Consider the following 61,869-nt stretch of genomic DNA (forward strand, 5'->3'; position numbering starts at 1 on the left):
ATCTAAATCATGACTGATGACTGTGAAAGTATATGAATCATGACTGACAACATCTGACTTATGACTGTCACTCTATGAGACAGCCTATTCTCCTTGATTAGCCTCCTATCTGCCAGTATTCATCACTTTTAGCGTCTTAATTCTCATATTACCTAATTCAACACACACATATATTTCGATCCTATTTGCACAAATGAAAGCTGCACTGATTTAAAATCAATGTCTCTCTGTTTTAATAAAAAGAAAATATTTACATGTGATAATATACAGAGTATGTTGTTTTTCAAATCAATGTATAGTTACAAACATAAATATTTCGACAAAATACAGTAACAAAAATTTCAACTATTGTTAGATGATTGGTAATTAAGTGCACATTGTGTGGGCCATTAACATAAATAATACATAAAGACAAGTTGTTGAATGATCGGGTTTAACTTTTTCTTAACACGCACACCAACATCCACATACTAATGACCAAGGGGGTCATCCATAAATGACGTCACGCTTTTTTGGTACGATTTTTACCTCCTTCCTCCCTCCCCTCCGTCACACATCGTCACAAAAAGCCAACCCCCCACCCCCTCCCTTAAAATGACGTCACACCTCAGCCTACAACCCCCTCAAAATTGCGGTTGAATTTTTTTCCCAAATATTGTCTGTACGCTGTCAACATAAAGTATTTTAATCCATTCCTATTACAATTTATTAAAACAGTTTTCTAAATCGCGAAATAACGTTTAAAATTCGTTTTCTAGCATTACTTTCTATGATGCAAAAGTGTGACGTCGTACCATCTGAACCCCCTCCCCCTCATCACACACCGTCACAAAATTACGGATCCCCCTCCCCCTACGAGTGTGACGTCATTTATGGACGACCCCTAAGTACCTCCACTAGTTACAGTGCTGCCGTATAAGCCACAGTTTATGAAACTTTTACTTTTAATAATGCTTCAATATTAATTGAAACAAATATTTTTGGAAACATTATCTCCTTTGTTCCAAGAGGCCTACATAAGTGATGAAGCACTGCTGAAGTTGGACTTGTGACGATGTTGTACGTTAGTTTAGAAAGTGTGACGTCATTCCTAATTTTTACCAAATTTAAATGAATATATTAGGAAGTTGAGTTTTAAAAAGTGACAATTGTACTTTGTAAAGGAGGCGAGGGGGCTGATGCAATGTTATTCCAGGGGTCATTTTTATAAGGAGGGGGGGGGGGGTCTAACTAATCATGACGATGTGGATTATGGAGTGGGAGGGGCATTGGCAAAATGTTTAATTCTTAATTATACCGTATTCACAAAAAAAAATACCTCTATTTTCGTTTTGAAGTTCTTATTTATCTCTGCTGTTGAAATTTTTATTTAAACTGTATGTTTGTAGTTCCTTCTAATTAAATGATTAATTTTGACCTAAAGAAATGACTCTATATTGGAAGTTGGCTGACATCTTCAGTGGAATTTGTTACAGATGGAAGAGAAACTTGTAAGATAAAATGCAGAGTTTCTTTCAGGCATCTTTTCTGGGGAAAGGGGGCTCCGCTTCCCCGAAGTACGTCTACCCTTTCACCTCGAACTAAATATAATTAATGTAAAAAATATATACGTTTACCAGCGTCCGCCCCCACCCCCCAGAGAAATTTGTACCCCCCCCCCCACCCGCCGAGAGAAAAGTCTGAAAGAAACACGCGATCTATTATGAAAGATTACAAACCCGTCTTTAACTTGTTCAGTGTTTCTTCCAGACTTTTTTCTCCGGGGGGGCACTTGAAATTTTCGGGGGGGCGGTAGACTTTCTTCGGGGGGGCGGACACTGTTAAAAGTATATATTTTCTATATAAATTTCATTTCGTTCGGGGGGGCGGTAAAAATTTTTCGGGGGGGCTTCGCCCCCCCGAAGAGATGCCTGGAAGAAACTCTGAACTTGTTAAAGCATAGACCTATTATTCCTCAATGTCCAAACCCCGTTTTATTTTAGCACAGCACCTCCCCCTCCCCCTTTAAAAATTGTTTTATGTGCAACACTAGTAGCCTTTACGCCTAGTTTCGCCGAATAAGAAATTTCGACCAAAATTACTGTCTGAGAATATTTAGTCTGTATTGGTCATTTAGAAAGAAATTGTCTTTGTGCTCATCTTCGACAAACTATTCGGCAGTACGGTGGAACATTTATCGACCAGGCATTTTAAATCGGCAGCGGTCATCCGGAAAAAAAAAGTATTTTGCTGAGGTTAAAAAAAAAAGCATTGACCTAACGAAACAATTATTTGACATTTTAAAAGCCAGTGGAATAGAAAGAAAACATTAATCTTCCAGAAGATTCTAGTATATTTTTTTATTGTTCTACCGAAACAAATATTGTACTTTTCGCTTCTATTAAATTGGGCTTAAGAAATCGCACGATTTATCGTGAGATCATTGTGTAGTAGAGCACGTGGAATAGTGGATCACACAATTAAAAGAAATCAACTCGTACGCTTGTACGGGTGAAGTTTTTCCCCAATCATCTTCTGATCGTTAATTCACGTCACGACACGACACGATGCTGGCACAGGTTATGAATCATCGTTTAAAGACGGTGTTTTTGTTTATCAGAGCTGGGTTCGTTAGCTTAAGTGTGGTTAGTTGGTTTTTTTTTTTTAAAAAAGAAGGGTTGGGATATGATTCTTGGTGTTGTAAAAGATATGGGCTCAGAGGCGTAGCGAGGGGGGGGGGGGGGGCGGGGGGGACATATGTCCCCGGGCGCCGACCTTAGGGGGGGGGGGCGCCAAATTGAAAGTTTGAGGGGGGGTGCAAATGAAAAGTTCGAGGGGGGGGGGGTGCAAATCGAAAGTTTGAGGGGGGGGGTGCAAATGAAAAGTTGGAGGGGGGGGGTGCAAATCGGAAATTTGCTCCCGAGGGGGGCGCCAAATTGAAAGTATGTCCCCGGGCGCCGGGAAGGGTCGCTACGCCTCTGTATGGGCTACCTACTAGCTGTGTTGTGTGTCTGCGCGATCGTGTAGTAGAGAGCACGACTGCTAAGAACGGAAGTCCGTGAGTCTACCCAGCTCTAATGGGTACCTGGCTCGCGTTAGGGAAAGTAAGGCTGCCGGGCATAGCAATGACCACACCTTTTCATATGTTGTGGTCATGAACTCTACTTCATCTGCCCTATGGATCATCAGGAACGAAATGGGAACTTTTACTAGCGGCATCTGTCATGTTGCTAATGATTTATTATACGAACATTAACAACGTGACGTAAATTTAGCACTTTTCAAGTCCATTCCCATTGGTTATAATTATAACATGACAAGGTTCCAGCGCATCAGTTCCCCCCCCCCCCCCCCCCCCCCCATCTTTTTACACAATTTTACTTCTGAGAAGAAAATATATTCAACTAAACACATTCCTCAATGTGTCATCTCTGTCTTCTCCCATGGCTTAAAACTGCCCCACACACTGCCCTAGATCCCAACCCCTAGGTCTCCGCACACGGCTTACACCACCCCTGTAGTTGCTTCCCTTAACTTAATATTCCCCCCTCCACACCAAAAAAGTTTGTTACGTTACATACTCTAAAAGCTTGGTGCACATCATTAAGAATGTTATTTAAATCGGTGTGAGTGAAGTCGACAGATGTGAAATCGTACAACCACCCTTTACCGTAGTCTATCCTCGACTATAGCGGGTAACCTTTAGCCTTTGCTCAATACTAACCCAGTAGGTTATGTGTGTAGCGTAAGACCTGATGAAAAAGTAACTCGAAACACCAACATACAAGTAATTATAAACAAGTTTATTCTATTTACAAAAGGAACCAAATGTACAGTGTTATATAGAGGACAATTTGACTATACAGCCGTGTAGTCTACCATCTTTGACAGTGTGAGTTTTAATGGCTAGATGGAACAGCACAGGGGGAAATATACAGCTGGAGGTCAAGAATATCCTAACACATGGTGTAAGATGGCTGAGGTCAAGGACATCCTAACACAGTGTAAGATGGCTGAGGTCAAGGACATCCAACACATGGTGTAAGATGGCTGAGGTCAAGGACATCCAACACAGTGTAAGATGGCTGAGGTCAAGGACATCCTAACACAGTGTAAGATGGCTGAGGTCAAGGACATCCTAACACAGTGTAAGATGGCTGAGGTCAAGGACATCCTAACACAGTGTAAGATGGCTGAGGTCAAGGACATCCAACACATGGTGTAAGATGGCTGAGGTCAAGAATATCCTAACACATGATGTAAGATGGCTGAGGTCAAGAATATCCTAACACACGGTGTAAGATGGCTGAGGTCAAGGACATCCTAACACATAGTGTAAGATGGCTGAGGTCAAGGACATCCTAACACATGATGTAAGATGGCTGAGGTCAAGGACATCCTAACACATGATGTAAGATGGCTGAGGTCAAGGACATCCTAACACATGATGTAAGATGGCTGAGGTCAAGGACATCCAACACATGGTGTAAGATGGCTGGGGTCAAGGAGGGGGACAGAGGTCAATAATAAAATTTAAAATGCAATTTTGTCAGCATGTTATTGTTCAACATTTAAAACCCAAGCCAGAGTCATAATTTGAATGAAGTGAGAAAACATGAGATAAAATATGGACATCATTTGTGGAGAGACTGAAAGACAAATTGAAATGCCTGTAATCACAGATGTTTTGTTAGAAGAAATGTGACTTCAATGTACCACAGCAGTTACAGTAGTAACACAAGTTGTGGCAGAAAAATTTAAAAAAATGGACTCAGTTCAAGGAACAAAATTAAAAAAAAAAACACTTTAAAAATTAAAATGTCCAGTCACATCTATTTGCAAAACAGCAATGGTTGAAATCACTGCCATAGTTGTTTGGTTAGTCACTTTTAGTTTTAATTTTAAAGTTCATTTGTATAGCCTATTCTTACAGGATGGAACTAAAAATGTCTGTAAATTATATATACAATCCTTGAAAGTCATCAATTAATGGTAAGATTTGAAAAAGGAATTTATCTTTAAAACAAAATGTCAGTATATTTTAACACACATACCAAAGAGATTGTAGTAGTGTTGGATTACATTTTGTAAACAAAACAAAACCACAAAATGTACAGTAGGTTGGCAGCTTATGTTTTACATTAGATTGATGAGAACATACAGCAGTTGTCAAATTCTCACACACAAGCAGACACATTTCACACAAAATTTAGTCAAACTTCCACACACACACAACCAGACAAATCTCACACAAAATTTAGTCAAACTTCCACACACACACAACCAGACAAATCTCACACAAAATTTAGTCAGACCTCCACACACACAACCAGACAAATCTCACACAAAATTTAGTCAGACCTCCACACACACACACAACCAGACAAATCTCACACAAAATTTAGTCAGACCTCCACTCACACAACCAGACAAATCTCACACAAAATTTAGTCAGACCTCCACACACACAACCAGACAAATCTCACACAAAATTTAGTCAGACCTCCACACACACAACCAGACAAATCTCACACAAAATTTAGTCAGACCTCCACTCACACAACCAGACAAATCTCACACAAAATTTAGTCAGACCTCCACTCACACAACCAGACAAATCTCACATAAAATTTTGACATGCAGCCTTGCACTTAAGGTCAAAGCCTGACTTTACTTTGATGTGACATAAAAATGTATTGTTAGAATATGAACCTTTCAATAGAGAAATAATGCTGTTATGAAGAACTTAGCTAGCAACTTTTCCCCTTTAAATATCAGTCAAACTACCAAAACTACAAGCACTGCTACAAACTCCAGATTTTGAGTCTCTGATAAGCCAACAGGCAGACACTTCTTTTATCACTGGAATCACTGAGGTGGCAACAATTGTCATGGCTGGCTGAACTCTGTTTCTGACCAGGTACTCTCCATATCACTGTAGTCAGGCTAACAAATGGGGAGATATTCATTCATTAAGTTATGGTCAAACTAGAAACATAGAGGAGAAATTTTTATGATCTAACTAGAATTCTATTGGATAGCGTGGCCTAGCAGTAGAGAGCTTAACTGCTAACCCAGAAGTCTCAAGTTCAAATCCGGGTTCAAATCAGTAGAAAGTCCCTGGGTTCACCCAACTCTAATGGGTATCTAACTCATGTTTTAGGGAAAAAAGGCGACTGGGCATAGTGGTGACCACACTATCCCTTCTTATGCTGAGGTCTAAGAAGCAGATGAACTCTACTTCAACAGCCCCATGAGTCTTGGGCTCGAAAGGGAAAAAGATGATGAACTTAAATTCTAGAAGAAATTGTTTAATGATCAATCAAAAATTCTATGAGAACATTTTTTAAGTTCAAACAAAAAATTTTATTTGAAGATCAGAGACCAACACAGAGGAGTGAAATCCTTATTATGAGAGAGGGCATTGCTTATGTTAAATATTGATGGGAAAAATTTTTGAACAAAATATATTCACAAAGATTTAAATCTTTAAGATTTATTTTGGTGACACCTTTTAGATCACTATAAGGTACACTATGATCCATGACGTTTACATTAAACATATGCACCAAATCAAAATATTTTTGTAGCTGTGTTTAAGTTTTAAAAAAAAAAGGAAAAGAGAGTTACCTCCCCATCACTAGGGTTCATCATCTCCTCAGGTTCAACATCAAATGTACCATCCAGACCCATCTCATTGTGTTTCTCTACTCTCTCACTTGCTTCCCTTGCTCGAAAGTTATTGGGGTCAAGGCTGCAAACAGGTTTAAAAATTTGCTGATCATATTGTTAGGGCTTTTAATTTTTTACAGATTACAAAAATATACTTTTTAAAAATAAAATACTGTTGACAAAGATTGAAGTGAGCAAAGCTATTTAAAATAATTAGTTATATAACATACATAGACAAAAATAAATGTACTACTGATCTAAGCCAGTAGAAGATAACAATCTATCCTACCTGAGAGATATGCTATACTGATCTAAGCCAGTAGAAGATAACAATTTATGCTACCTGAGAGATATGCTATACTGATCTAAGCCAGTAGAAGACAACAATCTATCCTACCTGAGAGATATGCTATACTGATCTAAGCCAGTAGAAGATAACAATCTATCCTACCTGAGAGATATGCTATACTGATCTAAGTCAGTAGAAGACAACAATCTATCCTACCTGAGAGATATGCTATACTGATCTAAGTCAGTAGAAGACAACAATCTATCCTACCTGAGAGATATGCTATACTGATCTAAGCCAGTAGAAGGCAACAATCTATCCTACCTGAGAGATATGCTATACTGATCTAAGCCAGTAGAAGACAACAATCTATCCTACCTGAGAGATATGCTATACTGATCTAAGCCAGGAGAAGACAACAATCTATCCTACCTGAGAGATATGCTATACTGATCTAAGCCAGGAGAAGACAACAATCTATCCTACCTGAGAGATATGCTATACTGATCTAAAGCTTCTTGTCTCTGATCCATGCTGGCCAAGCAATCAGCCAACTGTTGATGTAACCTTGTGGTGCTGTGATTCTCTAACATTTTTCTCAGTCTATGGAGCAGATAAAGACATTCAGTTCAGTCAAGGCTCCAGAGATTTAAATGTACAGAGATGTAAATGTACAGAGATTTAAATGTACAGAGATTTAAATGTACAGAGATTTAAATGTACAGAGATTTAAACGTACAGAGATTTAAATGTACAGAGATTTAAATGTACAGAGATTTAAATGTACAGAGATTTAAATGTACAGAGATTTAAATGTACAGAGATTTAAATGTACAGAGATTTAAATGTACAGAGATTTAAACGTACAGAGATTTAAATGTACAGAGATTTAAATGTACAGAGATTTAAATGTACAGAGATTTAAATGAGGCACACTGACAGGTGTCTTTCCCTACAGCTTCAAACTTTCTTTTTACTACATGGAGAATCATTGCAATACAACAAAACTCACCTAGTCTGTAAAGTGAATTTTATAGTTTGAATAGAACTGGTTTTGTATTTGAAATACTCACAGTTCAACCCCCTTAGCAAAGTCTTGTTCTATTTGAAATACTCACAGTTCAACCCCCTTAGCAAAGTCTTGTTCTATTTGAAATACTCACAGTTCAACCCCCTTAGCAAAGTCTTGTTCCTGTATCAGCAGATCCACCATCAGGTAAACTGGGTCAAGCAGGTTGCCATCAAATGTCATGGCCCGATTCAAATACTGTTTGGCCTGAGGATTGTTTAACTTTTGGTAACAGAGAATATGATACTATAGTACAGAACTGTTTGAAAACCTATTGAAATTATGAAACCTGTACTACTTAAAGTAGGCATACAAGCATAAAGCATTTAAAATTCTTTCATTAAAAAGAGCAGTTTAAAAAATAAAGTAAGTTACCTTAGCAACTGTGGCAGGGTCCTTGGCTAAAACATGAGCCACAAGCTGGAACAAAAAGTGAGAAAGTATTTGAGAAGGTCCAGAAACTAGTAATGACGAGCAACAAAATAAACAACATGAACTAATCCACTCACTGTAAATGTTCTGGCATTGTTGCCAATTGTTTTACATGCCCTCATCGCCCATGCTAAGGCCTCTTTGATTTTTCTATTGCTCACATAACAATCTATTAAACCTGAAATAATTTAAACAATAAATAAACATCATCATTTTGATTAAAAATTGTAATTTTAAATATCATCTTTAAGTAACTATCAAGGCAATATCAGAATGGATATAGATAAGAAAATACCTTGGTAAGCTTCAAATCTGTTAGGAGCCATTCTGACAGCTTCTTGGAAGTGTTGCATAGCCTGTGGTCCTTTCTTCATATCCAACAAAGCTGTGCCTTTTAAGACGAGTGCTTGGACTGAGAGGTTGTCTATAGAGTAAGCCTGTGGAGGTTTACATGGGACACAGGGTTAGTACAGCTACTTTAGTAGCAAGTTTATTATCCAAAACACAATAGTAGAGATATCGCATTTCAAATAAAGCCCATAAAATTAAAGAACAAATAAACAGTGAAGATATGTAAAACTAATAAAGCATAGTTTAACTAAACCAAAAGACCACAGTGTTTATAGATAACAGACACCATACCTTCTGTGCACAATATATGGCTCTGATGGTTTTGTTTTTGTTGGCATTGGATGAGTGAAGTGCTAGAGAGCTGTAACCCATGGCAACCCAGGGCTCTACAGCATGCTCTGATACAGACATCAGACCTTGGGCTAATCTATATTTCATAGGAGAGATTTTTTTTAATGTCTTGTTTAAGGGCAAGTATACAAATAGTGAAAGTAAAATTTAAATATCATGTTAGAGGGTTTTGTAAACCAGTGATCTTGATGTTAGATGCTATATCATAATACTTACAAATGCAGATCCTCTGTTTTTTTCTCTTTGAACAAAAGATATGCATACATGTCCATGTTCTTTAAGTATAAGGGGTCAATGATGTGGACCTAAACAGGGAAGATATTTAACCATTTATTTTAATTACTGGGTTGTGATTATCATTGGTTTGTATTTCTTAATGAGGCAGTGAAAAGGATAAAATAACTTTGGTGAATCTTACAGTGTTTACACTTACTATACATGTCAAGGAAAAAACCTGCATTGAGTAAATGTTATATGAAAACATTTTTTCTTAGTAACATGTATACTTACTTGCTGCATGTTTATGTTTTCTAGACATGTATAGTATATATGTTGCAAGTGTAAACACTGTGTTAGAGTTCTACAGAACACAAACTCTAGTATGTTAAAAAGAATGATTGCCTTAATATTATATTGAGTGTAATAAGAAACCATACAATTATTTATGAATGAGACCTTGAATCTAGTAAAATATTTGAAAGCTCCCTAGACTTACCCTCCTAAACTGAGCCATAGCTTGTGTGTAATGGCCACCATGAAAACACGCCTCCCCGAGATAGCTCAAGATGAGTACATTGTCTTTTAAACCATGCTGGTACAGGAAATAAATGGTACACTTTCACATATAACAATCTTTTGATTATTAGGTACAACAATCCTAATATATAAAAGCCCATGTGCGCACCTCTCTCTCTCGCTCTCTCACTCTGTCCGCAAAATATTTTTGCAGGATATCACATCAGAATCTTCAGCGATATATGGAGAACTTGATACGGACTTTTGTTAAAAATAATATGGTAGATGTTTTAAATGTATAAACAAAATTTTATTTAAAGAAGAAAAATAAAAAATAAATGCATATTCGAATGTAGTTTTAATTATGCAGCAGGAAAAGTGTTTATAGTTGAGACAAGAACGCCGAAATTGATGATGTCACATGTCATATGCTTGAAGTACGAAAAGTACACAAAGCCAATGGTGTCATCTTCCAATTTTAGAATATGAAGAAATGAACTATTTCATTAAAATTTGATTTAGATCTATAGATTTACTTATCGAGACGTAATTTGTGAAATTTATACAATTTGCTCGGCCAAACTAATACAAATTACTTAAAAAAGAACATAAATACCATTGAAAAGCTGGGTTTTTAACGGAATCATTTAAGTCTTTTAATCAATGTGTGCATTTAATATGGTGTTGTGTTCACTAATTATGTATATAGTTTGGTTTTATTTTTTCTAATAGGGATTAGTAGCCTATGTTTTTTTAAATGTGTCGGACTTTTAGCTATTTAGTTATTTCTTTGCTTTGTCACTAATATCATTAAACCTGTAGCAAGCAAGCACATTGCGTTTTGACCAATAACTATTTTTAAAATATTCTTCTGAAAAATGTAGGCCTATAACATTAAAAATATATAGACCTATAATCCACCTGAAAAGGGTACCGATGGCTAGTAAAAATTAGGGGCACCATGTATCTGATCAAGGCTAATTGCTCTATTCAATAATGTAAAGTTTGATGTCAATAGAAACCAAGGTTTGTATGCTATGTTTAACAGTATGACAACAAGAGATATCTGACCTTAGGCTCCATAGATCTGAAGGTGGTTATGGCACTACTGTACTCTTTAGATGCCATACGGGCTTGACCTTTGATCCAACTATTTAACCTGCGGGAATATTTTTTAATAATTAATGCATTTACTTTTTTTAACATACATTTCAATCTCTATCATTGATGCAATCGTTGATAGTTTTATTATTTAAGCTTTTCAATTAACATTTTATTCTGCTAGTTACACAATGTATGTAGATGAAAGAAAGCACTGTACCAATCACACGACGACTGAGGGATACTGTTGATGACATAAGAGCTTAGGTCCACACCCCTCATGCCTAGAGTCAGGAGACTTGTCAGAGCATCAAGGGCTAGAGGGTGCTCTCTGGAACATCACACACAACAAACAAGATCAAAAACTTGACCACAAACAATACTTTATTGTAAACAAACAATATGGGACCTAAAACTAAAAGTCTGGAGCGCCTGTAGGATGTACATAAGTCCACCCAACTCTGATGGGTATCTGACTGAAATTAGGGAAAGTGAAAATGGTTGTGCATTGAGCTGACCACACCCTTTGTTCATATGCTATGGACACAGAAACAGATGAACTCTACATCATCTACTATACTGTCAGTCAAGTCCAAAAGAGACACAATGACCAAAAATGTACACTAAAATTGTATTATCTTTCAATCAGTATAAATTTCCTTACCTAATAAGTTCTTTATAACATGTGATAGCTGATCTGTCTCTTCCTTCATGTAAGTAAAGTTTGGCTAGGGCAAGGTTCACACGGGCAGTCCTTTTCTTTGTGCTTATACTTTCTAACTATTGATAAAAATAATCAGATCAGGAAGTAGGAAAATACTAACTGAGATTGAATGATTACTATACAGGATGTTTTGAAGTTGTGACAGCTTTTTAAAATAATTTTCACAAATTAAAAATGTTTATTATTGTTAAATTACTGAAGCAATTATGCATTAATTTTTGTGACTTTTTAAAAAAATATTCTATGTACCTAAAGGCATAAAAAATGAAAGATTCCTGACACTAAAATATTTTGGAGGAAAAAAATGGACTTACTATATTAAGAGCTTCGACATTCTGCTTCATCTTGTGAAGACATTGGTAAATTTTATACTTCAGATCTACCTCAGATGTCAGCTCCTAAATAAAAATAGAGTTTTAAAAAAGAAGATGAACTTAATACAAAGCTGATAAAACTATATCTTTCCAGATTAATTACATTTCTGTATGATGCATTGTGCATATCCAAAACATAAAATCATAGGTAAAAGAGAGCTTGTTTAACTATATCATAAACTTGCTAAAATTACCCTTTGTGTGTAAAAAAAACAAAACAAACAGAAGGCTAAATATACATTTCCAAAGACTTACTGTTGAGGAAACTGTTTTGATCTTGCTTTTGTTAAGTGTCTTTCTTAACTGTAAGCACCTCATAAAAACACTCTGTGATGAGAAAAAAAATTCATTGTATTTTATATCCAACAATAGTAATGATATGACACAAGATAACATGTATTTACAGATTAGGGGCACTTCAGAGCAAGATTAATGCAAATGAGCAAATATTTTCAAAGAAATAACCAACATTCAAATAATGAGCATTCTAGTTATTCACATGTAATTATTTAGCTAATAATATGGTGCATACAAATTTTACTGTTAGGTTTAGGTTTTATAGACTAAAAGACAAGTTAAATAACAAATTATTTTCCTCAGTAAGTCTATAATAATAGTCATAGACTTACTTCTGACTTTTTATATTCCCCTAGTTGGTACAGTGCTTCGCCATAATAGACCAGACTTTGGTATTTCTGAGGTAAGGACAGGATCTCACCCAGGTCTCCTCCAGCATTGCCATCAAGCATGGAAATTACAATACAAAACTGAAAATCATTGATAAACAGAATGGAAATCACAATACAAAACTGAAAATCATTGATAAACAGAATGGAAATCACAATACAAAACTGAAAATCATTGATAAACAGAATGGAAATCACAATACAAAACTGAAAATCATTGATAAACAGAATGGAAATCACAATACAAAACTGAAAATCATTGATAAACAGAATGGAAATCACAATACAAAACTGAAAATCATTGATAAACAGAATGGAAATCACAATACAAAACTGAAAATCATTGATTAAAATCACACATTAAAGTGAACTTTTAATTATGTTTAATTTTTTTTTTTAAATTATTATTTGATAGTGATAAATTGTTCTGCATAGGTAAGGGTTCACAGGGTTCGTACTACTTTTTCAAAATGAAATTCCAGACTTTTTCCAGACATTTTCCAGACTTTTTTGGAAAAATTCCAGACTTTATATAATGTGTTCGTGAATAATTTATAAAATGTACCATTTGTACTCTCATTATAATTACTTATACTAAATTGACATTTATTTTAGGCAATTGAGATATATTTATATTGAACTTTCTCTAGCCAACAGAAAATCACTTTTTTTAGTTTGCCTACCCACTACACCTAAAATTTTAATAATTAAAATAATTGATTAAAATGATGCAGCTATTTTGTTTTAAACATTAGACTTATGTAATCTGTTCATGATCAAATTGCTTATGTTTTCAATTAAACTTTTATTAAAATGGTATTGCATAATAGTGAGAGTTAATTACTTTAAAGAATAATAATGTAATGTATTAATTTAGGTCTGCTATTGTTCCGTAGCCTAATATAATATGCTACTTGTAAAGAAAAAAATTGGAGCAAAAAAAAAAAAAAACCATTCTGCAGGCTGTAACCACATCATTCACTGTTTATGCTCATAGCTGAGAAACGGGTCTGCAATAAAAAAAATTGCCGGAATCCTCCTGACCCCCCCTCCCCTCACAACCACAAGACACCGTGAAGGGGTCATTGTGAGGTCATAGTAGTCTAGGCCTCCGTATGCCTGTTTAATACGTCATAACATGAACTGTGATGTGACTTATACCCCCCACCCTCCTTACCAAGCAGTATCAACTACATACTTAGGGTCACGGTGAGTTCACACAAGTGACCGTAGTTACATGGAGGGGCGGGGTAGTCTAGCTTCAATCGGCAGCATTGAAATCTGTGCTTGTGTTTTAAAAACCAACCCAGCGTGTAAACAATACACTGTATTTATATCTACCCAAACATTATTGCAAGAGCGTGTCGTCAAACTTTCTGAAACCCTCCTCCCGACTTTTCCGAGTGTGACGTCATTTATGGACGACTCCTAAATTTAAAAAAAGTACCTCTTTGGGGTCATCCATAAATGACGTCATGCTTTTTTGACGATTTTTACCTCGCCCCTCCCCTCAGTCACATGTCGTCACAAAAAGCCAGACCCCCCCTAAAATGACGTCACACCTCAACCTACAACCCCCCTCAAAATTACAGTTGAATTTTTTTTTAAACATCGATATTTTTCTAAAACTTTGTCTAAACTATTACAATTTATTAAAACAGTTATCTAAAACGCGAAATAACGTCTAAAATTCGTTTTCTAACATTGCTTTTTTATAATGCAAAAGTGTGACGTCGCAGCATCTGAACCCCCTCTCCCTCATACCACATCGTCACAAAATTACGGACCCCCCTCCCCCCTACGAGTGTGACGTCATTTATGGATGACCCCTTTGGTAAGCGACCGCTGAAGCAAACAGAAATACAGGTATGAGCTTAAGGAGGCCTCACGACTTATTAATCTTATAAATGTTAATATTAATCCAAAGTAAGTGAACGCATGTGGACAGGGGGTGTGGGTTTAAAATACGAATTATTTTTTTTTGGACGTCATAAATGGATGACCCTTACAAACAAATAGATTATATCTAAACTACCACTCACACACCTCCCCCATAACTTTTTTGTTATGACTGCCTGCATACAAACTTAAACAATGAAAAATAGCGGGTAAAATCGAGAGCATAACAATTCTGAGGGCGATCATTCTTTCATTAAATTTAAATGATAATTTTAAATACTTGTAACACTATCAGTCGCGACACAAAATATCTCTCCCCTCCCTTCCCCTCCTCTTCCAATGACGTAGTAATTATTTTTTTTTGCGAACCAGCAAAAAACGTCACAACAGTGTAAACCCGCGCGCAAGCGCGGGGGGAAAAAATTGGAGTAATTTCACTTTAAAATAGAATTTTTAAAGTAGGAAAATATGGACTTCGTGGAGAAGTTTTGTTTCTAAAACTGGATTCCAGACTTTTTCCAGACTTTTAAAAGATCCAGCCCAAAAACTAGCGATTTTCCAGACTTTTTTAAGTCTTAAATTCACTTTTCTAAATTCAAGACTTTTTCCAGACTGCGTACAAACCCTGGGTTCATCTATAAATGATGTCACGCTTTTTTGACAATTACTACCTCCCCCCCGTCACAAAAAGCCAGACCCCCCCCCCCCTAAAATGACGTCACACCTCAGCCTACAACCCCCCTCAAAATTGCTGTTGAATTTTTCTTAAAACATCGATATTTTTCCAAAATCTTGTCAGAACTCAGTCTACATACAGTATTTTGATCAATTCCTATTACAATTTATCAAAACCGTTTTCTAAAACACGAAATAACGGCTAAAACTCTTTTTCTAACATTGCTTTTTTATAATGCAAAAAAGTGATGTCACACCATCTGATGCCACCTCCCCCTCATCACACACCGTCACAAAATTACGGACCCCTCCCCCCTACGAGTGTGACGTCATTTATGGACGACCCTTAGGCCCTAACTAACATTTCTATTTTATTTATTGCAATCTATTTATAACAGTTTATTTTATAAAGCTATAGGCCTAACAGTTAAAACCCAAACCAATACTTGAAAACAAGAATTAGGCTTGTGCCAAACACTTTAAATTTTAAAGTAATTTAGTTTAGTTTAGGCCTAAAGTTTAAAATGAACTAAAAACTACAAAATTAGTGCCTAATGGATTAAATTTGAATGTCTATTATTCAGTGGTCATGTTTAAATTGAAAATTGCGTAAATTTTAGATTTAGTGAGAAAATCTACTAGATCTAGATTCTAGATCTACTGATCTAGATTTTGTTTTAATTTATCCATGGTCCATGTCATCTGATGTGGTTGATAAAATTAGGTCTAGGTAATATTTTCAGAACTTATGTGCTAACCAGCTGTTTTAGATCCTCATAGAGTTCCGCTTGATATAATTCGCGAATATGATCAAACATTTGCCCAGGCATCTTGCTGCGTAATTTATTCTAGATATCTAGATCCAGATCTAATTTATAAAATCAAACGACCCTCTCAGCAAACAAAAACAACCCTGAGTTATCTATCTTGAAAATTGCACTTCCTGTTAGCGGTGAAGCTTAAAAAGCGGCCCCGTATTAATTTTCATTAGTAAAAACAGGAAATTAAGGTTATTTTTTGTTTCTACTCACATTAATGTGGAATAAAGTATTTGGTGAGACAGTAATAAAATAACTTTTTCTAAAGTAAGAATTTTGTATAAAATCACATATTCGATATCTGCATGTAGACCTACATTTTTCACTATAGCAAATACGTAGGAGGAAAAATGATGTAGCAGGCGGTGTCCATTTAAGATTGCAAAGGACCAATTGCATATTTGGGATTTTGCAGCAGATTGAAAATTGAAATAAGCCTAAGAAATATACACTATGGTGTGTTAACGAAGCTAACTAATTTGCAGTTTTTTTTATATGTTTATATTAGAAATGTGTAATTATTGTACGCACACATTAACGCAAGGGACGAGTTATTTCCAAGATGCAAAGTTTTAATTAATCAATTAAAGTAATTTTATTTGTTGGCATCACTAGCTCGGTTGTAACGCTGTGTGATAACTCAGGTGTCATTCGACTAAATAAAGGTTCAGAGTTTGTTGTTTGTTTTTTTCAATTTATTTTACGATTTTTTGCCTTGGCGGCCCGCATTCCATGTCTTGGGATGCTACTGTGTATTGGCCAGATAAACATTCAAACAAGTTGTCATACCCAAGTAAAAACTTAAGGATAAATAATTAAATTGTATTCCCGAAATAAATAAAACAACACACAATATTAGCATTTAAATAAATTTAAGAATAACATTCGTTGTTTTTTTTTTTAATCCGAACCTGAAGTTGCTAGAAAAAAAAAAACAATGCTCGTATTAAACGTGAAAGAAAAGTAAGGCTAATTTAAGTCCGTGTCTGGAACAACGATAGACACTCCCATTAAAACATCCATATATTTTCGGCACACATTCTGTCAGAAAATTATTGGGTTCTCAATACAAGACTTATTGCTTTTTAAACGATATGTGCCTTTCGTTTGCCATCGTTACACATCGTCACAAAATGCCAGATCCCCCCCCCACCCCATCTTAATTCTCAAAATTATTCTTTCTCTATGTGTGTCTTCTAAACAACGAACTTTAAAATTTTGACTTAGCTTGATCACCATTCAGCGTAGTTATCAATTTTCAGTACAAAGATAATACGTTTAAAAACAGCTTAAACCAGCATTTTTTTAGAGCACAAAAAGTTGTCGTAACACTTTCTGACCCCCCCCCCCACCACACATTGTCACAAAAGTCTGTAGCATCCATCCACCTAGGCGTGTGACGCCGTTTCTGGATGACCCGTGTCGTAAATAAATGACGTCACACTCGTCATTTATGAGACGGTGTGTGATGAGTTGAGGGGGGGGGGGGGGTCAGATGGTGTGACGTCACACTTTTGCATTATAAAAAAGCAGTGTTATTTCGCGTTTTAGAAAACTGTTTTAATAAACTGTAATAGAAATTGATAAAAGTACTCTATGTTGACAAAGTTCAGACAAGATTTTGGAAAAAAATATAGTATTCTTAAGAAAAATTCAACAGCAATTATGAGGGGGGGGGGGTTTGTAGGCTGAGGTGTGACCTCATTTTAGGGGGGTAGGTCTGGCTGTGTGACGATGTGTGACGGAGGGGTGAAAATTGTCAAAAAAAAAGTGACGTCAATTATGGTTAACCCTTTAGCGTGTTGCGGGTCACAGAAAAAGTGTTGTCTTATAAACCTGTCGTATCCTATAAAAACATTTTACATACATTATCATTAGAATTGTGTGAATATGCAAAAATTCGAAACGAAACTTCTGATGCATCAAGCACATCTTTTTGATTTAAAGATTAATGTTGTTGCTCTACATAAAAAAAAAACGAAAAGTGGGAGCAGTATCCAGATAAAAATTTCGTCATCTTCCTAACTCGAACCAGCCAACGAGTAGAGCCGTCATCTGATTGGCTCTAGTCTTGCCCATGCGTGACACTGGGCGGGCAGTGATCAATGAGGCGATGACACCGTCTGCAGTAGGATGGACGACAACCTCTGATGATGGATCGAACCTTACATGATTGTCTACCCCTGATGACAGATCAAGTCAAGCCTGTAACTAAAACAATGAGAAAAAAATATAGTTGTGGTCAATTTAGAATGACATGACTTTCAACATTGGTGTTTTTATTTTAAACTGCGATGCGTGGGCCCAGTGTTTCTTCCAGACTTTTCTTTTTTCTCCGGGGGGGGGGGGGGGGGGGGCAATATTTTCCGGGGTGCAGACACTGGTAAAATTATGTTTTCTATAAAATTCTATGTCGTTCGGGGGCGATCAGACGCCTGGAAGAAACTCTGCTGTGGGCGAATACACAATTCAAAATAATATTTTTCCCAAATAAAACAAGATGCGAGAAGATGCAGTTTGCTTGTTGTCCCAAGCGTATTTACAGTTGTATGTTGTATAACATATCTTTAAACCAAAAGGCGGCTAATGCTGAGCCTTTTCTTACATTTGTGTTATGTCCAAAAGTCAAGAGAAGATAACTAAGTTTATTTTTAAAACGCTGACAAAATCACTCATAAATATTCACACACACATGATTATATATATATATATATATATATATATATATATATATATATATATATATATATATATATATATATATATGTATGTATGTATGCGTGCAAAGGTACACATCCACCACATGAGTAAACCTTGTCATACAGTGAAAAACGCATCCAGTGATCAGCCGTCAAAACTGACGCCCCTGTTCCCCCCCCCCCCCCCCGTCCCCCCGGTCCCCCTGTCACCACCTCCACGGGATCAGGAGGGGCTCTAGCCCTGACAGCACGCTAGGATCGGCAACAATGACTATATGACCGCCCCACAAATCTTTTTTCGGTCCTTTTTCCTGTTCACCCGTCCGCGAATGGCAGATGTAATTTGTCCTCTCAGATAGCCCGTGTCGTTTTATGAGGCTGACCTACGAGGAGATCGGCGCTGAACACTTGGGTTTCCCTGGAGATGTGCAATTAGTATCTTGTAAGTAGCGGTTTGTGTGTTGGGAGTTGAATGAATGACGGGCTGGTGATCTTGTCAAGGCATGTTTATGTGATATGAGATTGGAGTTTGTTTATTATATCTGTCCACACGTGGAAATAAATTAATTATCAGGTAGAAATTAAAAGATAAAATCTTACTGGTAAAATTAGAAATAGGATTTTAAGGATGTTTTTTTATTAAAGTAAACCACTTTCGGGTAAATACATTAAAAAACAAACTGAAAATATAAAGTAAATTATAATTTGAAACGTTCAATTTTTTTAAAAAGAAATTTATTTTAATATACACCTTTATAAGCATTTTACCACAATAGAAAATTGAGTTTCTCCTTTTTTTTAATTAGAAGGCCTACTTTAAACATTTTAAATGTTGAATTCTAGAGAGACTCAAACTTAGACTTAGTTCCGAAAACAGTAAGAGGAAAACAAGTTATAATTTTAAAACGCTAATTAGTGTATATTACCTTCGTCGGCATTTGGAAAAACAAAAACGACTCAATACATTTTTGTAATGAATAGTGAGGACACTGATTAGAACGCGTCATATAGAAAAGAAGTGCGAGGTATTTGAAGGATGTGAAGTTTTAGCATTTTTGTGGTGTTTAAGTTTAATTTTAAATATTGTAATATCTTTGGACAAATAAAAGGATAAATAGAACCATAAATTACAAATTTTAAAACGGTTTCTTGTAGGAAAAACGGTTTGCTGAAACTTTAAGAGAGATAAAATATTGAATATTGACTTTCAATATACCACATTTAAAAAAAAAACAAACAAAAAAACTACAAACGTCTTTTAAATTTAAGTTACTGAATGAAGTTAACATTTCTGACTAATTCATTTTATAATTTTGTTTTTCAGCTTTGAAGTTGGATTTCTCGGTACTAAATCTCTTTTGTTGGCAACAGTTTGAAAAAAAAATTAGGTCATGAAGACATCAGGTTCCATCCTTAGCCGTATACTGCTGGCTCTTTGCTGTCTGGGTGTTGGCGCCCAGTTCAACAGACGACAATGTGAGTACTGACTTGAGTAACTCTGGAACCTTTGTTTTGTGTGGGGTGTGAGCACAATTTATCGCACAGTCGTATATATTGAATAAACGAATACATTTGGAAAGGCAAAGACGTTTAATATCTAATGTATTCAAGTAGTCGCTGAAATATTTAAAAATTCTCATCTCATGCATTGGTGCAGCGAACACTAGAAGTTGAATAGATCGGGATGGGGGGGGGGGGGATCTTTTTTTTACAGACTTCCTAACTTGTCTGAACTAGCCAACTTTCTATTTATTCTATTGAACAATGAAGCTCTGGGATTAGAATTGTTTCTGCATCTCTTTCCTGACAAGAGTCTATCAACATCTTTTCCTGTTCGTGCCAAAGTCACAAGGGGCAGATGAAGTAGAGTTCATCTGTTTCAGTAACCTCGACATATGAAGGGATAGTTTGGTCAACATTATGCCCAGCCGCCTTTACTTGATAAACGTCTATGACGGTCAGAAACTTTGTCCTATTTTTCCAAAACAGACTCCCCTTAAAAAAAATACAACAACAATAAATGTAGACGATTCTTGGCGTTAAGGTCCACTTCCTCTATCTATTTGATGATCAAATTTCTCAAATGTTATCAACTGTAGTGTAAGCAGAATTTGTTAATACCAACACTTTTTTTCACCAACATTTTTTCTAGACGCGGTCGGCGCACCTGTATCAGGCTCCCAGCTCAATGCTGCCAGATACCAACAGGTAATGTCTATCTTTAGTTGACATGTCTAAGACAAACAGGTGTGCTATATGAATGAGCCCTGCCCCAGGGCGTGGGGGCGGGGCTGGTGACTGGACTAACACCCAGTGAGCGAGAGAGCGACTAAACAAACATTAGAACGTAGATGAGCACGTTCTGGTGACATCATTGACTCACACTGAGTTATGTTTCACAGAGGTTTTCGCGGCCATTTCTGGACGATATAAGTCGTCTGCGCCTGGCCAGTCTACCGGCTTCACAGGTAAATATTTTCTCACAGCTAACAGCTAGGGCCATCCGAGATGTGCTCACAACAAAAGTTAGGCCTTAGCAACGTGTGCTCATATAAAAGTTAGGCCTTAGCAACGTGTGCTCATATAAAAGTTAGGCCTTAGCAACGTGTGCTCATATAAAAGTTAGGCCTTAGCAACGTGTGCTCATATAAAAGTTAGGCCTTAGCAACGTGTGCTCATATAAAAGTTAGGCCTTAGCAACGTGTGCTCATATAAAAGTTAGGCCTTAGCAACGTGTGCTCATTACTAAAGTTAGGCCTTAGCAACGTGTGCTCATTACTAAAAATAGGCCCAAGCAAGGAGCGTTCAGAGTGTTAAGGTCCTCTACCTAAAATCAGGACAAGAAAGGCTTATGTGTCGTCTGTAAATGACGTCACGTCTTTTGCCATTCTTTGTTGTCACAAAACCTTACAGAAGTCTGAACCTTCCCATAAAATGGCGCCACTCTTTGACCTACCCCCCCTCCACCCCATCCCGCCCAAACCACAATTTTCCTGTTTAAAACACACATTTCTATTCTAAACTTAATTACGAGATTAGGCAAACTGCTCACTTTCAATTGACAAAAAATAATTTTTAAATAATATGCGAAATAACTGCTGTTTTGGTTTTTTCTTTTTATAACGAAATTTATGATACCACACGTTTTCTACCTCACGCCCACCCTTGTCTCAAAAATTTGACGCCCCTACCCCATGAATGTGATGCCATTTTTGCAAGGAGCGAATAGACCGAATTAAAGCCTGATTAAAGGGACAATATACAATGTAACCAACCAGACAAGATAGAGTAATATGTTTTTCTGTTGGAAGTTAGGTATCTTTCAATAAACGATTGAAACAAAAATCTGACTTCACTACCTGTTGTAAGTTTGGGGAGTGTTGAATAGCATGGTAGTTTCGGGGACGGCGTGGCCTAGTGGTAGAGCGCTAGACTGTTATACTACTAGACTGCTATCCCGAAAGTCTCGAGTTCCTTTCCTGGTTCAAGTCAGTAGAACGTCCCTGAGTCCACCCAGCTCTGATTACGTTAGGGAAAGTAAAGGCGGCTGGGCGTACTGCTGACAACACTAACCTCTCATATATCGAGGATACAGAAACAGGTGAACTCTACTTCACTTGCCCCATTGACAGTCAGGTTTGAAAAGGGAACCATTATTTCAGGTCATTGAAATAAAGATTCCTGACTATAAGAAAACACCAATTACTGGAAATCATATTTTCAAATACCCTATCTAGAATGTGAAAACAATTTAAAAGCTTGTAAAATTAAAATATTAATGTTCCACACGCTTGCTTGAATATTTTAGACACAATACTGACATTTTTTTCTTTTAATCTTTCAGCTTGTTCCTAGTTTACAGCAATCTATCAAATCTGACAGTAAGTTCAGTCCCTTGTCTTCTCATCATTTGTCTGCCCTTGTGATTTAGCCTTTAAGCAAATGAGCCCCGGCTTAGACTGTAATAGCCGAGGTATTGAGGAAATTGTGTTATAGCCATACGAACAGCGCTCTTGGACGTTGAAAACTTTGATTTTTTAAAAACAGTGTATAAAATAAATTGTTTTAAAAAGTAAGATTTATGCAGGCTATTATTCAGAGCGGTTACTTGTATATTTGGGATGGGGGGGGGGGCATATATATATATATATATATATATATATATATATATATATATATATATATATATATATATATATATATATATATATATATATATATATACTTTCTTCCCGGGGAGGGGCATCCGCAGGGCAGTACTTGAAAGCAAGATACGCCACTGATTTAAAGTAGATATGACAAAATAATTAAACCTCACATTAACAAAAACACAAAACAAAAAAAACCCAGGTTGGAAGCAATAATTTGATGTAGATAATCTAAAGCCATTCTAATTATTTTTTCATGAAAGATTCGAACAAATTTATAGGAGGCAACTTAGTAATTCTGTAATTTAAAAAAAAAAAATAAAAAAAAAATGTTGATTAAACATTTTTTTCATTTTGTTTGTTTCGCAGTTAAAAAAAAATCTCAATCCCATTTGCTGTAAAATATTTTTTTACAAAAATATCAGAATCATGCCACAAAATGACAGAAAATATATCATTAATGTAAATCTATTTAAATATTTACATGTACGAGAATAGCACCGACGTTGAAACGTGCGGTAAATAGACACACCGTTTTAAAAATAGTCGGTTTTTATACGCGCCTACAAATTGGCGGGAAAGGTATCGAGGGAGAGGTAGGAGACGGTCCCTTGAACGAGATAGTGTCATAAATTGTCGCCCCATTAACCTAAGTGTGTTAGCAGACGTCAGGGCTGAGTCTGATGGATGCGAACCTCCAGCCCTGTCAATTTATCCTCGACTTTCAAAAATTCTAAGCCATGCCGTTTTTTTTATTTTTATTTTTTTATTTCAGTTTTTTTAAAGCTGTGCTGTACAATACACACATAATGTAATCAAAGACTTATTTTAAAAGAATTATGAGAATTTTAGATGGGGACATAACAAGCCTTAAAGAAGTAATATACGAAATTTCGGTGAACGGAAAATAAAGAATGTGAATGTAGGAGTTAGTTTATGCATGACTTGACCTTTGAACTTTCAGTCATGACAGTTGAGTTTTTATCTGTTTCCAGCAGGCGACAACGTGCAAGATTTGAGCGCCGCTCGTCTGCAACGGCAGAGACAGAAGTCACTTCTGGAGCAGCAACAGCAGATACAGCTCCAGCTGCGGCAGCTGCAAGACCCGGCTCCTTCAAACCTCGAGCAGCCGACGGTCAATGCACAACGCAGACAGTCACAGCTGCGCCAGCTGCAAGACACGCTAGAGGAACCGCTGACTCAACGCAGACCGTCTGATCTACGTCAGCTTCGAGATCCGAACCTTTCAATGCTAGAGGATCCACTAAAACAGCCACAGCGTAGACCATCTCAGATGCGACAGTTTCGAGATCCGAACCTCTCAATGATAGACGATCAAATGCCACAGTCACAACGTAGGCCGTCTCAGTCTAGACAGCTTCAAGATCCGAACCTTGACGACCCTCTGGTACAAAGTCCACGCAGACAGACCCAACCAAGACAACGCATGTCTCAACAACAGCAGATAAAAGATCAGCGGTACCCCCAGGACGGGCGGTACCCCCAGGACGGGCAGTACCCCCAGGACGGGCAGTACCCCTCACAGTTCGACCAACAGCCCTACGACCAGCCATCTCGGCGTGACCCGTACGACATCCAACAGTCCAGACCACGCCCACAGACGAGGGACTACCCACAACAAGGCCAATACTTTGACCCGCCACGCTCCGAAAGACGCCCATCCCCCTCACAGACCGCCTATGACATGAACGCCAACTCGGTTCAATCCAACTCGGGGGGTTTTGGCCTGCAAGATCAGTCCTACGGCCGAGGGCAGTACATGAACGAACCATCTTTTTCACAAGCTGCTGGCTATGCTCGCGAGAACTTCCTCGCTGGCGGCCCACCCGAGAGCTATCTCACAGGAGGGCCATCTGATGCACTTCTCAGCCGACACCCTCAAGACGCGATGTTCAGCAGAGGTGCGTCTGATGCAGCTTACGGCCGTAGTTCTGCTGATGCAGCAAGTAGCAGAGTATCTGTCGATGCAGGTTCGCCACGAAGCTTCTCCGATTCCAGTCTTACCAGAGCTGATCTTGTTCTAACCAGAACCCCGCCAGCTACGTCACAAGGCGCGTCATCCATGTCTTTGTCAGCTTTTGAATCTCCTGCACAGGGGAGTGTGTTGACCTCTGAACCTCTTCTTGCGCAGCACCCAGCGATGGGTCCCAGCCAGACGGTACAAGATTATCAAGCAACATCCGGGAACCAGGCACAAGTAGGTCAGCAGCTGTCCGCTAGCCAGCAGCCTGCTCCTATGTCTACAGCTCCCGTGGCCTCGACAGCAGGTGTGTCTGTAGGACAGCCGAGCCAAGGGCAGATTACAATGGCGGCAAGTGGCACAGCTCAAGTTGGCTTACAAAACGGCGTTTTATCTGGCCACCAAGACGTGATGGCAGGCCAGATGGGACAGGCAGGAGGAATGGCTGGATATATGGACCAGCATTATAGCATGGGAGGGATGGGAGGCACTGGCATGATGGGAGGCACTGGCATGATGGGAGGCACTCAAGGCATGGGAGGCACTCAAGGCATGGGAGGAGCAGGCATGATGGGTGGAATGCAAGGCATGGGAAATGCTGGGATGATGGGAGGCATGCAGAACATGGGCTATGGCAATCCAAGTGAGTTAGACCACCCATTTAATTAATTCTCTTTACAGCAGTTTAGAATTAAAAAAAAAGGAATTGTAAGAAATGTTAGATTATTTATATATTGCCAAATACATCTTGGTAGAATATAAACAATATATTGACTGATGGAAAAAGATAATTGTACATGCGTCGCCCATAAATGGCGTCAACTTATTTTTTTTAACCCTACCCCCGTCAGCTTTTTTATCTTCGCAAAAAAAAAAAAAAAAAAAAAAAAAAAAAAAAAAACGTAGACCTTCCCCCTGCCCTCTTAAGATTTTTAAAGACGTTTACGAACGATCATTGAAATAATTTTTAACAAATTATGCTAGTAACCACATTTTTATTTTTTAAACATATTGTTTCGTTTTTATCTAACTTTTATTGTGATGTTTTTAAAAATAATATTATTTTGTACTAATATATATGGGTGTAAGGTAAACAATTAGAAATAATATTACCTATAGGAGATTTTCTTTTGGCTTTGTGCTCGTAGTTTTTTCTGGCATCTAGCAAGTCATGTTAAGGCCTAAGCCAGCTTTAGACCTATTTCCTATGCATCTAGCAATAATTTAAAGCTTGGCCAGGTGTTTTTCTTTTTCTAAAAATTCGCTTTTTAATTTTTTTTGTTCATTCATCACTAACGAAATTTACAGGCTAAACATTTATTATTTTAACAGCTGCAACAAGCCAACCTGCCACAGTTTAATCCTAAATAAGCAGCGTCATTTCCCCCACCATCAAGCTTTAATCTGACAGATGACGTAATCATCGTTTGGTCTGCCTCGACTGAAATCGCCTTAACGCGAAGAAATACCAACAAACCAACGCTTGCTATCTGCCATCACTAGCTACTAGATCTAGTTTTCATCGTATCCAAACTCTGTTTACAACAATATATTACTGGCCAGATTTTTAACAGTTCAATTCTATAGTTTAAAAACAAACACTTATTTACGTGCAAAACGTTAAATTATATTTTTCCCCACATTTTTTTTATCTTAACACTATCTAAAAATTAAATATTATTAAAGTTAAAGGAATGTAATATTTATTATAACACTAATTAATTACAGTAGTGCTGGGTAATATTTGTAAAAAAAAATGCCATTCTGTCATAACTCAATTTAGTCCCTCTATTTAAATGAATGTTCGCTGTATTATTCTGGTTGAAATTGTGTTGCCTTTGTATTGACTTTGTCTTTCCATCAACGGATCAACACTGTAAAACTAGTTCAAGAAACGTACCTATGTGTATTTAACTGCTTGACATTGTCTATATATTTCACATTTAAATAATAAAAGTATTTACAACACTTGTTCGTTTAGGTTTTTTTTAAAAAGTTATTTTCTTAGTGTAGTTAGTGGTGGCAGATAGGTGGCTCCGTACTGCAAAAGGTACCCGGTGACTGCTGTTACTATTAGCACTGACCAGAAGTTTGGCTGCCATTTGTTTTTGTTAATTTATGTTTTCTAACACAAATAGTATTTCATCTGGTACCTTTTGAAGTTGGGCAACCGAAGCACCACAACATGCAAACATACAAACACACAAGTACATACACACTTAGATATGTAGGTATGTATATATATAAATATATATATATATATATATATATATATATATATATATATATATATATATATATATATATATATATATATATATATATATATATATATATATATATATATATATATATACGGGGCGGTTTTGTTAAGAAAGCCATTTTGGAATTCAGATCAGTAGTTTGAATGGTTGAAACGGCACACGCTTAGATTAGTTTCTTTTCCGACTGTGAAGGCTTTATAAGTAGCCTAGGATATAGGAAATATGCTATAGGTCAAGATCGTGTTTTAGCCTGCAGTCAAAGTTGGTTTCATGCCCACAACAATGGAAGGATAATTGTATATCATATGAAACTTATATTTGTCATTTTTTTTTTTTTGGGTACCAGGCGTTGCCAGGGAAAGCCACAAACCATTGTCTAGTGTTATATGGCTTTGTTTCGACGAGCTGGTCTAAAGTCGGTAGAATTAACTGCAGTGTCAGGTGATTTTTGCATTAGCAGTTGAATGTGGGCGGCACCCATCCAAACACCTACCTACCATCCACCAAAGTCTAGCTACCATCCACCAAAGTCTAGCTACCATCCACCAACCTACCATCTACCACATCTAAGTACCATCCACTACAGCCTAGCTACCATCCACTACAGCCAAGCTACCATCCATAACCGCCTATATTTGTATGATATATGTGTATGTACGTGCTTTATAAGACGACACGGAGTTACATATTTCACATGATCAAGAGGAGGCTGTTGCGCAACAAAAATTACATTTTCTCTTTAACCAATAGCTAAACTTCATCTCTTCTCGAATGTTCTGGTTTTAATCATTTTTAGTATAGAGCCTTATTTCATGGGTTCTTATTCAAAATGACGCAATCCATATATAGGCCATTCGTTTAATCTAAAAACAAAAATGCCAGCAATATAATACAATCCCCCTTCCCCTCCCGGAAAATGTTCGTCTATAGTCCACACCTTATCAGCCCTCGGTACGCAACATAAAACAAATACATAAACTTCTATACTGGTATTTTGAGCAAGTTCAAAGGTCAGCTATAAAAGGGCAGGAGCGAAACAAAAGTGCAACAGATCTATTTTCAACTCTTCAAAGAAAACGGCACACAGTGGTATTTTAAATTTACATGACCCTTACAGGCACCTGTCTTACCTTTATATAGTCGTGTCAATATTTCGTAACATCCCGCATAAAATGTGGTTTATTTTTAACGTAAATAAAATGAACTCATTTGAACCAGTCTAATTACCGTAAGATCAACTTTCGGGATTAAAAAAAAAACAACCACCAAATGTATGAAATTAAAAGATAAATATGTTGCAAAGTTTACATATTTTAATGGAATTTTTTCTCAGTGATGATGGGAGGAGGTATGCCTGGAATTATGGGAGGTATGCACGGCATGATGGGCGGCATGCACGGAATGATGGGAGGGATGATGGGAGGAATGATGGGCTTTCCTTTTATGGAAATGGAAAGCCCGGACAGTCCAGGTGAGTGAAACAGTTTTTTTTTAAATTTGATTCGTGTACACATCAGACATTATCTAACACTTGACGGACAGAAATTGAGTACAGCATCAGTTGTTGTTCTCGTAAGGAGACACAAGATACACTGCCTCCAGCCCATGATGTGATTGGGTGGTAGAGCGCACGACTGCTAACCAGCAAGCAGTGTTTCTTCCAGACTTTTTTCTCCGGGGGGGGGGGGGGGGCACTTGAAATTTTGGGGGGGGGGGGGCGGTAGACTTTCTTCGGATCCCTGAGTCCACCCAACTCTGATTTAGTTTGGGAGTGTAGATCCAGCTTGCAGAAACTTGAAACCTTTAGATGCCGAGGTCACTGAAAACGATAAACTCTACTTTAATTTCCCTCCACGCCGAAAAAACGAAGAAGGAAACATTTTATGGCCAGGGTTTATGTCTGACATTTTCCTTCAGGGGATATTTTAAATTCCCAGTGGGGCGGAGACTGGTTAAAATATAATTTATCTACCTAAATTATGTATTTTTTCTATTTCTTTCTGGAGGGGGTGGGGAGGAGGAGGAGGGCTTTCTCCAGGTGTGAGGACAGTACACTCAGAAGAGATACCTGAACTCTGTTTACATCCACACGTCGGCTACGATATGTTCCCGACAAGAAGCCTCAGACCAAAGTGCCCCTCATGCTAGAACATGAACTTCTATTTATAGTATCTTGTCACGTGTGTTTCCAGCAATAGGTGGCCAGAAAAAATGTTTTGACTTCCTGTTAGTTGGGACCTGACGAGTCACAGACCACGCATTGTTTTGATTGTAATTTTTCTTCCCAAGATCCCCCACCAGCACCTGCTGCAGCACCAGCACCTGCACCTCAGGCTCCAGCTGTCGCACCTGTAGCTGCCACGCCCCCACCAGTTATGCCAACCCTCGCTACCGTGGTGGTAGTTGCTACAGCTCCACCACCTGTAGCACCAGCTACACCTGCACCAGCTATCGTCCAGCCAACAGCAGCACCGGCAGCCCCTATAGTAGCTGGTAAGTTCAAGGTTATTAAGTTCGCAGGGTCTGCATATTAACTACATCATTACATTGATTAGATACTCAAATTCACTATTCTCACATTGACCAGATTCTCATATTGACTAGATTTTCACATTGACTAGATTCTCATATTGTCTAGATTCTCACATTGATTAGATTCTCACATGGACTAGATTCTCACCTTGACTAGAATATCAACTTGACTAAATTCTCACATTGACTAGATTCTCACATAAACTAAATATTCACATTGACTAGAATCATATTTCGAGTACATCCTCACTCAAACAAGACCTCATGACAAATACTTTCACCTAAAGTCTAATTTAGGTAGATCTATAACTCAGATAACTCAGATAACTCATGTTGTAGCCCAAAGCTTAAGAGCAACAAAACAACATACCCCTGTGTTTACTTTAAAGCCCGACAGATCTTCCTTGTCGTGTGAATGAGTTACAAAAAAAGTCGTGTGTCGTGATAACATTTTCAAACAAACCTTTCTATGAGCGTCCGCCTTACCCCAAACCATGACACGGTGCCATTCAAATGACAGATGCCGTCGTCAGGGTACCGGAAGTCGTTGCCAGTGGTTCTGTCACTGCAGTGAGTGTGCCTGCAGGCCTGTCGCAGGCTGAGATAGACGCGGCAGTGGCCGCTATAACAGAACGTGCCATGCACGCCATGAACCAGGCCATAGCAGCACAACAAGGCGGTGAGTGATTTCTTGTGTGGGGGTGTGTAGGGGGTACAAGAGTGGGGTTTACGTGTGTACGTGGGGGGGGGGTAGGATCAGGGTTGTGCTTGAAGCACGTGCATTTGGTTTGTTTGATTGAATGTCCGTGTTAAATGTATGCGATAGTATGCGTGTGCTAGTGACGTAATTTTTGTACATGTAGCTACATGTGAAGAACAACACAGATGGCCACTTAGACTTTAAACATTAGCTAGAGGGTTCTAGGCATGTGCCTTTATTGGGGGTACTAGAAGAGAATGTACAATTAAAAGGTACAGGGTTTTATTGAGAAGGTACTAGGCCTATGTCTATAAGCCTATTTCAGAGTGTTATAGTTATCTGTCGTGTGCATTGAACAAACGCACATTACGGATCATGACGTCATATCACGCAGTTAGTTAACATTTGAATTCTACTCCTCAGGTGCACCACTATCAGCGGCCCCACCCCCTGCTGGGGTGGCGCCCTTGGCTACCCCAGCCCCATTGGCGCCAGTCATGGTGTAATGGAACCATCTAACCAGCAGTCAAGGTATGATGGAACCATCAAACCAGCAGCAAAGGTTCCTTGTCAGAGAATTATCGTAAACAAGCTGATGTGATGAAGGCAAATTTGTTGAAGGTTTACCTAATACATTATAACTGGCGTTCAGCCATTTTATTTTGTTCTCTAAATTATTAGATAATTTATTATGGTGATTGTTTAGTTAGTGTTATATTATTGTTTAAGACGTTAGTACGGATTTAAGGATTAAAAATCATACACGACCAATTTTTTGTTTTTTTATTTTTTAAATCTTTGTATTAGATTAAATAACTTATTTTTATTTTTGTTGATGAATGACTATGTATGAATAAAAAAAAATGTAATTGTTCGAATTTATAATTTGATATGACACATGCTAGACTTATAACATAATTGATGGAAGCAAACAATAGAACTATCTTTAGATGGTTTCTGAATTTACCCTGGTGTAATGTAAACATATTTAGTGAGTGCTAATGACGATGATGAGGCGACCCACTCCCTCGACTGTCCAGTTATGGAGTCCACAAGCAATGACTGTAATAAATGAATCAATAACTTCATTGTGTATGTCGTCCACTTGACTCTAAAGATAGCAGTGTGTGACGCCATTAGTGAAAACGTTAAGAAACGATACAACATTATAAAGTTAAGCTATTGAGAAGTCCAGAGTAGCTTGAATCTCTGGAAGAATGAAACAAACTTAATTTAAACACGCACTTAAAAATGCACACCTCAATTTAGATGGGGGTTAGCGATATCTGTTGAGACGTAAGTTTGTGTGTGTGTGGGGGGGGGGGGGAGGGGGGGGAGGGGGGTAGAGGGCAAAACGGGCGAAGATTTAATAGGATGTGGACTATTGGGTGCACATACAATTGTTTGTTATCCAATAGACATATTATATTTGTATGATTTGGTAGGAATGTGTGTGTTGATGAAAGTCTCCATGGGTTCGAATCATGTGACATGGAACGCTGAAAAATGTACAGGCCATAAAAAATCAAAACACACTCAGGACCTTCAGTGAAAACCTCAAGAAACAAATACATACACAAAGTAAATGGTGCACTGGTCTTCGGAATATAATCAAGGGCGTATTAACAGTGTAGTAAAAAAGAAAAAATATCATAGGAAAATTTTTTTGAATATTTCTCCCCTTTAAAAGCAGTTTCGTAACGATTTGTTTGTTCTACTTCCTTTACGTTCTAGAACCTACGACCACCGAGGAATATGAATACGAAGGCGAGCTTGTAACCACGACAACAACAGTAGCAACCCCTGTTGCCGTTGTCACAGGTAAGTTCACTAGCTACATACCTACGCCGTGTACACTTTTGGTTTATTGTATGAGGTTTAGAACAACCTAGTTAGGAGGCTTATGTAAACTATTGTACTTTGTAATCATAATATGTAAGTTATTGTAGTTGGTAATCATAATGTGTAAGCTATTCAATAGCTGAAATAGGATTCGATGATGCTAATTATTATTAATTATAAACTTTATTTCAGACTCGGAATGGGGCAATTTTAAATTAGGTGAGCCTAATTGAACATACAAAATGAGTAATGAATTATATTTGCTTATATATATATATATATATATATATATATATATATATATATATATATAAATATATATATATATATATATATAGGTGTGTGTGTCTATTTTTAAAGTGTTTTTTTAAAAATCTGTTCTAGAGGGAATCAACGGAACAATCGATGGTTTGGTGGATCGTATGTCACGTAAGTTAATCGAATCCCATTTTTTATTGTTTTTTCAATTGGAGCTGGGCAAGCGTCTTAAGGTCTCATGATCGTGAACCTAATTCTGTGTGGTCTAACTAACTGACCAGTAGACTTCATATTGGTGTTCTACGGCAACTTAGTTTCCGTAGGTTTCTATTGGTGTCAGTGGTATAGAAGCTTTAGCTGGAGTTGTCACGTGACTTGTGATTAATGAGTTCGTCACCTCTCATGTTAAAATCTTGTCGGACTAAATTTAGGAGAAACGACGACGCGGACTTCCACGACAACCATCCAAACAACAACAGACGAGGAGATGGCTGAAGCCGCCGCGGATTTACAACAGTCAAAGGCACCTGCTGCCACCCCTAAACCTACATTAACAGGTAATGTATACATACATACATACATACATACATACATACATACATACATACATATATATATATGTATGTATATATATATATATATATATATATATATATATATATATATATATATATATATATATATATATATATATATATATATATGTCTGTGTGTGTGTGTGGTGTCTGTGTATATATCTATGTGTGTGTGCGAGCCAGTGTTATGTATATATGGAAGTGGCTGGGTTATAAGGCCTCACAAAGACCTATTAGATCCTCCTGAGCAGGAGAAAAAGTCATTGCTATTTTGTTAGTGACATTAAGGATCTCACCTTTATGGCTAGGCTTAAGCCGTGCACAGCTTGCTCTAATCATTGACTGAATGTGATCTCCTGATTACGTTTTCTTTCAGAAGTGTTAAACAGTTTACCTGCTGAAGACAGAACGTTTTTCTTGGAATATTTCGACACATATAACAGGCTGAGAAATTTTGGTAACTCGTGTTCTGGGATACATTAAAGTACAAAGCACTTATAATTGTAAACATCATCAATATCTTTCTATTTTGTGCCCAAGACACATGGGGCCGCCACAGAAAAAATGTTTTCACTTTAGCCGGTCTTAAGTAATTTTCTCCCAAAATAGTCCCGCCTTTGTCAATTGCTTTTATTGCTGTGCGCCTCCCTTGGCCTTCAATGTTTACTTTTTAAAAAAGAATCCAGTTAAGCGTCATTCTTTTATAAACATAATGCTTGTGAAAAGAATTTAAAAAAATGAATATAATTATCTATCACTTTGAAGATTATCTCCCTTTACAATCAAACAATTTAATGATGGGACTGAATCAAACTAAATTCATGGACCCTTAAAATTATGCGAGATATTATCTTTTTTGTTTCTTTTTTTAACATTGATAAAAAGCATGTCAATCAAATGGTTTGATGAATATTTCATATTTTTTTCAGATTATCAGCTATAAACAAGTATAGCTTTCACCTGAAACAGTGTATTTAACAGCTAGTTCAACATTGTAGCTAAGGCAGGTCAATTGAGTTCTGATCACACCACAGAGACAACATTCGATGTACACAACCCACAAATATATCTGGGGCAAGGAGATATCTTTTTATGACTGAATTTATTGTTGTGTGTAATAACCCAAACTGAACAAAGTTGACAGTCTGGGTTAATTCCCTTTATGCTTTAGAAAGTGGTAAAACACTGGCGTCTAACAAGTTAATTGTTTATATTGTTTATTATTATTATTATATTGTTGTTCTAATATTGCTGGTGTTTAGTAGTGTCCAGCTATGTTGGGTTTGTTCAACTACAGTTCTTTGTAACTTGTTCACTGATGTTGATAGGGAGATTGCTAGAGTAGGGGCGTATACGTTAACTTTGGGAAATTGGATGTTTTATTTAAGGTGGAAGTTATTTTTAGGTGTTGTATTTTAAAGGGAAGTTATTTTAGGTGTTAATATATATGATTTGTGATGATTTTTTTATGTCTATTGATATTGACGTTTATTCCTCTTGCTATGAAACCTGCTGTAGCTGATGTCCAAGCTCAAGTTTTAAATATATCCTTTGTGTAATCAAAGAAAAGATAGTCTTAATTAACAATATCTTGGAATGTGAAAAATGGTCCATGTTTTTTTTTTTTTTTATTCTGATCTCAACAACACTTTTGTTGTTCATTAGGCAAGTATTTTTTGTTGATGAATGGTATATGAGTAATGTTAATAAGTTAATAAGTCAGGGGATATTTAAATCTTTATACTGAAATTAAACTCTATTTAAAAATTGATGAAATTGGTTTAACAACTGCTGTTTTTTTTTAAAATTAATTTTTTGTTTAATTATTTTTTAATACTTTAGTATTATGTATTTTAGCCGTATTAATTTTTGTACTTTAAAATTCTGGAATATAGGGGATCTTTTAATCTTTTATTGTTTTTTTTTTACATTTGCATAATTTACTAAATAAAATCTTTTTAAATATATTAAAAAAATGTTTTTTGGTTCATTTTGAAATTTTTTAAAAATGCAATATTTTAAATTCTAATGCAGATATGATGAAATCGTGTGGGTTGTATAGTATTCATAAGCTTTAAGAATCTATTAAAAAAATAAAAGAGTGCGGGATTGTCCTTTGTTAGGCTATTTATTAGTCATTTAAGAATTAATAAGTTATAATAAATATAAAATATACAAAAATTATTTATTATTAAAAATCCAGCTGAACGTGACAGATCATCTCATTGGGTACAACATGTGTAACATATCATTTCTTACAACACATGAAACACTCTATTTTATTGGCTGCAGTTTGTGTAACACCTCATCTCATTAGTTACAATACATTTTGTGAATCTCCAAATCCCGAAGAAGTGTAAACATCTTATCACACTGTGGACATGAATAAGGCAGTGTTTGATTCCTGTTGGTGTGGGTGGATAGATTGTTTCTGCTTTCTCCTGAAGAAACTCTACCTGATAATTCAAAGATATTTAGAATATCAACACTAGGCGTCATGTTTTATACAGATAGAAATATATTTCAGTACTTTTATTTTTTATCAGTACATCTTTAAAGAGTGGCAGGAGACTGTTAAGGAGTGGAAAGCTTTGATGGGGATAGGGGGGGGGGTTAATGGCAAGGGGTAAATACCAAAGCAGGGTGTGTTAATGTCCTGCTCCCCAGCAATGCAGATACCTGTAATGACCCTTGACATTAACATATCCTACTTCTGACCCTTGACATTAACATATCCTATTAATGACCCTTAACATTAACATATCCTATTAATGACCCTTAACATTAACATATCCTACTAATGACCCTTAACATTAACATATCCTATTAATGACCCTTAACATTAACATATCCTACTAATGACCCTTAACATTAACATATCCTATTAATGACCCTTAACATTAACATATCCTATTAATGACCCTTAACATTACCATATCCTACTAATGACCCTTAACATTAACATATCCTACTACTGACCCTTAACATTAACATATCCTACTAATGACCCTTAACATTAACATATCCTACTAATGACCCTTAACATTAACATATCCTATTAATGACCCTTAACATTACCATATCCTACTAATGACCCTTAACATTAACATATCCTACTACTGACCCTTAACATTAACATATCCTACTAATGACCCTTAACATTAACATATCCTACTAATGACCCTTAACATTAACATATCCTACTACTGACCCTTAACATTAACATATCCTACTAATGACCCTTAACATTAACATATCCTATTAATGACCCTTAACATTAACATATCCTATTAATGACCCTTAACATTAACATATCCTATTAATGACCCTTAACATTAACATATCCTATTAATGACCCTTAACATTAACATATCCTATTAATGACCCTTAACATTAACATATCCTACTACTGACCCTTAACATTAACATATCCTACTAATGACCCTTAACATTAACATATCCTATTAATGACCCTTAACATTAACATATCCTATTAATGACCCTTAACATTAACATATCCTACTACTGACCCTTAACATTAACATATCCTACTAATGACCCTTAACATTAACATATCCTATTAATGACCCTTAACATTAACATATCCTACTACTGACCCTTAACATTAACATATCCTACTAATGACCCTTAACATTAACATATCCTATTAATGACCCTTAACATTAACATATCCTACTACTGACCCTTAACATTAACATATCCTACTACTGACCCTTAACATTAACATATCCTACTAATGACCCTTAACATTAACATATCCTATTAATGACCCTTAACATTAACATATCCTACTAATGACCCTTTACATTAACATATCCTATGAATGACCCTTAACATTAACATATCCTACTTCTGACCATTAACATTAACATATCCTACTTCTGACCCTTAACATTAACATATCCTACTTCTGACCCTTGACATTAACATATCCTAAAAATGACCCTTAATATTAACATATCCTACTAATGACCCTTAACATTAACATATCCTAAAAATAACCCTTAACATTAACATATCCAATTAATGACCCTTAACATTAACATATCCTACTAATGACCCTTAACATTAACATATCCTAAAAATAACCCTTAACATTAACATATCCTACTAATGACCCTTAACATTAACATATCCTATTAATGACCCTTAACATTAACATATCCTACTACTGACCCTTAACATTAACATATCCTACTAATGACCCTTAACATTAACATATCCTATTAATGACCCTTAACATTAACATATCCTACTACTGACCCTTAACATTAACATATCCTACTACTGACCCTTAACATTAACATATCCTACTAATGACCCTTAACATTAACATATCCTATTAATGACCCTTAACATTAACATATCCTACTAATGACCCTTTACATTAACATATCCTATTAATGACCCTTAACATTAACATATCCTACTAATGACCCTTTACATTAACATATCCTATGAATGACCCTTAACATTAACATATCCTACTTCTGACCATTAACATTAACATATCCTACTTCTGACCCTTAACATTAACATATCCTACTTCTGACCCTTGACATTAACATATCCTAAAAATGACCCTTAATATTAACATATCCTACTAATGACCCTTAACATTAACATATCCTAAAAATAACCCTTAACATTAACATATCCAATTAATGACCCTTAACATTAACATATCCTACTAATGACCCTTAACATTAACATATCCTAAAAATAACCCTTAACATTAACATATCCTACTAATGACCCTTAACATTAACATATCCTATTAATGACCCTTAACCTTAACATATCCTACTACTGACCCTTAACATTAACATATCCTACTAATGACCCTTAACATTAACATATCCTATTAATGACCCTTAACATTAACATATCCTACTACTGACCCTTAACATTAACATATCCTACTACTGACCCTTAACATTAACATATCCTACTAATGACCCTTAACATTAACATATCCTATTAATGACCCTTAACATTAACATATCCTACTAATGACCCTTTACATTAACATATCCTATGAATGACCCTTAACATTAACATATCCTACTTCTGACCAAAGCCGGCGTTAGGGGGTGGCGAACGGGGCGGCCGCCCTAGGCCCCGCGCTTGAAGTGGCCCCGCGCTTCAGCACTGTCATTGTTATCTGAATTAGTTTGTAAACTTAAAAAAAATTGTTGCTGAATTCAATTGGGAAAAACTAAATGGTCGAATGCCGACGTTGTTGATTGTTATAACTGAGGCCACGGTTGATGTTGGTGAGTCCCACCTGAACTGGGACAGGCCGTAATTCGATACAAAAATAGTGTCACACTGGTGTCGCGCTTAGCCACTACCCGAAGAATTGCATTAAAGAAATTGCAAGAAAACCACTTTTTAGATTAGACACATTAATTAGGCGGTAATTTTATTATAGAGTATCGATGAAGAAATTTTTTTTTTAGTTGGGGAGGGGGGGGGGGGGGCTCAGACGTTCTTACGCGGAGGGTGGGGCTTCGCCCCTACCCGAAGAATTGTATGCAAGAAACTCTTCACGCAAACCATTTAGATTAGACAAAATTTCCTTTTTATTCAATGTTTACTCGAGAATAAATAACGTCATATTACTGTGTGCACTCTCCGGTTTGAGATTATTTTCTACTCTAAGCTAAATGTGACCGCGTCATACTTCGTTTTTCGAATTACTATGCATGTTTTTAATTTTCTTGTGTTTTCTCTAGAGCGTTCTTGTCAGACAGATAGATACATAGATAGATAGATAGATACATAGACAGACAGCGAAACTATTAGTATTAATAGACGAGAAAAATGGCCCGTTGAGGAAGGATACAACGGGCGCTAGGGTGATAGTGCTGTCTCTTTTCTCTAAACTAAAACCACCCCACCCCCCCCCACCCCACCCCCCCAAAAAACATGTCTACCGTCCCATTCAACGAAATATAATTATATACTTTTTCCAGTGTCCGCCCCCTCCCCGAAAATTCTACTCCCGCCCCCGAAAATTTCAAGTACCCCCACCCCTCTCCGTGGAGGAAAAAGTCTGAAAGAAACACTGGTGTCGCGCTTAGCCACTACCCGAAGAATTGCATTAAAGAAATTGCAAGAAAACCACTTTTTAGATTAGACACATTAATTAGGCGGTAATTTTATTATAGAGTATCGATGAAGAAATTTCTTTTGAGTTAGGGAGGGGGGGGGGCTCAGACGTTCTTACGCGGGGGTGGGGCTACGCCCCTACCCGAAGAATTGTGTGCAAGAAACTCTTCACAGCAAACCATTTAGATTAGACAAAATTGCCTTTTTATTCAATGTTTACTCGAGAATCAATGACGTCATATTACTGTGTGCACTCTCCGGCTTGAGAATGTTTTAATGTTTTCTACTATATGACGTCATACTTCGTTTTCGTTTCACTCTGAGAGTTTTTAATTTCCTTGTGTTTTCTCTAGAGCATTCTTGTCAGACAGATAGATAGATAGATACACAGATAGATACATAGATACAAACAGCGAAACTATTAGTATTTATATATATATATATATATATATATATATATATACATATATATATATATATATATATATATATATATATATATATATATATATATATATATATATATATAATGGAAAGGCCCCGCGCGGATGGTTGGCCCTAGGCCCCGCGTATTCCTAACGCCGGCTCTGCTTCTGACCATTAACATTAACATATCCTACTTCTGACCCTTAACATTAACATATCCTACTTCTGACCCTTGACATTAACATATCCTAAAAATGACCCTTAATATTAACATATCCTACTAATGACCCTTAACATTAACATATCCTAAAAATAACCCTTAACATTAACATATCCAATTAATGACCCTTAACATTAACATATCCTACTAATGACCCTTAACATTAACATATCCTAAAAATAACCCTTAACATTAACATATCCAATTAATAACCCTTAACATTAACATATCCTAAAAATAACCCTTAACATTAACATATCCAATTAATGACCCTTAACATTAACATATCCTACTAATGACCCTTAACATTAACATATCCTAAAATGACCCTTAACATTAACATATCCTAAAAATGACCCTTATCATTAACATATCTTACTTCTGACACTTAACATTACCATATCCTACTAATGACCCTTAACATTACCATATCCTACTTCTGACCCTTAACATTACCATATCCTACTAATGACCCTTAACATTACCATATCCTAATTCTGACCCTTAACATTACCATATCCTACTTCTGACCCTTAACATTACCATATCCTACTAATGACCTTTAACATTAACATATCTTACTTCTGACCCTTAATATTAACATATTCTACTAATGACCCTTAATATTAACATATCCTACTAATGACCCTTAACATTAACATATCTTACTTTTTTTGTTCAGGTCTTTGACACTTAGAGCACCCAATGCTTTTTTCATCTGTGTGTAGGCGCCATTGGGTGTTGCATTAACAGGGGCCATCACTGCGCCCAGCTTGCCACTTGGTGGTCGAGACTTTATTGAGAGTGACTTCCCTTTAAGGAGAGAGTCTGGCGGCCTCTCAGTACTGTGGTTGTTGTTAGAATTTAAAAATCCATGCCCAATTAAAAATTCAGGACTAGCTGCTGGTAAAATAACATCTCCACCCACTGGATTCTCATTTTCCCAAGCTAATTTTTTCATTTTGGGGATTTCAAAATTTTCCTCTTTTAAATTTGCTGAATTCAGTGTTTGTCTGTAATGTTAAAAAGTGTAGCTGTTGTATATTCAATTCAGCAATCTATTGATAAGACTTTTGGTAATCACAGTAATAAAGATGATAATGCATATTAAAAAAAGTTTAAAAATATGATCGTTACTGAAGAAAATCACAAAGTAAACAATAAGAATCACTGAAAACTAAAGTCAGCTCAGGTAAGATGTGAAGGTTTGTAGGCCTAATATAATAAAGCTGGGACTAAAGAGTGTAAATATGTACAAAAGAATATATTTGAACATCCTAATTTGTAAAACTTTCTTTTCTTCATTGACATATCTTAAAAGTAGCAGAAAAGATAATATAACTTTTTTAAAGTTCATATTTAAAAATAATGATATCTACAGTTGGTTTTCCTTAGGAAGTGCATCAGTCAAGCAAGTTATTTCTACTGTGATAGCCACTTACTTTTGAGGTATGGCAAAAACACTAGGGGCAGAAAGAGAGATATTTCCTATACACATTATGTACCCAAGAGATAATTCAGTTCATTCTCCTTTGTAGCTTTTGTTTAAAGAAAATAAGAGACCAGTGCTCAAGTTAAATGGGTTTATAAAAAAAGTTGGCTGGCAAAATTAAAACACTAAGTGCAGATGATAAAATTTAAAAAGTTTATATGGATGGCTAGAGGTAGTGTGGATTGTAATGTGATGTCATTGAAAAGAAAAAGGGAGTAAATACAGTTTGATGCTACACTGGTGTTAATCATTATTAAGTTTTTCTTCTTACTTCCCTTTAACTGTGAGTGTTGATAATTTAACAGATAATCTCTGTAAACTAACCTGTATGAGTGCTGTTCTCTCAAGCTTGGCATCCTGTCAATGTTGGAGCCAGCATTAGCAAAAGTTTCTTGGTGCCACAGTGGCTCGGGCTTGATGGGAAATTCATTGGGTTCTTCCTATTGGTAGAAACTAAGGAAATTCATTGGGTTCTTCCTATTGGTAGAAACTAAGGAAATTCATTGGGTTCTTCCTATTGGTAGAAACTAAGGAAATTCATTGGGTTCTTCCTATTGGTAGAAACTAAGGAAATTCATTGGGTTCTTCCTATTGGTAGAAACTAAGGAAATTCATTGGGTTCTTCCTATTGGTAGAAACTAAGGAAATTCATTGGGTTCTTCCTATTGGTAGAAACTAAGGAAATTCATTGGGTTCTTCCTATTGGTAGAAACTAAGGAAATTCATTGGGTTCTTCCTATTGGTAGAAACTAAGGAAATTCATTGGGTTCTTCCTATTGGTAGAAACTAAGGAAATTCATTGGGTTCTTCCTATTGGTAGAAACTAAGGAAATTCATTGGGTTCTTTCTATTGGTAGAAACTAAGGAAATTCATTGGGTTCTTCCTATTGGTAGAAACTAAGGAAATTCATTGGGTTCTTCCTATTGGTAGAAACTAAGGAAATTCATTGGGTTCTTCCTATTGGTAGAAACTAAGGAAATTCATTGGGTTCTTCCTATTGGTAGAAACTAAGGAAATTCATTGGGTTCTTCCTATTGGTAGAAACTAAGGAAGTTCATTGGGTTCTTCCTATTGGTAGAAACTAAGGAAATTCATTGGGTTCTTCCTATTGGTAGAAACTAAGGAAATTCATTGGGTTCTTCCTATTGGTAGAAACTAAGGAAATTCATTGGGTTCTTTCTATTGGTAGAAACTAAGGAAATTCATTGGGTTCTTCCTATTGGTAGAAACTAAGGAAATTCATTGGGTTCTTCCTATTGGTAGAAACTAAGGAAATTCATTGGGTTCTTCATATTGGTAGAAACTAAGGAAATTCATTGGGTTCTTCCTATTGGTAGAAACTAAGGAAATTCATTGGGTTCTTCCTATTGGTAGAAACTAAGGAAATTCATTGGGTTCTTCCTATTGGTAGAAACTAAGGAAATTCATTGGGTTCTTCCTATTGGTAGAAACTAAGGAAATTCATTGGGTTCTTTCTATTGGTAGAAACTAAGGAAATTCATTGGGTTCTTCCTATTGGTAGAAACTAAGGAAATTCATTGGGTTCTTCCTATTGGTAGAAACTAAGGAAATTCATTGGGTTCTTTCTATTGGTAGAAACTAAAGCTGTGTAGTTTACTCACAAATAAATGCTGAGTTTTAATCATGTGTAGAACTTATTATTTTAACTTTTTCATACCAAGTTGTATGTCTAATCAATATGAAGCAAAATGAAACCTGCAATAAGCTTTTATTTAATTTTAAACTTTCTTATTTATAGAGTGTAGGGAGAATTATTGAAATCATCAAAATACCTAAATTGACATTTTCACTTTCATTAGTTGGAAATATCAGGTTATATAATTTTGTCAACATGTTTGTCTGTCTAAATGTCAATGTGTATGTGTGTATGTTTATCAACATGATAGCTTGAATACCATTTCAGTTAGGTGGATGAAATTTCATATTTATGTATTAAATCCTATTTGCAGGTTTCTGTCTTATGAGTGATTTCTAGTAACTGCAAGTGATACTTTATTTTTGTTTTCTCAGAAACCTTCAGCATTTGATAATTTTATATCCTATTCTATTAAAGCATTATATTCTAAGGATGTATACCTTTATGTGTTATCTTGTAAAAATATGCAGTTTTGTCACAAATGTGCTTACAATTTCAATAGCCTTACTCAACAATTGAAGAAACATCTGAGAATATACTTAAGCAAGTTCAGGGGAACTAACTCCCACTTTATCTACCAGTTGACAAGTGTACTGACCTTGTAGTTGTTCTGTAGGTTTGAGATTTTCTTCACTGACTGGGCCAGGCTCTCATTCTGTTCCTCCAGCAATCTGATCCTGGTTCTGTTGGCTTTAATCTGGTTCCTCATGTCTGTGGCAATGTCTCCAGACCCTGCACAAACATAGGACACAATGAAAACAATAAACAGCTTGATCCCTTAGCATGGATAAAATGAAATAATAAATGCAGTTAGCTCCCTTATATAGGCCATAATGATTTCTTTAAATGCAGTGTACTGCCTTATATGGGACATAATGAAAACAATACAGCTCCCTCTCAAAGCTTATATAGGAGGCAATGAAAAAAATAAATGAAAACTCAACACTTTTTAATAAAAAGTAAAAATAAGAAAAATTATCATAGACAGTATTACATGAAAATAAAATGTATCAATGAAACAAATCTTTAAAACAAATCACTAAAAATTTACTTTTTTTTTTTTATAAAAATTGTATAGAGCAAAATAAGCAAAATGTTTAGTTTTCTTACTACTGTAGTAAATTTGAATACAATTTCAGTTTTTTGGTTTTGTGCTGTCCTTACCATGAAGGTCAGAGTTGACTGGGCCATTTAGATCTGGATACTCCACTATCAGCCTCTCTCTCTGTTTGGCTTCTTCCAGTTCTGATGTTAAGGCACTCACAGACTCCTGCGCTGCTTTCACAGACTTCTCTAGTTTTTTCTTCTCTTTTTCAAGGTTTTTTATAATCACCTATATAATGCAATGGATATAAACATTTAACTGTAGCATTCATTATATTGTTTTAATGCTATTATTCAATGCAATCAGTTTATACTTTGAAAAGTCCTCAATGAAATCTAATACATTTGTTTTTTACTTTTTTAATTGAATTCTTAGTTATTTTTAACTTTCTAATCTTGCATTTTATTATCGTGTTATGTCTGTTTCCCGCTTAATATTTTATTACTTTTTAAATATTTTATTACTTCAAAGCAATAAGCAAATTATAATTCATTTTCATTTAGCCACCATAATAAATAAAATTCCCTTAGTCAGGTACCCTTATAAGCTGAGTAGACTCAGTGATTTCATACAGACAGGAACCTATACAACACCAAAAGCTTTTAAGTTCTACTTCATATTCTGCAGCAATAACCTTATTTTCTTTCAGCTTTTGCTTTAGCTCTTTGGTTTCTACTTTCAGCTCAGTGAGCTTATTCTCCAGGGCTAATTTTTCCTCTTCAATATCAGCAACTTGTGATGAAAACTCTTCATTGTTTTGTCCCAGCAAGCTCATCTTAGATAGCAGGGCTTCTTGCTTGGCTTGTAGAGACTGGTCATGGAATGTAAATAAATATTGTTTGATTAGTGTTTTTAGAGAATTGACTGGTTAAAATAGTTAAACAATCAATAAAATGTAACTGGATATTTCTGTTAAAATTTTAGTGAGATACAAATGTCCATTTGTGATGAGTGGAATCAGGGCAATCTTTGATGAAAGGTCAAGGTTAAAGCTTAATTAAACATTTATAAAAGTAATTTTCATAATATGTTATATTTGGACGTTTGGAGCAAAGATGTGTAGAATTGATAACATAAGGATAACCTTCTCAACTATTCCCATCCTCCTATATAAAAGAAAAGGTAGGAAAAGTCTGCACAAGGTTACTGCCTCATCAGCTATTGAAAAATTAATGTGTTTTTGTAGTTGTAAAATCTTTATAATTAAGATCATGTAACACAAGTGAGTTTTTTTTTAACTTGATGGTCAACAACACACTTGGTATAGGTGTATTCACTAAATAGTGACCTAAATTGTTTGTCCATCTTAAGATCTGACTTACCTCATTATGCTTGCTGAGACTTCTGCTTTTGCCCTGTTCTTTAGCCAAAGCTTTCTGGTAGCCAATCATCTGTGCTGTTACATCAGACAGTTGGGTCTTCAGGTCAATCATCTCTTCTGCCAGTTGTCCAGCCTTCTCAGCCTCTCTGGTTTTCTCCACCAACTCAATCTCAAGAACTTTAAAGCCTGTTTCTTTAATTCATAAAATACAAAGATTTGTATAAAGGAGTTACTCACTTTTAGTTAAACAAGCAAAAATGTATAGGCTAAAATAAAGTAAATATATTTTTGCTAAAAAATAAATAATTAATTGTTTAAAATTAATTACAATCACTTATAAAAAATTTAACTATACTGAAACAAATGTTAAAAAAAGAAAAATAAATAAAATTAGTTCCAAAATGACACAGCAAATAGGCTACTTAACAAAAAGTTAACACTTTAGTTATTAATCAATCAAATATTTAGTTTAGCCTCTAACCAAATCAATATAAATCTATAGAAGGTATAGTGTAGCCTCTAACCAAATCACTATAAATCTATTGAAGGTATAGTGTAGCCTCTAACCAAATCACTATAAATCTATTGAAGGTATAGTGTAGCCTCTAACCAAATCAATATAAATCTATAGAAGGTATAGTGTAGCCCCTAACCAAATCAACATAAATCTATAGAAGGTATAGTGTAGCCTCTAACCAAATCAATATAAATCTATAGAAGGTATAGTGTAGCCTCTAACCAAATCACTATAAATCTATTGAAGGTATAGTGTAGCCTCTAACCAAATCACTATAAATCTATTGAAGGTATAGTGTAGCCTCTAACCAAATCAATATAAATCTATAGAAGGTATAGTGTAGCCCCTAACCAAATCAACATAAATCTATAGAAGGTATAGTGTAGCCTCTAACCAAATCAATATAAATCTATAGAAGGTATAGTGTAGCCTCTAACCAAATCACTATAAATCTATAGAAGGTATAGTGTAGCTTTTAACCAAATCAATATAAATCTATTGAAGGTATAGTGTAGCCTCTAACCAAATCACTATAAATCTATTGAAGGTATAGTGTAGCTTTTAACCAAATCAATATAAATCTATAGAAGGTATAGTGTAGCCTCTAACCAAATCAATATAAATCTATAGAATGTATAGTGTAGCTCTAACCAAATCAACATAAATCTATAGAAGGTATTGTGTAGCCTCTAACCCAGGTTCTTCATGTCTTTCATTTGTTCATTCAGCTGCATCCTCACATCAAACAAATCTTTCTCAATGTTTTCTTTCTCGACAATCACAGATTCCTTTTTTTTAGTCTCCACTTCTAGTTTTTGCTGGTATTGCTTTTCAGTTTCTTTCAATTTGCTCTAGAATAACAACATAATGTTTTTCTAAAGGGGTGTTATTTTACATTTTAAGAAGGATGTTAATTTTCTAAATGTACTGAATAACAAATTTTCACAATGTCATTTTTAAATAGGATCAAACTTTAAATTGGATATCCTTACTTAGCTATAATACTAAGTAATAATTAGTAATTAAGCAATGACAGTTTTAGTAGCTAAGGCAGTTAAATGGAAGAAGGAGAGATCACAAATGGACAAACTCAACAAACTTGTAACATACACTAATGACAAAAATAGATACATGTAAGTAGGTGGTGATTTAAATTATAAGAAGAAATAAAAATTGGCCTAGAGTAAAACTGTAGGCTACACAAACTATGTGTTTGTTAATACAGAGAAAGATGGCAGAAAAGTATGAGAAACCACCTGTGGGGGACAATGACCCCAGGGGTTAAGGGACGATTGATATTTAGAATAGTTTTATTATCAATATTTTAGAAAATGGAGAAGACAATTTTTTGTACATAGACCTATCTATGTAAGCGCGCTCCCTACCACCCCCATCCCTACATGGTCTGGTGAGCTGTTGTTCATGCTAAATGTTTACAATCGTAGAGCCGGGTTTAGTGACGGCTATTAGGGGCAGATAATTTAGTTTGAAACTATTTTAAACTTAGGGGAGGTAACTAAGAGGAGTTTACTTTCACAGGGGGTGGGGTGAGGGGTGGGGTAGGGGTTTGGGAAAGGAGGGGGGTTATCATCCTTAACAAGCTACTGATAGTGTTTTAAAGCAAATATTTTCAGTGGCAGCGTTGGTACTGTCGAATTCACAAATTATGAATTACTGAAAAGTAGAAAATAAAACAACTAAATAGCGGCATATGATACGCCGCAGGTCGGCTCGTATATAGAATTATGTATTGAAAGATATATTCCAATCAAAGTTAAATCACGTAAAAGTATTTCTGAATTTAATATTAAATGGTAATATAACATAAATGAATTAAAATGAATATGAGTTATAAAATTAATTTATACCTCAAAATGTTTACAGCGAAACGTTATATTTTCTTTCTCTTCCAAAAATTTATTTTCAAACGATAAAAATTTTTCATCAAAATTTTTTACTTTCTCCTCAGCTTGCTTTAACTCTTCTTTCAGCGGCTTCACAGTTGCTTGTAAGATTTCATTCTGCTTAGCTATCCGAGCTATGTCCTTATTTTGCTCAGCCATCCACCTACACACATCACTGAATGTTAACAACTCAACATGTATGACTTGATTTTTGAACTTCTTCAATGAACACGGCAGTCCTTGGTCTATACAAGACTTTATGACAACTTCACTCCCTTCCCGCATTTTTTTCTGAATTAAGTCACATGTTTCACACGGGACAAATGCTGTCTCGTACGTCTGACAGGATTTATTGCTCATGTCTTCAGATATAGTGTGGACGAATTTTTTCTCTGGAACTGGTGATGCCCCCTGACTAACCAAATCAGCATTATTAGGGGGAACTATTCCGACTGTGCCAGGGGTAGGGTTTAGATTAGCTATCCTGCTGTAGCTTGGATTATGCGGTCTTTCACTTCCTTTTTCAAACTCTACAATCTTATTTGTTTTGGATTTATTCTGAAATTTTAAAAAATATTTTAAAATTACAAATACAGCACATTTATTTTTAAATTGATATTTTCAATTATTATGCAGGCTAAATGATAAAGTGGAAGAAAAGAACAGAAAACACACACATACTATTAAATATTTCATTTTGATAATTATGCATCATGTGTTTTAGTTATTATTATTATGTGTACAAAATTAATATCTCTAGATTTGTATTCATTAAATACACACCTCTGACTGCAGCTGTTGAATAAACATGTGTGACTTCATTAAATGTGACCAGTATTGTTTGGCTACTATGCCCACAGAGGAGGAGGAGCTATCTACACTATTTAGTTCTGGAAAATGCTTTTGTTTCCCACCATGTATCTGCATTTCCATAAACTCTGCTGTAGTTTGCAACAGGAAAACTAACCTGATGAATACATTGAAACATATGTTAAATGGCACATTTTATTACACTTTACAAGCAATAAAATGGAATAAATCATCAAAGAGGTCATCATGAGTATCACTACACTATACTGGCAGGGGAGGGAGTCTCATTTTGAGTGATGATGTATTATGTGTATGTGTGGGGGAGGGGGGGAGATAAAAAAATGTGGCATTACATACATTACATATTTTCAAAAATGACAAGATGTACATTTTTATGATATATGAGGGTAGTTTAAATTAGAGGAATATAAAAATCAACTAAAATAGTCTGATATCAATTAATATAGATGAGCTTGCAGCCATTTCTACAATATACATTAAGTATGAACAAGATAAATAAGTTGTAATGTTATAATATGTAAGTTCTAAGTCATAATGAAAAGTAGAATTTGTAGAGAATTATTATTAAAAACATTCCCACCTGTCAATGACCAACTCATATAAAGCAATGTGTGCCACTTGCTTATCTTCCATTTCATCACTGGTATCAGTACTGTACAGGTCAAGCAGGTCATCTATATCTAAGTCACATGCTTGCTGATCTGGGAATTTCCAGGAATGGTTTGGAAGAGGACCCACTCTAGAGATTATTTCTCGAATGGTCCATTGTAAGTCCCTAACATCTGTCTGCAGGCTCTCAATGTACGCCTGGTTGCCCAGCATATAAGCCATTTTATTTCAGCAGCAAACTGGAAGTATAGATAAACAAATTAGAAGGGGTGTCAGTGTGGTTGGGCCAGTAAAGCTCAAGGTTGCTAAACCAAAAAGTGTTGAGTTCAAACACCCCACCCCTTTTGAGAAGAAAAGACTTGATAGCCGAGGACAGTAACCCAAAGGATCTAGGAGAGTAAACTCCAGAATTATGCAACTGATGCTTTGCAGTTCAAAATTGTTCTTGGCTATGCCTATGGTCATGGAATATGATGGATGGAAGTAAATCCAGAAAGAAAAGCAGGCTGAAATCAGAGTCAACTGGAGTAGCAGGCCCTTTAAATTGTTTATTTTAATTAATTAAGTTGATATTTATTTAATAATATGCTTTTTACTAATACTCTAATTTTTATAGGTCTAAGTATTAATATATTATTATGTCGCTAACAGTTATTGTTTGAATAAAAGATTAGGCCTTAAATTTAAAATTAATTTACAATAATAAATAATTAAATAAGCCTAACATTTTTTTTTAAACAAGTAGGGGCCTAACTAGTAACATTTACTAACTATTTAGATCCAGATTTTAGTAAAATAGTAAAATTATTCAAATTAAAATTAATAATTTAAAATAATATTGAATTGTATTAATTACTAAATTAGGCATTAGATGATTAGGCCTTACAAAAATTAATTGTGTAGGCCTAAAAAAAAATCTAAATACATTTTTATGTGCGTAATGAGTACGCAATTACTAATTAGGCTTATCAATAAAAGGCAGTGATTATCAATAAGATATCCTTGACCTTAAAGAGAATACCGAATAATAGTATTCTGATACTGAAATCTAGTATAGTAAAAGCAAGCTGCTTCTTGTTTATATTAGTTGTTATGGAGAAAATTAAAAATTTATCACCGGCATTTACTCTGATCCCAATGTTCTTTAATAAAATATCCCAGGTGCTTTTAATTAACCAACCTAAACATAAATAATATCGTAGCTGAAAAACGACTTTGGAAACAATCTCCTAGACAATATTTCCTATAGATAATTTTAGTTACTTATACGCACTTCATATTTCGGTAGAAGAATCTTTTAATGTTATTAAAAAAAGGGTATAATTATAAATAGGCTAGGCCAATAATTTTAATAAATAATAATCAATAAACGGAAACACCTTTACAGCTTAATAGATCAAATAACTTCATACACACAATCATCTTATTCTATTAAAACTATTTTTTGTCATATTTATAACTATGCTTTAATTTTAAAATTGAAGCTTGTGTAATATTTTTTGTTTTCATAACTAGTAGACATCTAGATCTACATTTTTTAAGTTTTTTCAAATCCTAGTTTTATAGTTCTCAAAATGGCTGGCGAAGTTGTTGTAGATGCGTTACCATACTTTGATCAGGGCTACGATGATCCTGGTGTTAAAGAAGCAGCTATTGCCCTCGTAGAAGAAGAAACTAGACGTTACAGACCTACAAAAAATTATCTTGATTACTTTCCCACCCCTAACTATCATGCTTTTGAGACAGAAATTATTAAAAATGAAATGGAAAGAGTTCAGGTAAGCCGGCACCGATCATCAGATTGATTGTGTTTGTAATTGAGACATTGTCGGGTAAAATCTTAGTTTAGCGTCGTAAATTCGGCCAAAACTAGTAATGGGGGAGAGAGTGAATTAATGAATATGTCATTAAATATGAGTATATTTTCGTATATTTTGATAAAGTATTATAGATAATTGAATAATAGATCGCCATTGATAGTTAAATCAATTTAAATATCCTGAAATTAATTTTTATCAACCCTGTTCGAGATAGTAAATTTGCTATTAAAAACAGCAGCCATCTTAAGAAAATGTTATTGAGAGTAGCTTCCCTTTAATTTCTATTCATATGAAAATGTATTTAAATATGATCGTCTTGTTGTGTAGTCCGTATTACAACGCATTTTTTTTTAAATGTGAATTTCCTAACAAACAACTTTATTAATTCTAGAAGCATTGTGAGATGCAACTTGTATCCATGTATTAAATCACGTTTTTTTTTTACTAATGTTTATTTGATCTTACTATTACTAAATAGTTGTGAGTTTTTTCTTATTGTTTGAATGTTCACTATTTTCATTTCAGGTTTTTCTTTTCATCAATTAGTAATTCTATCGTAACTTATGACATTTTTTTTACTTCTCTTTACCTTTATTAAACCCCAACCTCCGTCATATTTTTGTCGTCAATGTCACAACAAGTCATAATGTAAAAAATTACGCTTCACTCAGCCTTATCTAAGATCTCTAACCATAATTTTGACAACATTAAATGTTTGTCATCATTTATATATACAGAGAGACAAAATGTATTATCCACCAGCTTCCCTCGTAAAACATCATCTAAAACAATGAGCCAGTCCACCCCTTAAGTGCGTGTTGTCATTATGGTCGATCGCAAGTCTCCACCTGCCAGACACATTTAGGTTATCCTTTGTTGTCAAATTGTCAATATCAAGTACACAAGTGAGTGATATGGGGTTGTCCATAATATGATGTCACATATGATTTGCTACGGGAGTGAGTGAAGATTTGTGACGTCAACTCAGGCGGCTTTGCAATTTATGACGTGTCGGTCTCATGAAGGGAGGTGAACGGGGAAAAATACCTAGGTGATTGGTGGAGAACCTCTATAATGCTTTGTTCAATCAAAATAACGATAAATAAGCATTAGTATCCGTATACCTTGCTTAAAACGAATCATCACAAATGTTGCAAGCCTGCTAGTTTAAGACATTCGGCAAAACGGCCGCAACACATTATCCCCGTCAAAAAGGCTTGCCACCAAATGCCTGCCGACGAATAAGCCGCGTCTAATGCGGGGCGTTAGGAATACGTGGCCATTAGCATGGGCCGCGTTAGAGCACCAGTTGGCTATCGCGCTTTGTAAGATGACGTAAATACTTAAATTCAATTTCGCTAAACTGCGCGAAAATTTAGTAATGTTCCATCGTTTGAGGAAATGTATTTTCTTGGACTTAAATTGAAATATCATGTTGACTGTCTGGCTCTTAATTTCCGAATATCACTTTTAATGTATCAAGATTCAGAACTATAATTTACTTTAATAAGTGTCATCTTATCGTTTATTGTGGTTTTTATAAAGCGCAGAGCAGCTTCAAAATCGGACGGCCATCCTGTTTTCACCAAGCTTCTTTTGGAGCTTAATATGGGTAGTCTAGTTCTATACGGTGAGAGCTTAATACATTTTTAAAGGGCCGAAAGTTTCAAGACAGCAAGCTTGCAGAAATAACTACGTACGTTTAAATGGACGAGTGATAGATGTGTTAGGGGCCGTTTATTAATGAACACCAACTTATGTAATCAAATTAAACGTCGCAAAAGCGTCAAAAAGGCAGTGCTTGTTTTTTTTTTCTATAAAATTAGCCTAAGGGTCGGCGGTACCGCTACATGACGTCACGTGCGAGCGTTAACTCGGTGACGATGTGCTAAGTGGGGGAATGAAAAAGGTGGGGTTCAAGAAATGCGACTCGGCAAGCTTTTTACATTCCTTGACCCTTCTTAATAGTTCTTTCGTCCCCACTGAGAAAATGGATCACCAATGAATGACGCGTCATACTTCTACAGCTGGTCTTTCTCCCACAACCATCCCATTTTCACGAAAAAAAAAAAAACCTGACCCGTCTCCAAAATCACATCGCTGAGTTCTATTTTACCTCTCCCCACCACAAATCACAATTTCTATCTGAAACAATATGTTTATATGTTTGCTTTGTAATAATGCACGCTGTCATTACTATCTTAAGAGCGACGTCATTTATGAGCGATCTAATATTGATTTGCTTACTGCAAATAAAGTGTTCAAAAGTTCGACCTCCCAACAATTGTTGTGGTCTTGGATGCACACTATTAAGTCTGATAAGGTCTATTAGTCATTCATGTCAACTATATTAAAACAAAAGAAAAATTACTATACAGGGGGGTCATTCATAAATGATGTCACGCTTTGTTTGACGATTTTTACCTCCCCCCCCCCTCCCCTCCGTCACAAAAAGCCAGACCCCCCCCCTAAAATGACGTCACACCTCAGCCTACAACCCCCCCTCAAAATTGCAGTTGAATTGTTTTTAAACATCTATATTTTTCCAAAATCTTGTCTGAACTCTGTCAAAATAGAGTATTTTAATCAATCGTTATTACAATTTATTAAAACAGTTTTTTAAAACGCAAAATAACGTCTAAAATTCGTTTTCTAACATTGCTTTTTTAAAAGGCAAAAGTGTGACGTCGCACCGTCTGACCCCCCCCCTCCCTCTCATCACACAACGTCACAAAATTACGGACCCCCCTCCCCCCTACGAGTGTGACGTCATTTATGGACGACCCCCGGCATATATTAAAAAGCAATACAAAACAATCATATTAAACCACAAAATCAACACAAAAGACATGCGAATAGACAATTTATTGTTTTTAAAACATGGCCGCTGCTTGTATTTACTCATTGTTGTCTCGAACGGAGTAGTTTAAAGTTTATTCCAGGATATTTATGACTGGTTTGGTCTTGGATTGTGATTTGTTATTCAATTATCTGTTATATTATGTAAAATATGACATAAATATGGCCAAATGAAAGAAATATTCATTAGTTACCTTCATCGCACATTACTAGCTACGTTGGAATTTACGACGCTAAACTAAGATTTTACCCATTGTCGTTACTAGACCTAGAATCTAGATCTAGATTCTAGCTAAACGCTAGTAAATTGCTAGACTCAACAACCGATGAAATGCCAAATTTCTTCAAATTTTAAGACGTATCTGTGCCAAATTTTATTATGGAAATCCAGTAGGCCTAAATCCTTTGAAGAAACTTTTCCGCAATATAAAATACTTTTTCAGCAAAAAGTCTGAAAAGAAACGTTAGGTGTGGGTGTTGGTAAATTCCAAGGTGTGAAAACTGCTGGTCACATGACATTTTTGTCACACATCTTGTCACACATTTTGGCCCACTTGATACTCACACTGGGTGGGGGTAAAATGCAAAGATGTTTGCGAAAAATGTACAGCACTAGCTTTACAATGAACATTGATGCTACCTTCAGAGACGGTTCATTTTCTTATCAGTTGCTAGATGTGCTGATGATCTAGATCTATCCACTTCCTTCTTTTGTGTAACACTGGAGCCACCACAAACAAATGTTTTACTGTGTCCAAGAAATTTTTCATTATTACTGCCACATAGGCTACTATTTATTTTTTCATCATATAGGTATTGATTTTGTTGATTTTTAAAAAGGTTTAAAACTAAAATTACTTCATAAAACTTTTTAAATTGTTTATTTATAATTCTATGCTTTCTACAAGTACAACAATAGAAAATGTCAAAGATCAGAAGGGATTGGCCTTACATTAACAATGTGGCTGAGAATTTCTCCCACTAAGAAGATTATATGAACTCACAATGACCCCCAAGCACGTTTGTTGTATTGCTTATAGGCTATAACCTATGTTAAAGTTTTTATAAATGTAGTGACTGACCTCTCAAACTGCAGTATTTTTCTCACGCAGACAAAATGTGAGCGGGCGAGAAACACCAACAATATTTAGAATTTTAAATATAGATCTAAATCTAGATTTTTAAAAATATTTATTCAGTCTCAATAATAGTCTCATTATGAACTCACAGTGACCCGTCGACTGAGATGAGAGTTTTCTCCCACTGACAAGAAAATGTGAGGGGATGATCATCGGGGCAATGATGTTTTTTAATCTAAAAATAATTAAATTAGATCAAGAATAAAATAAGAATGACATAGTAAAACAACAATTGTAATAGATCTATGTCTACTTGTCTAGTTTATAACTTCTTCTCACTCATCTGTCGAAAAAACAAAATACCAAAAGCACGAAACAAAAAATTGTGTCTCGGTATTTAACTGTGATTCCTCAGGTATGTCTCGCATTTTCTTCCCACCTCACCATTTCACGTCTCACAATTTACCAACACCCAAGTTAGTGTATCACAAAACAGCCATTCCATTTCAATTTTTTAAATTAAGTAATAGAGTAGCTAGGTAAGATGTAATACTCTAGATTTAAATTTAGATCTTTTGATGAAAGACAAAAGGTAAATGAATTGGTAGAACTATTATTGTATGAGACAGAAATGTTGTAAGAGAGGCACAGTTCTCATTAAATTACTTATTACTTGCACACGAGCATTTAACTATACTCTCCTCAAAACACACCTCACCTGCTCTCCATGAAGGTGATGCCCAAGATTTCCATATGATAGCTGAACAAATAAGCTCAGTCTTTAGACTGTCTCACTTCTACCAATGCTTTTATTTATATATTTAATTTGTATGCTGCTATTTTTTGTTAATTGCTTAAATGTCAAAGGGGGTTAAAACATCAATCTAGTCTTAGGAAAGACACTAACTATATAATGTTAGTATAATTTGGCTACCACATAGAATTCAAACATATGTTTCAGTTAATATTTCCTTGCCGTGTCTAGGAAGTAGGAATTGTTTGAGGCCACCCCATCCACCTTTATTTTTATTCAGTTGCTTACAATTGTGTGTGATCCCTAAACAAAACATGTGTACATATCTTTGAATTAAACCTGCTTGTGATGAAATATAACCCTTGATTGTTCGATTGACTTCCTTCTGATATGTTATATAATTTTGTTTTGGTATCATGCCGTTTAGTTGATAGGTTGATAAAGTATTAGTGTTGGCTGTTTTTTTCTTTCTATCTGCTGGCTAGGATATTAAAACCTTGAGGTCAATAGCATCAGCATCAAACTTCAGCATAAAACAATGGGTGGAGGGTGTTGACAAATGTAGAGAATTCTAAAAATGTGAATGACCGAATGTATCCTATCCTGACTTTCTATCCCATCAGGCACGTCTACCAATGGACATGATGAGCATGAAGAGGTACGAGCTGCCAACCCCACCAGCTGGTAAGATGACGGACGTCTCAGCCTGGCAGGAGTGTGTGGACAACTCACAGGCCCAGCTGGAGCACCAGTCCCTGAGAATCCTCAACCTGGAACTCATGTCAGAATATGGCTCGGCTGCTTGGCGCTCATACAACTCTGTGCTCACCAACATGATAGACCAGGCACAGAAACATTTACAAGTAGGTGGCTTTCTTTCAGGCTGGTGCATTCTTCTGGTGGTGGGATGTAGTCATGGTGATACAGCGTTCATTCATTGGTGGTGTGGATATAGTCATGGTGATACAGCGTTCATTCATTGGTGGTGTGGAGATAGTAATGGTGATACAGGGTTCATTCACTGGTGGCAGAATTATAGTTATGGTGATACAGGGTTCATTCATTGGTGACAGAATTACAGTTATGGTGATACAGGGTTCATTCACTGGTGGCAGAATTATAGTCATGGTGATACAGGGTTCATTCATTGGTGACAGAATTATAGTTATGGTGATAACAATTTGTGTCAAATTTGGTAATGTTTATAAAAAGTAATTTAGCAATTACTGATGGGAAGGTTCTTTTATAAAAGATCAATTTTTGCTTTATTTTTTCTTTTACCCTTTTGCTCTATTGTTTATTGTGGTGTTAATCATATAAATAATTCTTGTCTTCCAGGATCTGAGGAAGAAAATCCAAGAAATCAACTGGCAGCGTAAAACAGAGCAGACACAAGCTGGTGAAAAGTTGAGAGACCTAGAAACCAGCTGGGTCGGACTTGTCAGTAAAAACTATGAGATAGAACGGGCATGTGCAGAGTATGAGAAGGAGATTCAAGAAGAGGACATGAAACAAGCAAGGAGGGGGAGGAAGAGGTTGCATGAAGACTCTTGAGTGTTGTGTTCAGTTGTTTTTTTATTGTTGTTGGAGGTCAATGTGTGTTGTGTAATTGGTTGAGAGAGTCTAAATGTAGCAGAGATGTCTTTGAAGTGTGTACAATATTGAAGGTGATGTGTTTTAGAATGATTGTTATTTGACTGCTGTTGTGTGGGTTTGGCTAGTTGTGAGATGTGTGTCTGACAGTAAGCTTGTGTGTGTGTTGTGGAACATGATAGTCATCTCTAAACCATCTTTTGTTGATACATCAAGTTTTATAAAAATCACCAAAACATCATAATTTTCTTTTGTTTCTCTATTGTGTTCTGCTAAGTTAGAAAAGGGATAGTTTCAAATAGTTTTCAACCAATTATTTGGATCCCATGTCAAAAGTTAAAAATTAAAACTACATTTGTGTAATTAGTCTAATATTGATTGTACTACCTGATTTGAGTTGACTAGTACTGGGTGATTAAAGAACTACTGTAGGCTATAGATATAAGCTAGTTTGTTAGGGCTTGTTAGCTCCATTAAGGACAAGATTTACAGACAACATATCGATGGTCTCGGTCGCAAACCGTCTAACTCAAAAAAATTTGATTTTCTTTTTTTTACATAAATCAAAAGCCAATATGATTCCCCATAATGCCTGAAAATATTAGAGAAATCTGTAAAATGATTATTGAGATATAATCATTTGAACAAACCGCCTATTATTTCTAGCGCTAAAAATCTCGGCGCAAAACGAATATCGCTATATTTGTCAGTACACTTTTGATCGGGAGCGCAGTCGCACGCCGTAATCACACAATTTTACAGCACAGCAGTCACAGTACTTATAGGTAAGGATATTTGATTAATTATGTTCAACTGTTCTATTACATTTTATCATTTTAAGGAATAATAAACAAATAGTATTTGTTTAATATAGCATATTTCCAGATTTTCAATAACCAAACTGATTTGTTTACAATTTTTTAGGCTAACACAATGCTTTGAAACTAGATCTTCATTCTAGAATCTAAATATCAATCAAAACAATATAATTCTAATTATATTTCCACAAGAATGTGCAATAAACTTAATAATTGTTGATTCACTACTAGCTTTAGATTGAGGCTTTAGATACGTGTTAAGAAATGTTTATATGGTAGGTTACAAAATGTTTGGTGTACATGTTCAACGACATGGTTAGTTGTCTATAGTAGATGCTTTTATGATTAATTTTTCAACAGACAAGCCTATCTCAACACACCAACCTCTCTCAACATATCAGCCTCTCTCAACATACCAGCCTCTCTCAACAGACCAGCCTCTCTCAACAAACCAGACTTACAACATAACAGACCAGCCTCTCTCAACAGGCCAGCCTCTCTCAACAGGCCAGCCTCTCTCAAAAGACCAGCCTCTCTTAACAGATCAGCCTCTCTTAACATACCAGCCTCTCTCAACAGATTAGCCTCTCTCAAAAGACTAGCCTCTCTCAACATATCAGTCTCTCTCAACAGACCAGCCTCTCTCAACAGACCAGCCTCTCTCAACAGACCAGCCTCTCTTAACAGATCAGCCTCTCTTAACAGACCAGCCTCTCTCAACATACCAGCCTCACTCGACAGAACAGCCTCTCTCAACAGACAAGCCTCTCTCAACATACCAGCTTCTCTCAACAGACCAGCCTCTCTTAACAGACCAGCCTCTCTCAACAGATTAGCCTCTCTCAAAAGACTAGTCTCTCAACATATCAGTCTCTCTCAACAGACCAGCCTCTCTCAACATACCAGCCTCTCTCAACAGACCAGCCTCTGTCAACATACCAGCCTCTTTCAACAGACCAGCCTCTCTCAACATACCAGCCTCTCTCAACATACCAGCCTCTCTCAACATACCAGCCTCTCTCAACAGACCAGCCTCTCTCAACAAACCAGACTTACCACATAACAGACCAGCCTCTCTCAACAGATTAGCCTCTCTCAAAAGACTAGCCTCTCTCAACATATCAGTCTCTCTCAACAGACCAGCCTCTCTCAACAGACCAGCCTCTCTCAACAGACCAGCCTCTCTCAACAGACCAGCCTCTCTCAACATACCAGCCTCTCTCAACATACCAGCCTCTCTCAACAAACAAGTCTTACCACATAACAGACCAGCCTCTCTCAACAGACCAGCCTCTCTCAAAAGACCAGCCTCTCTTAACAGATCAGCCTATCTCGACAGACCAGCCTCTCTTAACAGACCAGCCTCTCTTAACAGATCAGCCTCTCTTAACAGACCAGCCTCTCTCAACATACCAGCCTCACGCGACAGAACAGCCTCTCTCAACAGACAAGCCTCTCTCAACATACCAGCTTCCCTCAACAGACCAGCCTCTCTTAACAGATCAGCCTCTCTCAACAGATTAGCCTCTCTCAAAAGACTAGTCTTTCTCAACATATCAGTCTCTCTCAACAGACCAGCCTCTCTCAACATACCAGCCTCTCTCAACAGACCAGCCTCTATCAACATACCAGCCTCTCTCAACAGACCAGCCTCTCTCAACATACCAGCCTCTCTCAAGAGACCAGCCTCTCTCAACATACCAGCCTCTCTCAACAGACCAGCCTTTCTCAACATACCAGCCTCTCTCAACAGACCAGCCTCTCCTAACATGTCAGTCTCTTTCAACAGACTAGCCTCTCTCAACAGACCAGCCTCTCTCAACAGACCAGTCTTACCATACAAGACACCAGCATTTGTCAACTGACTAATCGTAAAGGCACCAGTATCTATCAACAGACCAGCCTTTCACAACAGACCAGTCGTAACATTAAGGCACCAGTAACTCACAAGAGACCAGCCTCTCTCAACAGATTAGCCTCTCTCAAAAGACTAGTCTTTCTCAACATATCAGTCTCTCTCAACAGACCAGCCTCTCTCAACAGACCAGCCTCTGTCAACATACCAGCCTCTCTCAACAGACCAGCCTCTATCAACATACCAGCCTCTCTTAACAGACCAGCCTCTCTCAACATACCAGCCTCTCTCAAGAGACCAGCCTCTCTCAACATACCAGCCTCTCTCAACAGACCAGCCTTTCTCAACATACCAGCCTCTCTCAACAGACCAGCCTCTCCTAACATATCAGTCTCTTTCAACAGACTAGCCTCTCTCAACAGACCAGCCTCTCTCAACAGACCAGTCTTACCATACAAGACACCAGCATTTGTCAACTGACTAATCGTAAAGGCACCAGTATCTATCAACAGACCAGCCTTTCACAACAGACCAGTCGTAACATTAAGGCACCAGTAACTCACAAGAGACCAGTCTCTCTCATCAGAACAGTTGTAATATACAAAAGATCAATCTCTCTCAACTGACCAATCTTACCCTCCAAGATACCAGCCTCTCTCAACAGACCATTCTTACCATACAAGAGACTAGCCTCTCTCAAAAGATTATTCTTATCCTACAATAGACAAGCCTCTCTCAACACACCAGTCTTACCATACAAGACAACAGCCTTTCTCATCAGATCAGTCGTAACATACACTAGACCAGCCTCACATAACAGACATTAGACACCAACCTCTCTCAAAAAGACCAGCCTTACCATACAAGAGACCAGCCGATCTCAAAAGACCAGTCAGACCTATCAAGAATTCAAAGCGACAGATATTCGTGCACTGCAGTACAAGCATGATGCTACTATCTACTTCAAAGTGAATTAGCAAATAGATGGCAATTGCTAAGCTAGGGTTGTAAGATTATGATCTAATCTGTAGCCCCTGTGAAGTTTGTACAAGAGCAGAAAAAAGATAAAAGCTGTCATATTTGAGCACCTAAAAGCAAGTCATAAACACACCTTTTTATGATGATTTCCCTGATTTTAAAAATATGTTGCCATTTTAATGATTCTTTATGTGACGTTTATTCAAAGAATAAATTTTAAAAATAAACACATTTTTTGTGTTACATTTTTGTAAAATAAGTAAACATTAAGTCAGTATTAATGTGATTAGTGTGTTATGTCTCAATCATAATATATCTGACAATACGGTTTCTGTTTTTACTATTATCATTCTAAAAACCCAGAACCCACCATATTTAGTAAAATAAATTGTGAGAATAGAAAGATGTAATAAATAAAGCATAACCTTCAACAGTTAACAAGTCTAGTGCTAAATACAGACACAATGAATACAGTCGAAAGCGATAAAGCCATACTAAAACATCTCTATTAAAAATTAAACTGACCCCATAATGTAGAATAAACTCAAATAATTAAAATATGAGCCCAAAACTATAATCTAAATATTATGAAGTGTTAATTATAACTTAAAAACATAAACATAACCAAATAACGTTCATTGCACAAAACGAACGAACGCGGCTGAGACCGAAATTCTCGGCTCAAAACAGCTAAGTCTGCGCGCGCACAGATAGACGGTTTGCACCGAGAATTTTAGACCG

General features: G+C 36.1%; 5 protein-coding genes and 1 long non-coding RNA gene across 9 annotated transcripts; 4 read left to right on the forward strand and 2 right to left on the reverse strand.

The window, feature by feature from the left end:
• Positions 1-3,761: 3,761 nt before the first annotated feature.
• On the reverse strand, positions 3,762-16,254 carry LOC131931480 (anaphase-promoting complex subunit 7). The gene is made up of 17 exons (XM_059288291.1): positions 16,096-16,254; positions 12,707-12,844; positions 12,333-12,404; positions 12,018-12,101; positions 11,644-11,759; positions 11,200-11,310; positions 10,950-11,037; positions 9,859-9,954; positions 9,360-9,448; positions 9,084-9,219; positions 8,737-8,878; positions 8,519-8,619; positions 8,385-8,429; positions 8,104-8,216; positions 7,427-7,543; positions 6,610-6,733; positions 3,762-5,925 (listed from the first exon to the last, which is right to left on the reverse strand). Exons 1-17 carry the CDS (start codon positions 16,165-16,167, stop codon positions 5,869-5,871), a joined length of 1,701 nt encoding a protein of 566 aa, XP_059144274.1. The 5' UTR covers positions 16,168-16,254; the 3' UTR covers positions 3,762-5,868.
• A 2,915-nt stretch (positions 16,255-19,169) lies between these two features.
• LOC131931473 (AT-rich interactive domain-containing protein 1A-like) lies at positions 19,170-26,674 on the forward strand. 2 transcript variants are annotated; one of them, XM_059288283.1, is made up of 7 exons: positions 19,170-19,296; positions 20,179-20,330; positions 21,007-21,062; positions 21,257-21,322; positions 22,699-22,735; positions 23,998-25,626; positions 26,316-26,674. In XM_059288283.1, exons 2-7 carry the CDS (start codon positions 20,246-20,248, stop codon positions 26,342-26,344), a joined length of 1,902 nt encoding a protein of 633 aa, XP_059144266.1. In that variant the 5' UTR covers positions 19,170-19,296; positions 20,179-20,245; the 3' UTR covers positions 26,345-26,674. The 2 variants fall into 2 exon arrangements, with proteins under 2 accessions (XP_059144266.1, XP_059144267.1); XM_059288284.1 differs by lacking the exon at positions 21,257-21,322.
• Positions 26,675-28,585: 1,911 nt separating this feature from the next.
• On the forward strand, positions 28,586-30,985 carry LOC131931477 (calphotin-like). Its single transcript, XM_059288288.1, has 4 exons — positions 28,586-28,718; positions 29,537-29,740; positions 30,300-30,458; positions 30,903-30,985. Exons 1-4 carry the CDS (start codon positions 28,586-28,588, stop codon positions 30,983-30,985), a joined length of 579 nt encoding a protein of 192 aa, XP_059144271.1.
• Positions 30,986-33,039: 2,054 nt separating this feature from the next.
• On the forward strand, positions 33,040-34,258 carry LOC131931474 (uncharacterized). The gene is made up of 3 exons (XR_009384300.1): positions 33,040-33,136; positions 33,531-33,611; positions 34,084-34,258. It is a non-coding gene; the product is annotated as an uncharacterized LOC131931474 (long non-coding RNA).
• Positions 34,259-35,271: 1,013 nt separating this feature from the next.
• LOC131931481 (coiled-coil domain-containing protein 157) lies at positions 35,272-50,460 on the reverse strand. Of its 3 annotated transcripts, none has more exons than XM_059288295.1 (12): positions 50,380-50,460; positions 49,344-49,611; positions 48,716-48,899; positions 47,897-48,490; positions 46,723-46,879; positions 45,513-45,703; positions 44,825-45,001; positions 44,250-44,418; positions 43,684-43,817; positions 41,752-41,867; positions 40,605-40,780; positions 35,272-35,610 (listed from the first exon to the last, which is right to left on the reverse strand). In XM_059288295.1, exons 2-12 carry the CDS (start codon positions 49,592-49,594, stop codon positions 35,468-35,470), a joined length of 2,292 nt encoding a protein of 763 aa, XP_059144278.1. In that variant the 5' UTR covers positions 49,595-49,611; positions 50,380-50,460; the 3' UTR covers positions 35,272-35,467. The 3 variants fall into 3 exon arrangements, with proteins under 3 accessions (XP_059144278.1, XP_059144275.1, XP_059144276.1); XM_059288292.1 differs by having other exon boundaries at positions 40,605-40,948; XM_059288293.1 differs by lacking the exon at positions 50,380-50,460 and adding an exon at positions 50,259-50,275 and having other exon boundaries at positions 40,605-40,948.
• Positions 50,461-50,946: 486 nt separating this feature from the next.
• On the forward strand, positions 50,947-57,712 carry LOC131931482 (pre-mRNA-splicing factor SPF27). Its single transcript, XM_059288296.1, has 3 exons — positions 50,947-51,150; positions 56,508-56,747; positions 57,223-57,712. The coding sequence occupies exons 1-3, from the start codon at positions 50,947-50,949 to the stop codon at positions 57,436-57,438; spliced, it is 660 nt and encodes a 219-aa protein (XP_059144279.1). The 3' UTR covers positions 57,439-57,712.
• The last annotated feature ends 4,157 nt before the right edge of the window (positions 57,713-61,869 follow it).

This window comes from Physella acuta, unplaced genomic scaffold, assembly GCF_028476545.2.
Source record: "Physella acuta isolate Inbredline_101_S28 unplaced genomic scaffold, ASM2847654v3 ptg001978l, whole genome shotgun sequence".
Taxonomy (NCBI): Eukaryota; Metazoa; Mollusca; class Gastropoda; family Physidae; genus Physella; species Physella acuta.

Coding starts and splice junctions, on each gene's coding strand:
- LOC131931477 (XM_059288288.1), top strand. CDS start 28,586: ATGGGAGGAGGTATGCCTGGAATTATGGGAGGTATGCACGGCATGATG. Junction 28,719..29,536: donor GGAAAGCCCGGACAGTCCAG/GTGAGTGAAACA, acceptor TTTCTTCCCAAG/ATCCCCCACCAGCACCTGCT. Junction 30,459..30,902: donor CATAGCAGCACAACAAGGCG/GTGAGTGATTTC, acceptor TCTACTCCTCAG/GTGCACCACTATCAGCGGCC.
- LOC131931473 (XM_059288283.1), top strand. CDS start 20,246: ATGAAGACATCAGGTTCCATCCTTAGCCGTATACTGCTGGCTCTTTGC. Junction 20,331..21,006: donor CCAGTTCAACAGACGACAAT/GTGAGTACTGAC, acceptor CATTTTTTCTAG/ACGCGGTCGGCGCACCTGTA. Junction 22,736..23,997: donor GCAATCTATCAAATCTGACA/GTAAGTTCAGTC, acceptor ATCTGTTTCCAG/CAGGCGACAACGTGCAAGAT.
- LOC131931482 (XM_059288296.1), top strand. CDS start 50,947: ATGGCTGGCGAAGTTGTTGTAGATGCGTTACCATACTTTGATCAGGGC. Junction 51,151..56,507: donor ATGAAATGGAAAGAGTTCAG/GTAAGCCGGCAC, acceptor CTATCCCATCAG/GCACGTCTACCAATGGACAT. Junction 56,748..57,222: donor AGGCACAGAAACATTTACAA/GTAGGTGGCTTT, acceptor CTTGTCTTCCAG/GATCTGAGGAAGAAAATCCA.
- LOC131931480 (XM_059288291.1), bottom strand. CDS start 16,167: ATGCCTGGGCAAATGTTTGATCATATTCGCGAATTATATCAAGCGGAA. Junction 9,449..9,858: donor CTATGGCTCAGTTTAGGAGG/GTAAGTCTAGGG, acceptor TTCCCTGTTTAG/GTCCACATCATTGACCCCTT. Junction 8,217..8,384: donor ACCCTGCCACAGTTGCTAAG/GTAACTTACTTT, acceptor AACAATCCTCAG/GCCAAACAGTATTTGAATCG.
- LOC131931481 (XM_059288292.1), bottom strand. CDS start 49,594: ATGGCTTATATGCTGGGCAACCAGGCGTACATTGAGAGCCTGCAGACA. Junction 46,880..47,896: donor TTCGCTGTAAACATTTTGAG/GTATAAATTAAT, acceptor TTGTTATTCTAG/AGCAAATTGAAAGAAACTGA. Junction 35,611..40,604: donor CAAAGACCTGAACAAAAAAA/GTAAGATATGTT, acceptor TTGAATTATCAG/GTAGAGTTTCTTCAGGAGAA.